At 36.8% G+C, this 72089-nt stretch overlaps 5 protein-coding genes and 1 pseudogene across 7 annotated transcripts in view; 2 read left to right on the forward strand and 4 right to left on the reverse strand.

The window, feature by feature from the left end:
* Window positions 1–506, forward strand: part of LOC132187758 (alpha/beta-Hydrolases superfamily protein) — a 4091-nt gene extending 3585 nt beyond the window's left edge. Inside the window, exon 5 of the mRNA XM_059602179.2 lies at window positions 1–506. This exon is cut by the window's left edge and continues 302 nt beyond it. The gene's annotated coding sequence lies outside the window, so the exon portion shown is untranslated.
* On the reverse strand, window positions 293–11334 carry LOC132187757 (ATPase 10, plasma membrane-type). 2 transcript variants are annotated; one of them, XM_059602176.2, is made up of 22 exons: window positions 11110–11334; window positions 10244–10326; window positions 10038–10157; window positions 9788–9886; window positions 9487–9624; window positions 7977–8111; window positions 7638–7817; window positions 6806–7012; window positions 6598–6717; window positions 6345–6464; window positions 6147–6269; window positions 5620–5724; window positions 5303–5447; window positions 3923–4084; window positions 2902–3140; window positions 2480–2512; window positions 2282–2363; window positions 1638–1798; window positions 1361–1534; window positions 1086–1268; window positions 837–997; window positions 293–715 (listed from the first exon to the last, which is right to left on the reverse strand). In XM_059602176.2, the coding sequence occupies exons 2-22, from the start codon at window positions 10307–10309 to the stop codon at window positions 619–621; spliced, it is 2850 nt and encodes a 949-aa protein (XP_059458159.2). In that variant the 5' UTR covers window positions 10310–10326; window positions 11110–11334; the 3' UTR covers window positions 293–618. The 2 variants fall into 2 exon arrangements, with proteins under 2 accessions (XP_059458159.2, XP_059458160.2); XM_059602177.2 differs by lacking the exon at window positions 11110–11334 and adding an exon at window positions 10908–10926.
* A 10140-nt stretch (window positions 11335–21474) lies between these two features.
* Window positions 21475–24347, reverse strand: LOC132186910 (triacylglycerol lipase OBL1-like; annotated as a pseudogene). The gene is made up of 4 exons (XR_015912670.1): window positions 23749–24347; window positions 23568–23600; window positions 22674–23446; window positions 21475–22260 (listed from the first exon to the last, which is right to left on the reverse strand). The product of XR_015912670.1 is annotated as a triacylglycerol lipase OBL1-like (transcript).
* Window positions 24348–24433: 86 nt separating this feature from the next.
* On the reverse strand, window positions 24434–28529 carry PSY1R (Leucine-rich receptor-like protein kinase family protein). Its single transcript, XM_059601027.2, has one exon. The coding sequence runs from the start codon at window positions 27966–27968 to the stop codon at window positions 24684–24686; it is 3285 nt and encodes a 1094-aa protein (XP_059457010.2). The 5' UTR covers window positions 27969–28529; the 3' UTR covers window positions 24434–24683.
* Window positions 28530–33692: 5163 nt separating this feature from the next.
* On the reverse strand, window positions 33693–35187 carry LOC132188671 (mitogen-activated protein kinase kinase 5). Its single transcript, XM_059603192.2, has one exon. It carries the CDS (start codon window positions 34937–34939, stop codon window positions 33851–33853), a length of 1089 nt encoding a protein of 362 aa, XP_059459175.2. The 5' UTR covers window positions 34940–35187; the 3' UTR covers window positions 33693–33850.
* Window positions 35188–58238: 23051 nt separating this feature from the next.
* On the forward strand, window positions 58239–60602 carry LOC132187742 (Glucose-methanol-choline (GMC) oxidoreductase family protein). The gene is made up of 3 exons (XM_059602160.2): window positions 58239–58437; window positions 58927–60442; window positions 60532–60602. The coding sequence occupies exons 1-3, from the start codon at window positions 58335–58337 to the stop codon at window positions 60578–60580; spliced, it is 1668 nt and encodes a 555-aa protein (XP_059458143.1). The 5' UTR covers window positions 58239–58334; the 3' UTR covers window positions 60581–60602.
* The last annotated feature ends 11487 nt before the right edge of the window (window positions 60603–72089 follow it).

Below are 72089 nucleotides of genomic sequence, written 5' to 3' on the forward strand. Positions count from 1 at the left end.
AATGGAGTCGGCTAGTCAAGAGGTCAGAATAATGTTGCTTTCTCGAGTTTTTGAGCCAACGTCAAAGGGTTGCTACAAAATTCCTTTCAGGTTAGATACTTCTTTACCAACTCATTTCCAGTTTCATGCATTGTCTTAGTACGACAACCTGATTGTCAGAACAAGCAATAATGATGTTGGTCTGAGAGGTATCAACAATCAGGGCGAAGTACTAGATATAGTATTATTATTATACTCCCTGGCATATATGAGTGCTTTTGGCAATATAATTCTGAGATGGATAAAATTCTGATAAAAATAAATAAATATAGCAAGTAGCTTTATTTGTCTGGGAGTGTCTGACTATTACATAAAATCTCTGCAAACAAAAGTAGGAATATTGAAAGCTCAAGACAGATTGTCCTCTTCTCTACAAAAAAAATTGCAATTGAGATGCATTATTCCTGACTTTTTGGAGCCCAAAGAATTGAGAACGCAGCATACATCACCAAAGCCATTTCCAACAACTCCCGCGTGAAAAATGCTGTTTTCTTTTGCAGAATACTCTCAACATTAATCATATGAGCAACAGCCGCCAGTTTTGCCTTCACTAGGGAATTAAACGATACACTATTTATATTACACTGTATGAGACGATTGGATCAAATTCAAGTCCAGATTTTTCAGCCTCACTACAGACTCTACATGTCCTCTCAGGGTGTGTATTTCCCCTAGCCTGCGAAATTCAAGGGTAAATACAGTGTAAGTAATTCCATTTTAGATGGGATCAATTAATCAAACCCAACTTAAAGAAAAACATGGAAGAGGGAACACTTAGGGCAGAGCTTTGTAGTTACCTGGCTATTTCAGCACGCCGCCTGGCCTGTTCAGCAATCACAGAAGATTTCTTCCCATTGTCCAATTCTCCAGACATCAATCCTTGTAGACTTCTCTGAGAAAGTATCCACTTGGCTGCCCTATCTTCCTTCCCATAATCTTTCTTAGAAGTAAAAGCTGTCTGCTCAAGCCAAAAACATAAAACACGGGTCATTTCAAGAAATGCTTATTCCTCAGAGTGGGATTAGAAAAAGAAGCATGAAACAGACCTTTCTATCAAATAAGAGATTCCAAGCATCTCCACTCAATGCATAGCGTACTATGAACTTGATAACATCCAGTGGTATGTAGAAGATCAAACTATATAACCATATGACACCAGCCCATCCCCATCCGATGCCGCTAATCGCAGCAAAGCTAATGGTTGCATAGACAGCAATTAAGGTAGCCACCTAAACACGTATAAACAACAATCTCAGCAAATGTTATAAACAATTGAAAAACCACAAATCTTGGAGTTGCTTATATTCTGCATAAACTTTACCAGTTGAGCCACCACAAAGGCAATCATCAAGAGAGTTCCAGGCCTCTCTAGGAACGACCACCCCTGACTGCGGGTAACAAATATGAGAGCCTGGCTGATGATGCTAACTTGCAAATATACAGCTGATGAAACTTCCTCAGAGTTGCTGGCTATGGATTTTACGTTGAAGTGAGTCTGCAGTGGCATGGATAAATCAATATTTATCTCTCTTTCTCATTTCATTTTCTAAAGCATCTCAAGAAACTAAGTCACAAAACATGTTTTATGAGTTTTATACCTCAAAGAAAGTAGTGTCCACTATAATCCAGTAAAATAAAACAGTAACCAAAGCAAGGTATGTGCCAATTACAACGCCGGTTGCAAATATTTCATTGAGCTTCCAACTGTCGGGCCTTGGAGATGGCTTTACCCGATCCTGGGATATAGTCATGATGGTCCCTAATTCAAATACACAAAACATTTTGAGCAAAGAGAAAATAAAGTTGCTGTGTTCCAAATGTCTAAGCATCAATGGTCTAGAAAACCCTTCATATATATATATATATATATATATATATATATATATATATATATTTGTGAATGATTGTCTTTTAATTTTAATTTGTAAAAGAGAAACTTGATGGAAGCCATATGCATAAGATAATGATTTTAAAGCGGTAGAGCCATATTCCTCATGTACAACTATACTTGGTTTTTAAATTTTTCTTCCCTTCTTTCTTTAGTTGATTTTTCTGTTTCACTAACTGGATGTCCACTCTGTTATTAAAAGTTAGGAAAGAAATAGAGGCCAAGAATTCCAGAAAACAGGGGAAGTTTCCCAAAGTTTGATTATATTCATTATTTGGAAGGAAGAAAAAAACAAAAAAAAAAAAAAACCGAAAAAGGAAAAGAAATAGAAACAGAGGCTACTTTAAACATTACCATCATTCAGTATTGCTATTATCAGAACCATGAAAGGTGGGAAGTCATATTCCCATATCAAGGCCAGAAGCACAAAACCAAGCTGCAAAAAGGTTGACTTGGAATTATTATATGAATATTGAAACAAAAAATCAACTAAAACTTCAGCCCTAGAGATGGTTGAAACGAAAGAAAAATGTTAACTTAACCCTAACTTACCACAATCCTTATGGTTATGGAGACAGCATATATCTGCATATTCATGCAAGCGAATTAGGTATACTGTAAAAAATTTAGAAGCAAGAAATACAATAAGAATCAAAAATAAAAAAAATTATGTTTATGTCATCAATTTTGGTGCTACAAAATTTTTCAGATGCATCTTGCACTCTTATTGATCTTGGAGCATCTCCAATCTCTAGAGTAGCCAGTGAGAGTATCCAGCTTTGATATCATAATATTTTTAAGGTATCCTTGTCGTATAGAAGTAGCACATGCTAAATCATACGACAGTTAAATCGTTCTAATCCAGTATAATTTTCCAGGATTTCAATTCTTTCCAGCATGCATACATTATAGAACTTGATGCTGAAGATATAATCTACGATCATTATAAACAGAAGAAAAGATTGATACTCAACTGTATAATTCTTCATTCTTTGGAATATAGCTCTGCTAGTTAAGACAGCACTGACTATGACACTTAAGCCAGGTTCAGTTAAGACTATATCAGAAGCGCTTCTTGCAGCATCTGTAGCATCTGCCACTGCTATTCCAATGTCTGCTTTCTTTAAAGCAGGTGCATCATTGACACCATCTCCAGTCATTCCAACCACATGCTTTTTTTCTTGTAAAATTTTCACAATTTCGTACTTGTGTTCTGAAAGTTTTATGGCAATGAAAACTAGAATCAGCAAATCATCACGAGATATGCATATCTTTTTTTTTGGGTAAGTACATAATATGGAAATTTTTGTAAGCAATTGTATAGTTTACACATTTTAGAATTTAACCATTCAAGTATGTGAGAACACTTCTATGAGGTCATTTACATGATCTAGTAACTTGAAAACCTTGCCATACTTTGGCCATAAAAATTTGTAATTTGTTTGCTATGCATTGTATATTAGCTTCATAAAGCCTAGTGGTTTAGAGTTCTTGCTTTGTGGTCTCTGAGAAGCCTTGAAGACAATGAATGTAAAGTTACAAGCTGGGCAAGAAAATAACTGTAAAATAGAACAGAGATATAGAAAATACTTTTCCACCTCTTGTTTATTGCAAACCAAGTAAAGTACCACTCCACCTATCACTCCCATTTTTTCATAAAGTTAGACATGCATCCTGTGGGTCTCAAACCCACAATTTCAGCACTCCGTACCATTTTTATGGAGAGAGGAAGTGTGCCATTTGACGTAGAGGTCATGTCATCTGTCAAGACTTAACAATGATGACGAACTAGTGTTGGGTAGGAAGAGGATTTTATAAGATACCCTTGACAGTTGCTATTTTTCAAGTCACCCCATCTCCCCCACCACCCCACCAAAAGAATGGAAAAAAGAAAAGAAAAAAAAAACGAAGCAGAGGAAGAAAAAATGTAGAACATAGTACATATGTAATATAAAAGAATTAAATTTTCATGAGACAAGCACTGGATTCAAATACCAGGAAATACACCAGCAAAGCCATCTGCCTTTTCAATGAGTTCATCCACTGGAAGAGCTTCATGTTCTTCTCTGTGACGGTCCAACAATGAAGAAGAGGGGTACATGTTTGTTCCCATACCAAGTCGTCGGCCTGTCTCCTTTGCAATTGACAACTGATCACCTTCATTTGCATATACATTTATGTGTTAGTATATCTATTTGATATTCCTGCCCAAGGCTTTCCAATATTAACTAGAAAGTAAAGATGCAATGACATCAATATAAGAGCAGGCATTATAAGGTTTTCAACTATATTTTGGGATGAAATGTGAAAAACAAATGGTTTCATCATTAGAGAGAAGCACAAGTCCTAGTAATAATATAGTAAAGGGAGAAATAAATGAGGAGTAAATGTTTTTTCTTTTTTAGAATTTATATATGTATCCGTTGATACTTAGAATTGGTAGAATCTGATTGAGACCAGGTAGATGGTTCAGATTTTATGTTTTTGGATAACAATACGGGTAAATTATTCTCTTAAGTTCTCCAAATATGTTGAGAGGACCAGTAGCAATTGCAGGCTGTTGAGCAGAGATCAGGCCAGCATTATTATTTCTATCAACTCATTATTATTTCTAGCAAAATTTTATTTAAATTCTCCAAATCATTGGCATACTGAGAGCAGAGTTGCCAGCCACTGGGGTGTTGAGCATCATTAGCTATGAGCTCTGGCCAGATTATCATTTCTATTAACTCATGTTCTTGATCTCCATCTTTCAGTTAATTTTTGGATTAGTTCTTGATTTTATTGATCAGGTGGTATACAATGTTGATATTGTTTGTTGCTTGCAAGTTTAATATTTCACCAAGTCCGCCACCTCTGAGGTGGTTTTCTTATTAGCAGCAAATAATGATTTCATTGTTCTGTAGTAAATATGGTTCTGTTCAGGGGAGTATTTAAAGTCTAAATTGAAGCTCTGCTAAGTTGAACCTAACCAAGTTACTATTGATGTCATTATGCAGTCATAACAACCATGATTTTTTCTCTAGAAGTTAAAAAAATTCATCTATAACAAGAATACAAGCATGCTGACAAATTTCAAATTTTGACATGATTACAGCACCAAAGACATGTCTAATGCAATATATGTTTAAGTTTATCACACACAAAAATTAAAGAAGAGAAAAAAAAAAAAAAAAAAAAACAGGTGTCCTCTATTTATATAAATTTACTTAAACTAACATAGTGATAGCTAAACCCATATAAATGCAACTGGGAACAATTCATAGGAGAAAAAGTTGTGATTTCAACGCATAAATGGCTAGTTTAAATAAAACCAGAAATTGATTTATAGAAATTTATGAGCTCCTTGTCATATCATCAGAGATCCACATGTACCTGTAATCATCTTAACACCGACTCCAAGGTTAAGAGCTCTGCGGATGGTCTCTGCACTATCATGTCTAGGAGGATCAAACAAGGGCAACAACCCACAAAATGTCCAAGGACCTCCAGGGCCATCCTTGGTTCTTTCTGGAACTGACTGGAAGGATGATTAAATGACGCCAATGAACATGTCAGAGAGACAACATCAAATGATTTGCATGTTGATCATGTTGTCTGACTTCAAGATTTTAATCATTTAAATACAGAATAAGTTCTTACAAATCAAACCTCAGGAATAAAAGGAGAGAAAAAAAAGCTATGTGCTATACCTGATAAGCAACTCCTAGAGATCTCAAGCCCCTTTCAGCAAATTTGTCAATGATGGCATGCACTTTTCCGGCAATCTCTTCTTTCTCTTGGCAAAGATTTAGAATCTGACATTTGGGAAAACAATACAGAAAAAAAAAATCATGATCTGGCACAAGTGATGGTTTATTGGCAATGAATTAAGGTAAAAAACACATTTTCTGTTGGTAGTGCTTTTCATCAATGCAGGGGCAGGAACTTGAGAAGTGAAGTTTGCAGTAAAGGTCAAGAAAAGGGGAGAGAAAAATCAGGGAATATATAGAGGGACAGAAATTTCTTTCAACCTACTTCAATAGGTGACAAGTGTCATCTCTCACATATTTTTTTTAACATTTTTAAGAGTTATTTATTGCCATTCTACTAGCGAATCTAAACATTACTTTTTGAAAAACTTAAAAATGTTGAATGACACTTATTACTTATTGAAATAGGTTGGAGGAAATTTTCTTCAAATTGGTTTGGTGGAAATTTATGTCCTATATAGAGATACCTGTTCAGGAGCTCCTTTGCTGGCACGATGCCAGTTACCATCAGAATCAATGTATGTAATTGCAGTACGTTTGTCCACTGGATTGAATGGAAGAAAATGTGCTTCTGTGATGTTTGCACGTGCCTGAAGACGGAATTACTTTTCAGTTTTATGCCAAACAAATGAGTAGAACTAAAGACGTCTGATTGAAAACCCTACCTCCTTTGGATCAGCAAGCATGTTGATGATGGCAGCATCAATAGCATCTTGATTTTCCAGTCTTGATGCTCTGGCTGCAAGCAAGACAATTGTGTCTTTGTCCATAGCTTTGTTAAAAACCTGCACATGTTCAAATTATTAGGACAAATGAGGCATTAAAGGACTGGGATCATCTAGAGTTCACTGCCCAGAAATTAAGAAGCCTATAATGGAGACCAGAAATTTAGGAAAGCTCTAGAGTTGGATTTAGTACCTCGATAAGGTTCCGATCAACGGTGAGGCGGTTCAGTGTAAGAGTTCCAGTTTTATCGCTGCAAAGGACATCCATTCCTGCCATTTCTTCAATTGCTGTCATCCTTTTTGTAATGGCACCCTTCAAAAATGAAAATAACATGAGAAAAATCCAAGCATTGGTATTTGAGTTTGATGTTGTGTTTGTTAATGGCTGTAATGAGTTGCACCTGCTGAGATAGTCGATGAGAACCAATAGCAAGTGTCACAGATAAAACTGTTGGCATGGCTATGGGTATTCCTCCGATCAAAAGAACAAGAAGGTTGTTGATTCCATCCCTGTATGAACGGAGCTGTATTGGGAACATAACAATGATTTCAAGAATCATTCCCAAAGCTATAGAGCAAATGCAGAAGTTCCCTATGGCAGTCAGAACCTGCAGAAAAACATGTTACTCATGTCATATTATAATTCAGAATCTTAAACTTTCAAGACGTGGAATATTTAATTGAAATGAGAGGTGAATGACAAAGGTAAAGTTCGAACTCCTGACCTTTGACCCTGATATTATGTTAAATCACCATTTAATCAATATTCTAACCTATGTCTGAGAAGATAGAGGTGAAAGCAGCTAAGATTTCAAGCAGATTTGACGGTCATTGATGTCGTATTCAAGAAATATATATTGTGGATTTCCATTTTTATGCCAACAACATTGGAATAGAAATGCTGACACCAGAAAGCAAACATCATGCTGAAAGTGTAAAGACATGATAAACACAAAAAAATAAAAATAAAGACTTCTTATGACGAGAACACAACACTGCACCTCATATTACCAAACTAAATCAAATCACCAAGGTTAAAGGAAAAAGAAAAGAAAACAAAATGTCATAATTGTCTCATTGAACAAACTAGAAAACTAGCAATTTAAAGAAATTTCCAAGTATGTATCACATCAGAATGGAAGATTTTCAAGAATCTATTATGCAGAAGGTCATGGGGAAACTTAGGTATCAAGGAAATCCTGCTGCCTAAGGATTAAAGAATTTCTAAATCACCTGCTGGAAATGACCGACAACTTCGGTGCTGTCGACTAAGTGTGCTGCTTTTCCAAAAAAAGAGTGAACTCCGGTTGCTATCACCACAGCTTCAATCTCTCCATGCTTGCATGTTGAACCAGAAAATACTTCATCCCCTGTCCTCTTAGTGACAGGTAGAGATTCTCCAGTAAGAGCCGACTGCGCAGACCAAATTTAAAATTATTACATTATAATGTGTGATCTTAAGTCTATACTATAATAACTATAATAAAAGACAAAGAAATAATTACTCAACAGAAAGTTATACTTGCTGAGAGTACAGAAACAGCTTTTCTTTAATTTCTAGGAACAACTTGCCTGGTCAATTTTCAGTGGGTCTCCTTCAAGCAGGCGAGCATCAGCAGGAATGATATCCCCAAGCTTTATGCTAATTATATCTCCTGGTACCAAGATAGCTGAATCTTGCTCTTGCCACTGCCCATCTCTGAGAACCTGCACGTTGAGTATACACGTGTGAGTAAAATGGTTAAGTACCATATTGAATAAATGTCACGAGTATAAGTAGTTAATGTAATATAATTGGATCCAAACCTATAGGTTTAAGCTTTTGAATTAAATTGTATCTTATCGGTATATATTATAGTCCTTGTAAAAGACTTTCCAGGCATCAATCTCACTAACAAGTGATATAAGAACTAAAGAAGACGTGTGGTGTGGTTGATGATAATAATGTTAAATTACTACTTATCCCAAAAGTTTAAGTTGATAGGAAGAGATAAATTTAATTACTTAACCATTACTTTAACACTCTTCCTCACGTGTGGGCTCAAACTCATTTTTAATAGGTTAGGCCCAACACTTGAAATATTTAATTTAAATGGGGGTGAATTAACGGAGTCAAGGTTCGATCTCAGGACCTTTGGCTCTGATACTATGTTAAACTACCAGTTATCCCGTTAAACTACCACTTGTCCTAAAAGTTTAAGTTGGTAGGAAGAAGTAAATTTAATCACTTAATTATTACTTTAATTAACAAATAGTCCCTCCCTTGGTTGGAGTTATGCATAGATGGTGGGCCCCTTTCGTAGTTGGAGCAGGGACAAAAGTGCTTGGCAAGGCTAAAGCCCACACAAGGGATTCTAGAGATATATGTAAGATTGATAAAATTTTGTTTAAGGGCGAGTGTAGTGACCTGATGATGGACTCACATGTGAGGGGAAGATTGTTAAATGTATAGGTGTGAGTATAAAAGGTTAGAATCAGAATCAGAATCTCCAGGAGAAAAAAGAAAAAGAAAAAAAGACTAATCTAACATTTATGAGATCCTTTAAAATATCATGAAGCTAAGTGAACCTCCAAGGCTTCTCCTTTGGGCTCATTTCCCACTGAATCACACTTCTTGACTCCTATTGAGTATTAGAAACATGAGTTTACTATAGAGTTTTCATCATTAGATGTTTCCTTGTTATGAATTATTAACACCATGACAGACAATGTAAAAGACAGAACTCTTGAAACTAATTGCTTATTTGCTTCATTTTTATCTTTCCAAAAAAAAAAGTTAGATCTCCCATGCATGGAGTAGCACATATGGCAGTGGACAAGGAAGGAAAAAAACAAAGTGCCGAAATTCCATAGCATATATACAATAAAATTCTTTTATAGAATAGCAAAATAACTCAAAGAGACTGTGTTTCCTAAGATGTTTCAGTTCACAAAAGTTTCTGAGGAGACATATTGGTTGGTAAAATGTCTTGTGTTCCCAAAGTATGGTGAAAAGGAAATCAACTAATGCAAGGAAATTTGACCATGCTTACGACATTATTAACTAATCTCCTAGCTTAAGGCATCAATCTGAGTGGCTTACCCTTGTTTTAGGAGCTAAACGAGCCATAAGTGCTGCTGCAGCATTTCCTGCATTATTTTCCTCTATAAAACTGATTGTTGAATTAATTATCAGTAGGCAAACGATCCCTACAAAGTCTTGCCAGTCAGGTCCCTGCTCCTGAAAAATTATTCAAAAAAAAAAAACAGAAGAAGGTTATAAAGCAGAAAGGAACAAATCAGAATAGCTTGTTACATTGTGGAGGAGAGAAGAAGAAAATAAACAAAGAAGATTCAAGGAGAAGCACTAAAGTTAAATTGGTGCAAAGATATAGCCTACTCACTCCACCATTAGCAAGGACAATTGCCATTATTGCTGCAGCTTCCATAACCCATGACAATGGATTCCACATAAAGCTTAAAAATTTCAAAAATTTGTTCTCCTGCATCATAGTAAATCGGTGGTTTCCAAAGTTAGAAATTACTTTTAACATAAAGATGGTTTGAAGAGCCTAGATGGTCAACTCTATTGATCTGATTTCCAGCTGAATTGACTCTTTTACTTGCTTCATATAAAAAGAATGTGGTGCTTACTATCTTCTCCTCGAGCATGTTCGGGCCGAAAATCTCCAGTCGGGCTGCAGCATCTTCAGACGAAAGCCCTCTTCGTGATGTTCTAAGTTGTTCAAAAACTTCATCTAATGGTATGCGCTCCTATAAAATTAAAGTGTTATAGAGGGTGAATTTCAATGGGATCTCATAGCTGTATAACTTTGCAATGTGATTACTACAAAACTTACCAGATCGATCCCCTCTCGGTTGAAATTCTCAGGACCAAGCAATGGTTTCTCCAACTCCTCAGCCATGATTCACACTTCAAAACCTGTAGTTACAGTCAAATGAATACCATGACTTCATTTCATTTGAAACCCTTCAGAAATTCTACAGTATGAAAACTATGAGAAACCAAATGGCAACGACAACACATATTAGCATTAACCATCTCCAACAATTAGGGAGACTCTGAGTAAAACATATTAGGATGGATTCAAATTGTAATAAGAAGTCTTACCAACAATTTGGATAACTATCACAGATCCCTATTCTAAAATTGTTCTAATTATTTACTCCGTTGTCATGTTCCCTGAAGAAACCAATGGATATGTATTTCCTCTATCCTTAAATTTGTGAGACAACCCTCAGACACAATGCCCTCATATCAACTGACATCATCACCATTACCGAATTCATTCACCAAATTAACTCAAATGAAGGAAATTAGTTTTGTATTGGCTGAATCCCCAGAAGATATGAATAAGATCCATCCCAACTAGTCCTGATATTAACATCAGTAACATAATAAATGAAAATTCAAAGTCATCTTCTAAACTGATAATGATGATCAATTTGAGTAAACTGCTACTTGAATTGACGTGATTTCGTATCGAGAAATGCTACACACACTCCCAAGTGGCAGTGAAAATCACCGTTGGATCCAAAATCAAATAGTGATCGATCCAAAACGTTAGGAAGTCTGCATTTGGGAGTGTGGGAGTAGGAGTGTAAGAACTAAGAACTAGTGTGATCTGGGAACGGCTCAAGTTCATCATAAGAAACAAGTAAACAAAACATAAAAGAAAATGTCAGAAAATTTGCAGCTACTTACTGATGCAAGAATTGGGGAAGTGGAGAAGCAACAGGAAGTGTTGTGAAGAGGCTGCTCCTCCTCTTCCTCCTCCTCCTCCTCCTCTTGTTGCTTTTGAGAGAAGTGGAACAAGAAATGTGAGGGAGAGGAGTGACAAGTAAGGATGTTTAAAAAGGGATACCATAATTAGCTCCAAATCTAATTGATTTGGTAGCTGACCGTTGGTTAGGTGTCCATGACGAGCGGATGATCCTAATCCAACATTTCCCAATCTGGGTCGCGCCATTCTTCAACGCCTTTTAATTGATTTTCTGATTGACGTCAAACCGAAGACGAGGGAGATGTTCAAGAGACCGTTAGCTTAACTACCTTTCAAAACCTACCCTTCCAACCCAACCTAACGGTCCCTTTACAAACCCAACAGTGCCTGCCCCTCTTCCTCGCTGTCTTTTGGTCCATGCCACTCCTACCAACACTGTCGTGATTCCATCATTTATATATATGACACGTGGGAAAGTAAACAGTGGACACGCAAATACAATCATATCCAGCAAACTAACCTAATTAAGCGGATTTGGGGGGTCCCATATTTTATTCTTCCTCTTCTCCCATGAGCAATTTTTAAAAGATGATTTTTGTTCTCATCTGCAAATAGTGAGTTGATGATACTTCGCAAAAACATGTAACATATGGTTCATCACTAAAGACTACTGTGCACAAAGTTTCAGCAACATTTCACTATATTTGTTTGAAATAATATAGAAAGCGTTAATAATACATCCGTACAAAACTTTACAGCCTAGAATCTCAAGCTTTAGGAAAAAAAAAAAAAAAAATCTCATTTAAATCGTAGGGCTTTTAACGTCGAACCAGGTTAGGTGCGAACTAGGTCAAATACAAAATGAGACTTCACATAGCCTGACACTGTGAATGTGAATTATTTAGTGAAAAAAAATGCATTATGGTCCCAAACAACTCCAAATTCGTTTGGAAAATAAATGAATTGGATTTACGTAAATTATTTGATAAGCTTGAACTAGTTCGTTTTTAAAACAAAATCAAACTTGAACATTCAAATAATGGATTCGACTTGCTGGATTACAACTTCTACTTAACATGTTAGAATTTTATTTTATTGACATTAGAAATAGAATGCCTTTGGGAGCAACCCATTGACCGGTTGATTTATTATTATTATTAAGGATATGACCCACTATAGTTACACATAGACACAAGTCTAGCCAATAGTGGGCAACATGTTAAGCGTCCGTTTTCTCATACTGTCGTGCTATTTCTCAATTAATATTCCATTAATAAAATAAAATAAAATAATAGTAGATCTCACTTCTCGGCAATATGAAGAAGACCTCTAGTGTTTCTCTTCTCCCATATGGGTTCTTCATAGGATTATCATGTCTCTTTATTTTTATATGGTTGCTGGGGTATGTTCCGTGTCTTTTTTTAATTTTGGTTGAATGACCATCGGTGAGTAACATGTGATCCTCTTCTTTTTTCTTTTTTCTTTTTTATTTTTAAACATGTGATCCTTGAACATTTTATAATCACAGTTTGGCGTCTTCTTATATCTGGTCTGGTCATATGACATAAAAACAGTTGGATTTGCTTTGAATTGATTTTCTTTTGGGCCTGCTTCAAGTTAGGTACAACTTGAGATTGTGTAGCAAGGCTTGGGGCTTCATTCTCGTAGCCCAAATTCAGCTACCTAATTCATTGGGATAAGGGGACCTGACTCACCAACCTGTTTAATTAAATGAATTAGACTTCTTAAATATAATACGGCCTATTTAAATAAGCGGATAATACAATACAATTGTTTGATAAGCAGATCGTACTGGGTTGACCTATTTAGGCTAGAGTGATGTTTAAATATGTATATTAATGTAATTTTAGTAAAAACTCTCAAACCATTTATCTCCCCAGTATAAACTAACAATAGATTAAGTACCCAATTAGGGGGCAATCGGCCTGACCATAAACAAAAATTATAGTTCAAAGATTAATCATACAACTTTTAAGAGAAATCAAAATACGAACCACAAGTAGTCAGGACACAAGAATTTCTTCAAAGCTTAACTTAGGAAATCATTAGGGAAGGTAGAAGATGTTAGAGTTTAATGTCTCAAATGTCATGGCACGTATGAAAATTTTTTAGACTCATTTAATTCTAATCTTATTAAACTGTCAGTTTGATGGGAAGTAGCGTTAATATGTGGATAAAGAAACCGATCATTTCTCTACCACATAAAATATACATAATTTTCACTAATTTTGTGTATCTTAAGAGGGTCAAGTAAGAGAAGTCTCAGAGGGATTGCTCAATTAGCTGGAAACTACGCCTCATGAAACGTAGGTCACTAGTTCGAATTCTCCTCCTCCGTCTTATGCGGACATGTCAAAAAAAAAAAAAAAGAGTAAGAGAAATCATTTTTTGGTGTTTGTGTTTTCAGATCAAGATTTAAAAAAGGTTTTGTTGCTATGGATTCTAGTATGTTCTTTTATTAATTTCTAGTGAAAATCATGATGGTTAAGAATTGAATGTTATCTAAATTTATTTTACATGTGGTATCAAAGCATGAGGTGTAACTTTCGTGATTTTATATGTGGGTCCTATAAATCTAATGGTAAATTTTTAATAACCGTTTCATCATTAACAATTTTTATGAATAATAAATTTTTAAACGTTTTATAACCGTTTAGTCAAAAACCTTGTTCAATACTTTCTTTTTTTTTTTTGACATATCCGCATAAGAGGGAGATGAGGATTCGAACTAGTGAACTCGACTTCATTAGGTGTGATATCAACTGATTGAGCTATCTACTGGGAACAATTTGTTCAATACTTTTTTATTCCATATGTGTTGATCTTTTGGTCGTAAAAACTTATTCAAGACCTTTATCATTTTTTTGACCGTTTGTTATTAACTACTTTTAAGATTTTTTTTTTCTTCCTCTTGTTGCTCAAGTAAAAAACAGCATTCACGTGTATATATCGGTTCAACAAAGAGCACTTGTAATTCATATATACATGTTCTTTATACTCGCATTATTCATTCTATTGCTCTACAAAAAATTATTTTGAGATTATTATTTCACAAGAAAAGATACGACTTGTTCTATAAACCTTCGCATTTGGAAGTGTCTCCTTAAAGAAGGTATGTAAACGTTATAGTCTAATTCTTGGAGGAGGTTGCATGTCAAGAGATCCGATCGTACCGAGTTATATACTCCGGGAGGTACAAATCATCCTTTACAATTTTTTTTTTTTTTTTTTAAATTATAGATTCTCAAATTACGTAATTTTGATCATTTTTAAGCATCGAAACACTTGAAAATGTCACATATTAAAAATGTGATATATTTTGGTTGAGAATTGAGTATATTTTTATCACGTTCTTGCTCTCTATGTTGTAAAAAATATTTGACCCCAAAATTGTCTTTTAATTTTATGAGAAAGAAGTGTCTCTACAAAAGTGAATAGGAACCCTTTTAGGAGGAAATTGTTTTTCGGTTACCTTGACAATATGCCACATTTTTAATGTATAGCATTTTTCAAACGTTTTGATACCTAAAAATAGCATAAATCACGTAATTTGAGAATCTACAATTTTAAAAAAATTGTAAGGGATCCGGATCCGGTTCGGCCACCTTACAAATGAATATATTGCAATTTTTTTTGTAGTTTATTTAATTTGAAAAAAAACATTACCAATTAGGCGTTTAAGTTTGAGGGGATGTATGGTGATTTAGAAAACCGAAGAGTATGGGAACTTGTAATACAGTGCATGGGGATGAAATACAAAAAGGAGGAGACTGAATAAATAAAAGGGAACATTCGAAGACCGTACGGAAAGGTTCATTAGATCTTCTTTCCAATTTTTTTTTTTTTTTTTTTAATATCAAATAATGTTCAAGACTAGTTGTTCTACTCTTTTTGAGAGCTTGACCAATTTTATTGTTAAATGTCGCATTTCTCCCCTTTCTCCGGCCCTTCTCTCTCACATAACTCAGGAAAAAAAAAAAAAAGGGGAAGGGAAAATCGAAGCCACGGCCTTATTTTATTTATTTTTTTTTTTGATATGTCTACACATAGAAAAGGGGAGGGAGGATTCGAACTAATGATCTCCGCTTCATTAGGCGTGGTCCACAGCCGCTTGAACTATCCCTTAGGATGCCACGGCCTCATTCTATAGGTAAATTATCATGTGTTTATCATAAATACCAAATTATAAAAACGTTCCCGACATATTTGAGTACACGTAACGCGCCATGTACTAGGAAGATAATTCTCTTAGTCTCTTGACATCTAATAAAACAACAGACAATGCTGGAGTGGGACATATTCCAATTCTTCTCCAGCTGGGGATCTAAAAAACAGCAAAAATAAAAAAGAAAAAAGAAAAAAATAAAATCCGATTCAAAGGAGATCTATCTGGGAAACGATAGACAAGATCAAAATCCATGTGCCACCCACGGTGTCACCCATGCATGCCACATCATTATCAATGCATGGCTTTGGAATTTCCCTATCAACTTAGACAGGATATTGTGCTAGCTCTTATCCCACACATACTGACATTCTTGAGATTTGAAGAGGTTCTCACACATCCCATGTGAGTGCAGATGCACCGGAATAAAAAATAAATAAAATAATAATAATAAAAAAAAAAGAACAAGAGGATAATCTTTCCCAACTCACACTTCAGTTATATTAAGTAATAAAGAAAAAGAAAATCATTGAACTACAAGCAGCATGCATGATTGCAATCTCAAATTCTATACAAGTAAATTGATGAACTTCAAATTCTATGTAAGCGTTATATATGATTTTCACTTCATTTGGCATTGAGCCAAAAAGATGATAAAATGCTAATTAGGGAATAACAATGGAACACAGACACGAATTGGATTTCTTCTATTTTTTTTATTTTTTATTGTGGCTTATTTCACTAGTTCTCCCTTACAAAAAATCAAATCCTCCCGGGATGAATTAGCCATCTTTTATATGTACATACAAAGAAAAATAGTCAAAGAGCTGCTAATTAAAGTCATGTTCTTCTACTGTCCCTGTTACGCTCCCTTGTCCATCGTCTATCGTGCTTGAGATCCGGGCCGTCCCTCATCATCGGGACATTGACACGTGGGCCATAGGGATTGACCCAGCATGGTCTTCGCAGGGGTGGGCCCATCGTTCATACTATGGGGTAGGTTTGATTAGACACTATGCTGCTACAAATTGACAGGTGCTTTCCCTGACTGGGAATCTACTTTTACTTGAGTTAAAGATTGGGTAAGCAAGGCATGGCAATGGCTCTTTTGTACCGCTCTTTGGATGTAGCGAAATCATTCGTCTTGTGGGACTGACTTGGTTTAGTCCACTCGTGGTTCGATAACGATGAACCTTCCTTGGTTTGGCATGAAACATTTCCCTGTTCAGGGTGCATGGTTAGTCTAAGTGCATTAATGCTGGCCATTTGCACTCTAACGAGGGACCTCAAACGGACTTGCTTCTAGTTCGAAGTTCATGGGCCTCCAATGAGTTGGTTTAAGAAAAATTAACTCTAATTGATTTTCTCCCCAACATAATATATTTGAGAAATGTTAGAAATTTTCTCTAATTCAATTTATAAAAGTGTTGTGTCTTTTAGTATGTGAGATAATTAGAAATACATAAACTTTTTTAGAAAAAAATACACTTTAGTCTCTTGAATTATTATCGTTTTTGCACTTACACGTTCAAACTTTAAAAAGTGACATATAACCCTCTCATACTACTATCGCGTGTCAAATTAGATACTTTTACATTTTTCTCCCAAAAATACCCTTAAGTTTATTAAAAAATTAACCATTTAAAAAATTTAAAATTATTAAAAAAAATTAAACAAGAAAAAAAAAAAAAACTGAAAACACCAAATTAAGGGTGGCCTTTTCATACTAGCCTAAATTTTTTCTTCAAATGGTTATTATATATATATATATATATATATATATATATATATATATATATATAATTTTATTTTTAACAACTTTAAAGGTATTTTGGAGAGAAAATGCAAAAATGTATAATTTGACACGTGATGATAGTACGTGGAGGCATTAATGTCACTTCTTAAAGTTTGAAGGGCCAAAGTATATTTTTCCCTTTTTTTTTTTTTTTTTTTTTTTTTTTTTAATGTGGACTTCTCACATATTTTTTTATTAGCATTAATAAAATAAAATAAAATAAAAAATATGATTCACATATGCTCCGAGGAGACATGACATTTTATAAAAACTGAGTTTGAAGAATTCCTACCACTCAGTTGGTAAGAAATAAGGGTCATAAGTTGAAATAGCTAAGTTTAATTATTATTATTCTTTTTTTAAAAAATGAAATATTCAAATAGTTGGATTCATACCAATTACTTATTGACTCCTCGTTTGAACTGAAGAGGGTGTTAATTGGAGTTTTTTCAACCCAAGAGTCTTTTGCAAATCTATTCCACCTTTCAAAATGGGACGCTATGTATATACGTAAATATTAGGCATGCTTCATCCATTGTAGTCTTATAGAAGCTGAACAACCATATCTAAACAGATTGAAGTTGTCTGAAATGCATTGACCCATCGTGATCTTCGGGAAGGATACAGATTCGGATGCCAATCTTATATATATCCACCTCTTTGTATATATATATATATATATGTACAAGATAAACCCTTCAAAAATGCAAGAGTTCTTGTTGTTTGTTTGATTTGCAATTAGCTCTATGTAGTATTAAAATGAATTTTGAGGTCTATGAAATATGCCAAAAAAATAATTTAATCTCTATAACTAAATTTTGTTTACTAACTTAACAGATTTCAATAGCGTGAACCGTTAATGCCAATAAATTGTGACATGTGTCGTATTTAAGTAAGTGTCATACTAACAGAATTTATTAGATTAGTGGACGGAATTTGACTATAAGGACTTCTAAGTTCATTTTGATACAACATTAGTGCTAATTGCAAATCAGACAAACCACACGGACGGACGATATTGCTAATGAGGCAAGGTAGAATCCGACCAAACCAACGTCCCACCTAAAAATTGAGGCCAGATTGCCGGGACCCTGTTCCCATACCCCAAATCCTTTGCCTTGTCTTGATTAAACATGCCTCCTTTTTTCATGCCCACCTTTGCCACCTTTCTAATCAATCCTCCTTCATATTGCACTCCAACCAATCTGATCAACATTGTATTGCATTATACTACTAATTTAATCCGACGTTCACTCCCCCTGCTTCACAGAAAACTGTGTTGCCTGAGGCTGCAAATCCCTCTGTTTTCGAACCTGACCATGTTCACCCCCTTCAAAACCGAGTCAACCTTTTCGATCTTCCATGCCATGGAGATTGTATATATATATATATATATATATATATATACTTCACCCGCTACCCCACATGCCTTGTCAAGCTCTGTTGTGAGCTTTTTTTTCCACCTTCTTTTCTTTCTCTTTTATGAAAAAGAATGACAGCATCAACCATGGTTGAGCTCCGGCATGCAAAGAGAAAGAGGCATGGCTTCACCAGCAAGTGTGCTTCCTTAGTGAAGCAGCAACGTGCCCGCATGTATATCCTGCGCCGCTGTGCGACCATGCTCCTTTGCTGGTACATTCATGGAGATGATCACTAGCTAGCTAGCCAGCCCACTTCTTCTAACTTCATCTTCAAATAAAAACCCACCTTAATTTCTCTGTTTCCCTTTCTCAGCCCATTTCTTCTCCATCATTAGGCTGCCGATCTGGTCTGGTTTTATGGGGTATGGCGTGGTATATATATATATATATATATATATACATATTACATCCTCTCTAGGTGCTTTTGTTTTTTAACCCAATTGGGAAATTAATCCCTTGGGTTTTGGGGCACAGGAGAGATTTGTAGCCACGCTCTTGCTTTTTCACCATCCAGTCGTCAAGGATGAACACTGATGGAGGCATGGAATGGAGCTGAAGTGAGGGGTCTAGTTTTTTGTTAATCTTGTATAAGATGTTAATTGTTCTTTTTCACCTTGTACCCTCTACCCATCATGCTTTTTCTTTCTCTGGGAGCAACATAAAGAAAATGTTCTAGCTCCAAGAAAATGAAGAAATGTAACGCCCCCAAATATTTTACCTTTAATATAATTTGGAGCACTACTTCCATAAAACAAGCAGAAACAAGTCTCTCCATTATACATTATACATTATACTCTTATACTTTTATAATGTATAATAAACAAGTCTCTCCATACACGTGATATTTGTATGCAAAACATGCGACTTTGATAAACCATTTAGAAATATCTACTTTCAAACTTTTATCAGGGGCTCACACCATATAAAAATGCACATTTTATGCAATAATCAGTCCCTTTGTGTATGTGTAAAACTCGATCTGCATTAAGATTATGGCTAATTAAGGACGCCTTAATTATTGCCTAAGTATATATATATATATATATATCCTAACCCTCGAAAAAGGGGGAAAAATGAAATTTTTGAACACGTAAGGTATTTTTTGCGCATGACGATGATCAAACATTCTGATCAAGAAATGATCGAAATATCGAATAATGCACTGCGACACAAAACGTTTGGACATCCTCATAGAATGATCGAATAGTGTAGGTTAGTACAGAACGTTCAAACGTTTCTTTATAATTAAAATTTTACATATTGCTACGTGTTTAAAATTTTAAATAACATGACACAATTGAGGATGTTTGTTAAACCGATCATTCGATCAACATCCCCATGTATTTCTGTTCATATTTTTTGTTAAGAAAAATAGAATAATGATTAGTATATAAAAGTAAAAAAAAAAAAATGGCATTGAAAAATTAAAAAAAAAATTTGTTTTGTAGTGATTTTTTTTATTTGAATAGTAATCAAAAGTAAATGATGTGATATAGATGTACGAGCTTGTTTGGGTAGGATATTCTTCCCAACTTTTCTCAACTTCTTTTAGGTTGATTTGACACCACTAGGCACTAATACTCAACTCAATTCAAAAGTTTTAAAATTTTTCAACCAAACTAATAAAAAAATTAAATAAAAATAAAAAAAATAAAAAAAATTAACATATATATATATATAGGGGTGGCTCGGCCACCTTCAACTAGTTTTTGGGGTTGGCTCAAACTGGTAGGTGGCCGAGCCACCCTCCAAACCAGTTGGGGATAGTTTGATCCATTCCCGACTGATTTTTTGGAGGTGGCTAAATTGCGGGGTGGCCAACCAACCAGCAGCTAGGGGTGGTCGAGCCACCCCACATCAGTTTCAGGGGTGGCTGAGTCACCCTCGACACCAGTTGGGAGGTGGCTCGGCCACCCCCGACTGGTTTTCGAGGGTGGATTGGCCACCCTAAACACCTTGAACCACCCCAAAATTTTTTTTTTTTTTTTTTTTTTTTTGTTTTTTGTAATATATATATTTTTTATTTTTTAATTAGAATTTTTATTATTAGATTTTATTAGAGGTGTCAACTCGATCCGGTTTTCCGGTTTTTGGCCGAAATCGGGGACCGAAACCAGAGTACCCCGGTTCTTAGTTTTAGGCATCCGAAACCGGAACTGGGTCCCGGTTACCAGCCGGTTCCGATTTGTACCCGGTCCGTTAACCGGTTTTTTAAGAAAATTGTTTTTTTTTTGCTTATTTTAGATCTAATACCTAAAATAAGCCAATTCTTTCATACAGTTGGCCCATTTTTTAAAAAAATTTATTAACATTTTTGTCCAAATTAACTGGGCTTTGTTGTGACTGTTCAGTTGTTCCAAATAAAATAAAAAAAATTAAATAAAAAACTAAAAAAGCCAAAAAAATCCTTAAAAAAATCAATGTTTTTGCCTATATGGGCCTTAGAAATAAAAATTCAAATTTTTAAAATGCCCTAAAAATCATTTTAAATTACTTACATAAAGAAAACATTAAAAAAATAAAAACAAGTATTTAAACAAATCAACATGCACAAGAAATACCCTTACTACAATAATTCAAAACTCAAAAATAAAAAATAAAACAAGTATTTAAATAATCTACCAATCAAAAGAAATACCCCTTACAATAAAAATAGTTCATAAATATAAATATATAAATAGTTCCTAAATTTTTTTAATATATATATATAAGAGTTACCTCGGTTCCCGATAACCCGATAATAACTGGGTACCCGGTAATTTTTGACACCTCTAAATTTTATATTCTTCAAATAACCTAAACATAATTTTAACTCTTTTTTCTTATCAATATTTACAATTTTGAATTCAATTAAGTAAAATAAAAATAAAAAATCGCACACTCAAACGAGCGGGTAATACTTGTTGGGTTATTGAACAAATTGCTTGCATGAATTAAAAGGGTCTACATCCAAGAGCATTTTCCAAGATTCTCTAAAATCTCCATTTCGTTTATATTTACTTAAATTACGTTCAATAGTTCTTCTGATCCAACATTACGCAAACAAAATCATCCGCCGCTCACCGAGAATCCCGGTTTCACTTCTCAACCATCGGCTCTGTCTCGCCGTGCTCGGCCCCTCTCACCGTCTCAGGTTAGCCACTCCAAGTTTGCTACTGTTTGTTCTTCTTATTTCTCTGATTTGTTATTGATGCGGTTGTGACAAATCCGATTTCAATTCTGCTGCTCTTGATTGGTAGCTTTCCTTTACTGCAAATGACTGTTATGGCACGAGAGGGTTGATGATACTAGTTAAACCAAAAAAAAAAAAAACTAGTCTGAGTCTCTGTTTGCATATATCTGAGAATACATTATTGCTGAGATGAATGTGATTGTAAAAGATCTGTATGGTGTTTCAAGGTGTTTGACAAAATGCGTGAAAGAAAAAAAAAAAAAAAAAAAAACAGCGGAGGAAAAGAAAGAGACGTTGGTCGGTCGGATGCTTTGATACCATAATGCGCTCCCTTCCAAGCCTCACAGAGTTGACATAATCGGTAGGGCAATGTGCAGAAATGCCAGGAAGTGCCAGTCCTATTACCCTGAGCAATATGGAAAACCAGCCTTCCTTATACTTTGGTCCATGGGTGTAGCCCATTGTTAAAGCTCTGATTAACTCGCAAATTGCATTCAGATGCCCTGGTATCGCGTATCTCATTCCAAAGTAGTTTCTGTTTGGCTCCTCATCCATGTTCTTCAAATATGCATACATCAAAGAAAAAGCCACATCAGTACTGTCAAGAAGATGAAACATCAATGAAAAGAACTTACAAGTTAAGACAGGCTGTGTTATAACATGACAATAAATGCTACTGGTTCTTTCTTTTGTTGCTAACTAGAGTACTTAAATCATTTAACAAACAGACACGTAGTTGGATGTGTCTCCTTGTCCATGATATTTCAACGGAAAACTTTTAGCCAATGGAGTAAAATTTATCTCTTTGTAGTGCCTTGTTCCTCTTATTTTTGCTCCAAAAAAAAAAAAAAAAAAAAAAAAATTCACTTGCGTACAAGGTTGACAAAGATCCTGATTAGACCAGACAGTATCAACACATAAATTGATAACTGTTTTTGAAGAAGTGTAGGCAGAGAGGCACTAATACATACCTTTTCAATGTAGAGGCTGTCATAGTATAGGCATGCTCCAAAATGTTTATACAAGAAGGTTTTGTCATCATAAGGCAACCTTAATTGGTACAAGGTCGTTGCAGTAGACCACCCTGAAGTACTTAGGGACCGGATAATCCAAATGGGCTTTTATGAAACTCCCCAGCTCCTTGTTCCCAACTCTGGGCTGTCCATATGTGTATACACCCGTCACCCAACAGCCTTTGCATTATCTCCTCCTCCTCATGCAGCACAAGCACTGTTGAGAATAATATGGCAAGTGCCCCACCTAAGCTATGCCCAGTGACTACGAACTTTGCATTCTTGTGCTCCTTGAGTAAGCTCTTGAGCTTACTTTTTACAACATAGTATGCAATCATCTGAGTGCCAGCACTAGCAGGCCCCTCTGAGTTTGAAGACTGATCCCATCCACCTTGTCCCAGGCCAGAATCAGTATTTGAGGATACTGATTCTGTGCCTTCTGATGGGCTTGTGCCATCAACACCATTTGAAGAGGTGAACCTTATGTCGTTCACTTGAAGGTGATTTTGGAAGTTGACAGCATCAGTTCTGTTGCCTAAACCTAAAACTTCTAAGAATCCCATGTGAACTTTTCCTAGTTCTGGGATTTCATACCAAGAATAGTCAAAGTTAGTACTCCAATCATTGGTATCGAAAGGCTCTGTGCCCCTGAAGCTGATCAATATCAGATTTGGGTCTTCAAGCATGTCACAGAGTATGAACACTTGGGCCAACATTTCCTTTTGAAAATCTGTTAAATCATTTTTGAGTCAGTGAAGGAAAAAGAACAAAAGACAACGTTCATTGCATAATTAAAGCTAGACATTAAGGAATATCATTTAACACAGAATCAAGGAAAATATATATCTTCCCATTCCAGCAGTTGTAGAACTTCACAAAGTGCATCTGCTTTGTTTTGAAAGTTTAGATTAGAGACGTTGTAATCAGAAGCTCATATTGCTATTTGCTAGAACAGAAGATCATATTGCTTATCATCGAATATAAGAGAAGTATAGAATAGAACAAGTGGAAAAACAAATATAGGGTAGCTTGCCTTCCAGTGGTGAACTACAATATTTCTAATGACTTCTGCATTCTCATAGGCTAACTTGGCAGCCAAGATGCAAAGGTGGTCCATAAGAGCCCGATTCCCCATTTCTACTTTTGTGCTTCTCTCTCCCAAAACAGAGTCACCATTCTCTTGCAGTAAGAATTGGCCCTCGTATAGGTCCTCCCGCGGCGACCCACCCATCTAAATGTCCCTTTGTACTTATGAAAGTCTCCGTCTCAGACTTATAGGTCACCCCAATATCAGACAAAGAAACTGTACTGCTCAATTAGAATGGTAAGTATAACAAATAAATTTCTCATGTACCCATAGATCTGGCAGGATCTTAATTGGATGGTTCATTGCATCATCGGAGAACCTGCATTGGTTTTCAGGACTGTATTTAAACAATGACTACGCCCAAGAAACGGATGACAAAAACACCAATATTTAGATAGAGAAGATAACTATCTGCAAGATTGCATTTACTTGGATAGTCTAAATAACTAGAAAACAAAGCAATTTGGAAGACTAGAATTGAAAAAATTGTACACAAAATTATCAGAACTGGGAATCCAGATGAAGAAGTTAAAATGTATGCACTGTCAGAGACTTGTGTCATTTTTCACTTCAATGTAGGTACCAGACTTGCTTCTAAACTAATTCTTTTAATGATAGGTTATGAGCAAAGTAGCAAAAATCTCATTTATGTAACAACTAAATGGACAAGAGATTACAATTGTAATTATAGGTCAACATTGTATACTTAGAGGTAGAATACATCACTTGATCGTAGTTTCAAAATACATCCTCAAGGAAACAAAATGGGGCTAAAAATTATTTTAGCAGGTACACTGTAATAAAATCTGCATCAAATACATGAAAAACTTTTTTTGTAAGTATACATATCTGTTCAAAGGATGTGTTGAAGGAATTATATACTAATCCTTATTTTGGTCTTGTGGGGTTGCCCCTACATTCTTCAGCCAATCAACTACTTCCTGGATGGCTGGTCTCTTGAAAGGATTATGGTTGACGCACATGCAGGCCACATCAAGCACCTGCAGCATCTCCTCCTCAAATCCCTTCCCTTTAAGGAGGGGATCAAAGATTTGGTCTTGCTTGCCCTCACTCCTCATTTGGTTCACCCAGACAACCAATTCTCTCGACATCTTGGGTTTGAATACCTCCATAGGCCTCTTCCCAGTGAGTAGCTCAAGCATGACAACCCCGAAACTGTACACATCTCCCCTCAAAGTAGCCACCCATGATTGCCCATATTCTGGGGGAATGTAACCCAAGGTACCAACAAGCTCAGTTGTAACATGTGTTTGATAAGGATTAATCAATCGGGACAAGCCGAAATCTGCAACATGTGCTTCGAACTCGTGGTTCAGGAGGATATTGCTGGACTTGATGTCACGATGCACAATGTGCGGCTCGCATATCAGGTGCATGTAAGCCAACCCACAGCTTGCTCCCTGTGCAATTTTCAGACGAGTTGGCCAATCTAGCTGAGATGCACCATCAGCCTTCTCATGCAGCCAGTAATCCAAACTCCCATTCTCCATATAGGAATACATAAGTAGCCGAGAGCCATCATGCGTGCAATAACCTTGCAGGGAAACCAGGTTCTTGTGTTGGGTTGTGGACAGAGCCTCTACCTCTGCTCTGAATTCCCTTTCCATCAGTCCCATGTCTCCTGAGAGTTTTTTAAGAGCCAGCTTGCTGCCGTTTGCTAATGTTGCTTTATAAACCAAACCAAAACCCCCACACCCTATGATGTTTGCCTGACTAAAATTGTCCGTGGCTTTCACAATTTCGGATATGGTAAGATCCTTGATTTCATTCGTGCTGTTTTGGAACAATACCACTACGCTATTATCCTTGTCAACCTCAGGAGGAACCAGCGGATTCGAGTTGCAAGAGATCGAATCCAAATCCATCTTGTCGGTATCCCCTCTCGGAATGATCCTCCTCTTGGACAATATCCACAGTGCTATCATGGTGATGATAAAACCAGTTCCAAAACAGATCAAAAGGACAAGTCCAACAATAAGCTTTTTGTTTGAGCCTTTACGAGTTGCAATTCCAGATTGACTAGAGCAAGAGTGCTGCACGATTTTGCCACACAACCCTGGATTCCCTTCAAAACTGGAAATGGGAAAAGTATCAAACTGACCTCCAGATGGTATTGGCCCTTGAAGATCATTATATGCAACGCTGAATGAAGATAAGAAATGTAGACCTATAAGTGAAGCAGGGATTCCACCAGATAGATGGTTTCTGGAGAGATCCAATTTCTCTAAGTTGGTGAGGCCAGAAATTTGGTCGGGAATGTTGCCACTGAAATTGTTAATGCTGAGATCCAACACATGAAGAACCTTCAATAGGCCAATCTCAGAGGGGATATTGCCACTGAGGGTGTTGTTATTCAGGTATATGGCTGGAGGAAGGTTGGACAGCTGATTGTACTGGTTTTTGGTAGCATTGTTGGGCATAACAAAAACAGGCAATTCTAGATAAGTGCGGTCCACTTTCTCATAATTCCTTTGTGACATAAGCGCTGGTAATTGACAGAGCTCCAGGGGAAATTCTCCTATAAGGTGGTTAACAGACAAGTCTATGTAGAAAAGCATAGGCAGGCTACCCAACCAACCAGGAATTGAACCTGTGAGTCTATTAACAGACAAGTCCAAGACCTCAAGTTGCTGAAGCTTAGCAAGCCAGTTGGGCACTTGACCAGTGAAGTAGCAACCGCCCAAAGCTAAAATTTGAAGCTTTTGGAATCCATCCTGATCCACTGTGTTGTCATCATATGGCATTGTTTCATTGAAGAAATTCATGGAGATTACAAGAGTGCTGAGGTTCTTGCAGCCCATCAGATTCCCTATTGCCCCGGTGAAGTTCGTCAGCGTGTTGTTAGAAAGGGAGAGGAAAGACAGAGACTGCAGCGCTATTATGTCAGGCGAGATCTGTCCTGTTAGCCGATTAGTGGCCATTCTAATTGCTGTTAGTGACTTGCATGAGTAAAGGCTTGGTGGGAAGTTACCGGTAAAGTTGTTGTTGCCGAGGTCAAGGATGGTAAGGCGGACAAGTTTGGAGAAATCGAAAGTGGAGATATCTCCTTCCAAGTGGTTGACCCGTAAATTCAATGTGATGAGATTGGTGCAATTCGACAGAGACGGGGGCAGAGAACCAGTGAGGTTATTGATGTGAAGAAGCAGATGTGTGATGTTGGAGAGCATGCCAATATCCCTGGGGATGTTGCCAACCAATTGGTTAGAGTAGAGCTCAAGGATACTGAGGTTGGTGAGGCGGAGGATGCCTTCGCCAATGGTTCCAGAGATGCGATTGAGAGGTAAGGAGAGTTCTTGGAGTGCAGAAGCATCATAAATGTCAGGCGGAAGCGGTCCTGAAAGATCATTGAAACCCGCTCGGAAAATCTCCAGCACGGAACAAAATCCGAGTCCACGAACAATTTGGCCGGTAAAATGATTGTAGGAGAAGTCCAAGAATCTGACCGAATTCCGGGACGAGTTATCCAAACAGAAAATAGAAGCGGGGATAGAGCCCATGAAGCTGTTGTGGCTAACATTGAAACTTGTCAAAGTCCCCCCTGCTACCGCTTGCTGCAGGAATGAAGATGGGATTGCCCCGCTGAATTGATTGCCAGAAAAATCCACCGTCTGCAGGGTACTGGTGGTATAGGAGGAGGATGGTAATTCGCCGGAGAGACGGTTGTAGCTCAAATCAAGGATCTGGAGGCGGTTCAGGGATGAGAAGAAATCGGAGGGGAGCGAACCGGTGAGGGTGTTGTTGGAGAGATTGAGGTGAGAGAGGTAGGTATGGTTTGTGATAGACGGGGAGATGAAGCCGGTGAGTGATTTGGAGGATAGCGAAAGCTGAGTAACCCGAAGATCACCACCGCCGGCGATAGGCTCGCAAGAAACCCCTTCCCATACGCAGCAATCGCTGGAAGACCAATTGAGAGGAGGAGCTGCAGATATGTTGAGCTTCAAGGACAAGAGGAAGTCACGATCGAGTGGGTCGCAGGCGGCTGTAGCCGCAACACAGCAAGACAGAATTAGAATCTTCAACAGCAAGACAACCATCGAGTAGGAAGTCTGTTGTTGTATGTCGTTGTCTTTCATCGGAGGAACAAACGCAGAAGAAGAGGACACGACGACAAGACTAGCAGAACCTCTACCTTTGTAAATCTGCATCAGCGTTTACTTTTTGGGGGAAACGTTGTTGTACGAAGATTGGTGGTGGCAGCGGCAGCAGTAGAAGTGATGGCGAACACCCCCATTGACCCTTAACCGGAGTAGAGACAATGAGATAGTGACGTTGACATTTGAGATGGATGGAAAGACTCCTTCCACTTCCAGGTATTCTTATTAATTCCCTTATCAGCGTTTACTTTTGGGACTCTCGGGCAATTTCCAATCATCATCGTCATTGATTTGATTACTATATATATATATATATGAGAATAACGTGTAGAGCAGATATCCCAGAGAAAGAGAGAGAGAGAGAGAGAGAGAGAGAGGTGGGTGGATGGGGTGGTCGGAACCCAAAATGTAGAGATCACGCCGTCAACTCTTGCTGCCTTCACCCCCACTCGGCCACTCCTCCCTTTGGTTTATTAGTTTTTTTTTTTTTTTGTTTTTTTTTTTGCTTTTTGCTTCTAGTCCACCCTTCGGTCTTGTATTGGTCTTTTGTGTTTTGGCACGAAAGTTTGAGGATTGTCCATAGTGGGGTGGGAGGTGGGGAAAAAAAAAGGAGGGTTCATTATTCCACCTGTCAACTAACATGTTACTTTACATATTAATGTGGGTGGTAGGGCAGATATTATAAATTAGTAACAAATCGTAGCGTAGATTGTACAAATCTATAGTTTAGAAAAGGACATTATGATTGAATAACTATAGCTAATCCTAAAAATTATGGATAATACATATTTTTATTGTATTAATATGTTGGAAAATTGATATATGAAGGATTAGAGCAGTGAGGGAAATTAAAATGAAGATGTAAGAGCATTTATATTGGTTTATGTATATTTTTATGGAAAATGGGTAATCAAAATCTATTTTATATAGTTTAGGTAATGAGTTTTTTAAAACATCATACATCCGATTATCTTTTTTTTTTTTTTTTTTTTTTTTTTTTTTTTTATCTATGTCATGGAATTTTTATTTATTTATTTATTTTATAAGGATTGTATTTTTCCTAAAGATCATATTTTTCAATTTTTGAGAAAATAAGAGATGTAGAAAGAGAAATAGTAGGAGAAAATTTTGGGAAAAGAGAGGTAGAGAGAAATAGTATATTAATGAGATAGATGTGTGAACAGTATTTTGCATTTGAGATACATAATTTGATGTAGAAGGTTTTATAATGTTTTGCTTATCTATTTTAAATAAAAGTAAGAAATGATGGCTTGTGAGTGCTCTAATGCAAATAATTATTAAGTTTTGTTTATCTGATTTTTTAATGTTTGTAGGGAAAAGGAAAAGAAAAAAAAAATGTTATCTCTAACAGCATACATACTTTTTTTTTTTTTTTTTTTTTCTATTCAAAGCGGGAGAGGAAGAAAAGAGGAAACGACATATAATCTTGATTATTGAATGGTTGGAGCTTTGTTTTGTTCTCAAATAGTGGTAGGAAGATCGTTTACAAAAAGCGCGTTAAGCGCTCTGTAGCTTTAAGAGGAATCCTCCTTTCCCTATATATATATATATATTGTGACAACTAGAAGTATGTAAGTAAAATTATGAAAAAAACCCTCGTGATTTTCTCGATTTTTGTCTTTTAAACTTTAGTTTTCAATTTCACCAATTTAAGGCCCGATTTTACAGAAAATTTAAATTTGAGACTTTCTTCTATTTGATTTTTTAATCAAATAAATAATAAAAATAACATGAAAAACATTAAGAGCCTGTTTGGAATTGCGTTCGAGAGCTTAAAAAGTATTTTTATTACCTAAAAAGTTGGCATGTTTGGTAAAAAAATTTAAAAGTGCTTATTTGATTTTTCACTCTAAAAATAGTTAAAACACACTTTTAGCAAAAGTTTAAAAATTGAGATTTTGCCAAAAAGCGTTTTTTTTTTTTTACTTAAAAACTCTTTCTCAAATATAATCTCAAATATGCTCTAAGTCATTTCTTAAAAAAAAACATAGTAACTATGAGCCACCCTCTATGAAGCAACAAAGAGTGTGCCTTGCGACTCCTATACTAAAATATTTTTTTAGAATTTTTGTTGTTTTCGAATTCGCTTGAGCAAATATGGTTGGAGATAATTTTGAATTTTTTTTTAGCAGCATATTTTAGCAAATTATTTGTTTTTTTTTATTAACATGTGGTATCAAAGCCACATTTATGCTATTTTTATCTAGCCGCCCCTGACCCATATGTACCAATGCACTAAGCTTAAAAGAGTAGATGTATGATCGAGGAGGAGAGATTCTATGCCTAAGAGCACTCCTTGTAGCCTTATCAAAACTATTTTTTTTGTTATTTTGTTGAGGCAATTTAACAAAAGTAGCTTAAATTTTCACTTTTCAAACACGCTATTTAAAAATAAAAAAATAAATAGTGAAATAAACAATACTTACAAAATATAAAAAGTATTGTTCATTCACCTATAATCCTATTGATTAAACATCTCATTTCTCTCTTTTCATTTTTGCTTTTTTTTTTTTTTTTTTTTTTTTTCTAAGAATAAACAAATCTTTGAAAAATAATACTTAAATGGAATAGTAAAAGTGGATTGTTAAAATAGTGAGACTGTTGTGAGTGTTCTAAAAATGTGAGTTATTAAAATAATTAAAAGTGCACTTTTAGTTATTTTAGTAAGGCTAGTAGGAATGCTCCAAGCTAGAGAAAAACTGGAGAGTTTACAAAGGCTGGTCGAGCAAGATCCTATCAATGAAGAGCCTTTATTGCTGGATGTCATGGCAGTTCAGGACTATAGTGATCTCAACCAAGTAGAGGAAAGCTTCCTTAGGCAAAAATCCTGTATTCAGTGGCTAAACTTAAGTGAAGTATGTCAAGTTTTTACATATTCAACTTGAGACAACAAATAGTGAAAAAACATTGCATTTATAGAGAACGAAATCTGAATTTTGTCTAATATATTTGGTGTGCGATCTCTAATTGGAGTGAAATGTCGGTTTCTCAGTTCAGCTATGGAGCTTATGAGCCTCAAATCTTAGCACTATCCATCAATTTATGCATTCAAAAATTAATACAAACACAGAGGGTTTTGACAGAAAAGTCGTTTCGATCCAATCCATTCTTGGTGTCAAATAAAGACAAAGGATATGTCAGTGACCTAGCACACCAAAGCCACTCTCCAACATCACATAATGTCTAATTTTGGTCAGAATTGCAATATTAATATTCTGTTAGATTCTTATGTCCAAATACGACAAAACTTCATTCAATTCTCGATGGAAACAGAGTTTTGCAGCCAACCTTGAGGTTGACTTGCTTAAGGTACCAAGCCCATGAATAGGCTTAGACACGTCTAGCTAAGTCAAAATGTGTATGAGTTCTTTCTAATATAGAACTCAATTCTTCTTCCACTAAAACATGTTTAATAAACATGAGCCTTTAACCAAGCTTTGACCAAGCTCCCCGTGAGTAGCTTGTTTACACCTCTTAAGGTCTTGACCTTTTGTTTTGTTCATATCTTTAATAGTTGACTAAAGTTATATGCGATTGGGGGAGGAGAGAGCCTTCATTCTCGTTGGCCCTCCCCTCCCACAATTCTCTCCCTTGGCTTATTGTGCTAAAGTAGTTGATGATGGGAAGGCTAGTAAAAGAAGCAAGTGGATGCCCATGTGAATCCGTCAAACAAACAAGGTATACCAACCTTGAAAAGTAAAACTCTACCTATCACCCGCCCGCCAATATATGTTCGACTTCAATGGACAGTACACACGGCTTCCACACGCACCTCACTTGGAATTTGGAAATTATGACACATTGAGCAAACTTGTTTCCACCTTGGACGCAAACCCATTGCAAAATCTACCAAATCTTCGCTCATTTACTAATTACAACGTTGGGTTACCAAATCTAGAAAAGAAAAGAAAAATGCTAAGAATCCTCGCATTCATATTATTTTTTATTCTTAAAACAAAAACATTAACAAACAATCCAAGAACACAAAACACTTAAAAGTATTGTTTTCACACCGTAAAACACTCTTCCAGACCAAAAACAAGAAAAGAACTTTCAAAGCGCATTACCAAACATACCATAAGCCATTGAGATCCACAACCGATACTCATTTGGCTGCAAGAATCATTGGGAAGAAAGAGAGAGAGAGAGAGAGAGGCATAAACAATTTATCCATTGATCTGCAAAGCCTTTCCAAATGTAGTAGATAAAATGCATAAACAAATTAGAGAACAAGATGCACATATTTTTTTTTGGGACTTTTGTTAGCCATTTTAAGCAGAAATTCATAATAACATCTAGCTATACACAATGTGGATCATTGTCAATATATAGTAGGTCAATTTCTACAACTAGCAACATTTGTGACCAAACCATTTTGAACCATAATCATCTCTCCTTATAACAATGAAGGTTATACAAATCAACCCATTATTTATCACTACACTCTTGGGCAACCTAATAAACAGTAAGCATATGAAGCTCCACGCCAACACCCATGCACATACCCACAAAAGATAATAACCAAGAAATACCCATAAATGGTTAATTCCATTTGTTGCAATGCATTATCCAGAACTGGCCAAACTTGCACTGTTTTCCAGTGGCGACTAAAATAACCAATGAGAAAATTATTGTAAAATGAAACAAGCAAATGTAGAGAGCTTTAACAAAATAATAATAATAATAATAATAATAATAAAAGACTCTCAATACACTCACCCGTGAGATCTCTGGACATCTAAATTCAATCATAGGCATTATTCTCTCACAGTTTCAGACCAATACACAGCCAAAACCAAAAAACCATGTTGCCAAATTCTCATAGGCAATATTATCATTAATAAGAATGTACATCTGCATGGTGTTTCCTCGGTTCTACAAGCCCATTCAGTCCCATCACAACAAAGAAACAGATAAATTAAACTAATTAGACATTGAAAACAGGATTAATAATATTACACAAGTGTAGAGCTAAAACACAGTTTGCAAACATCCATTTATCTTGCTGGGGAAAAGTAATTAGAGGGGCAGACCAATATGCTCTTCAAAAGATAAGCATGTTCTTCCATATTTACATAAGAGAGAGGCGACACCCTTTCAAAAGTTTCAGAATTTTATACTCAAAATTGGCCATGAAATCATTGCTTCTGCTTAGTATTTACAGCCACACCAAAAACTCTTAAAACCCTCTCTCTCTCTCTCTCTCTCTTAAACCACAACAATATTCCATTCAAGATGAAAAGTATCATAAAACAAAGCAATGGTGTAAAAAGTGACAGTTAAAAGAACAGTTTGTATGGACACAGTCTCAAGGAGAGTAGAGAGAGAGAGAGAGAGAGAGAGGGAGGAAGAATATTAAGCCTTTTTCTGGGTTTTCACCATGATGATAGACAAAAGAAGGATTCACGCTTTAGATATTACAAAGGCAAATCTAATCTACCCATTACCCCCCCTCAATAACTTGAAAGGCTAAAAGTTTCGCATCCGATACTTCCCTAAAATACCACAAACAATAATTTTAACCAAAAATGGCAAAATTCAGAAACCCCCCAAAAACCCAGCATCCCCTTTAACCAATTCTCAGGCTAATGATACTCTGTGAGTATGATAATAAAGCTAAAAAGAAAATAAAAATAAAAATAAAAAAGTTAGAAACTTGGCCTCCTCTGCCCTCAGCCACTGAAGACAGAATTTCCTTTTCTAGAAAAGATTGTCAAAGAGGGATTAACATTGAGATTGATTGACCGAAACAAGGAACAAAACCGAATCCTCCCCCTAAAAATCAAATCTTGCCCATCATATATCAAAATTACACGAAATGATTATCATTCATAAATTAAACAGAAGAAAAAAAAGGAAAATTGGAAGAAGATAGAAGATAGAAGATAGAAGATAGAAGAAGAAGAAAAAGACTAAGAAGAAAGCGGGCGTGGAGGAGGTAAAAGCTGATGGAGTTGCTGATGAACCTGGCTCTGAGTCCGGCTGTGGTTCAGAATGAAAGGATGCCTCAACAACTGCGAGGCGGTCCAGCGGCGACCTGGGTCCCTCTGCAAACAGCAGGCGATGAAGTTCCGAAACTCTCTGGACGCCGTGGGCGGTGCCTCCGGCGGCTGCGACATACAAATGGCGACCATCAAGCTGGCCCAGTCGCCCTGCCTGCCCACCGCGAAGGGGAATTTGCCCATGTAGAACTCCAGGATGCTCACCCCGATGCTCCATATATCCCCCGCGTACCCATCGTACTTGCCGTGGTTTAGATCCGTGTTGATCCTCTCGGGGCTCATGTACGCAATGGTCCCAACCGCGGAGTTGCAGGGGTCCATGGTCTGTTCCAGAATCCTTCCCACGCCGAAGTCCGCGATCTTCACCTGCTTGCGCGTGTTGATGAGGAGATTGGACGGCTTGATGTCGCGGTGCACGATGTGGCGGCGGTGGAGGTAGGCGAGCCCGGAGAGGATCTGGCGGGCAAGATCCGAGAGCTGTGGCTCGCTGGGGATGTGGGTGCCCTCCAGGGACCCCCCGTCCATGAACTCCAGGAGCACCTGGATTTCGCCGTTGTGGTCGAACATGTCGTGGCACTTGACCACGTTGGGGTTGTCCACGTCCCGGAGGATCTCGATCTCCGTGCGGATCTGGCGGCGCACGGAGTCCTCGTGGGTCCCGTAGATGACCTTGAGCGCGTAGATGCGGTTCGTGGGGCGGTGGATCACCTTGTAGACGGTGCCGCCGCTGCCGCTGCCGATGCGGTTGGCTCGATCCAGCTCGGAGAAGTTGATGGCGTTGCTGTTGTTGGCGTGGCTCGGCAACGGGGTGGAGTTGGCGGAAGAGCTGGTGGAGGAGTTGGACGACGATGGGGGCAGAGGGAGAGGCACGGCCATGGACGCGTCTCGCTGCGGGAGGGGTAGGGTTAGGTTCTGCTGCCTGCGCACTCGTAGCCCTCTATTGCTGTTGCTGTTGCTGCCGGCGGCGGCCGTGCCCGGTGGGGATTGAACCGGTCTCATCTCCTATCCTCTAGGCTGCCAAATTCCCAAGCGCTCTCTTCTCTGTCTTTGCTATAATTTCCTTCAGTGTTGATCTAGGCTAATCTAATAACCAATAGGAGGAGCAATCATCGCCATCGCGTTGATTGTTTTTGTTGTTGTTGTTCTTCTTCCATAACCAGGAGGCTTGGTTTGTTGTTTGATTCGTTGTATGCAAGAGACATGGAAATGGGTGGAGAGAGAGAGAAGAGGGAGACTTTTTTTTTTTTCTTTTTTTTTTTTTTTATGGTTAGAGAGAGAGAAGCTTCTTGGAAGAGGGAAGAAGCCAAGAAAAGAAAGAGGAGAAAATGAAAATAAAAAATAAAAAATAAAGAAAAGGAATGGTTTCTTTTGTTGATTATTTTTATTTATTTGTGAAAATAGAATAATAATAATAATAATAATAATAATAATAATTTTCTTTTTTATATTTTAGAAAGTGAGAAAAAGATGAATAATGGGAAAATAATAATTCGGAGGATTCATCAGATCATTGAGGGAAGGGAGGGGCTGCAATCAAATATAAGGGAATCGAGATATAAAAGTCCACGCGCCTTCGGATTGGACTCGGCCCCCACCCACCTCTGGACCTGATTCATGCGCGTGAGAGTTGTCTTTCTTTGATTTCTTCCTACGCGCTACCTCAACCTTTGATTCAACACACACACACACAGTTTCATACTTTCATGACCATCTAACCCGCAACTAGGGGCGAGCAAAACCCGTCCAAACCCGCAACCATCCGCCCCGTCTCACCCGATTTTTCTCAATAAAATCCCACCCCAGTGGCAACTATAATATTTCTTTAATTTGTCAAATTTGAAGGATACTGAAAAGGATAAAAAAAAAAAAAAAAATTTGGATGTCGGATAATCTCTTTATAAGTCTAATGTGCTAACAATTAATCTATTTCAAGAGCTTGAGTTAGTTGGCCATCCAATTACAACTCTAATGTGCTTACAACTATCAGTTGATGCATATACAGATAATGTCACATTGTCCAATACAAGATGCAGTCAGCTTTAGTACAAAACATTTCATATGTTTACGCAGTACTTTGGTCCCATATTGAAAAGATGAGAAATAATTTACATAAAGTAAATAGTTTATAGAGCTTTGAAATTAGTCCTAAATCTGTAAAATGAAACTCAATCGAATGAACTATCAATAAAATTTCAGTCTATTAATTTATCTCATCTGGTGTGCAAAATCTCAGACCATGCGGATTCATGGTGCCATTAACAATAATAGACAGTACCAAACCAACTGCTGATTGTTGTAATGTGTGTTACAAACATGATTTCTTTTTCCAGTCATCTTTAAATGTTTTTATCATTTGACATTAATTCATATTCGTGAGTTTTTTTATGAAAGAAAAATCAGTTGCAATGATTATGACCGTTACTCTTTTACAACTCTTACAAGTCATTGATTATTGATGACCGTTTTTCACTTACCATTGATTTCTTGGTTTTATTGCATATGACTGTTGGGATTAATTGTCAAGTTTTATGGTTTTGATTCTTTGGAAGTTTTGACCGTTTGGCCATTATGTTTTATTTATTATATTAGAAAATTCACAAGCACTCATATATATATATATATATATATATATTAAGCTATCAAAAGAGAAAGATATAGAAATCACTTTTTTTTATTTTCAATACATATAGTGTGCTGTAAAACACTTGTTTCAAAAATAAAGTTATATGCTATATTAGTTTTTCTACAAATGGGTTGTTCTATTAGTCTTCGTTTTTGGAAGTGCGTCCTTAACGAAGTTAGACGTTATAGTTTAATCTTAGGAGGTTGGGTGTCAAGAGATCCTATCGCACCGAGTTATATACTCTAGGAGGCACGAATTAACCTTTAAGGACAACGCTATTGTGTGATTATATAGTATTGTGAGATCTTTTCATATTCTCCTTTCATCTCTTGTATTTGAAAATATAAAACAGACTCCAAAACACACTTAGAGGAGGGTGAATAGTGTTTATAAAAAATAAAGCAGAATTAAAACGAAGAAGCATGCAACAATCAATTACCCAAATATGTAAAACAATCAAGCAGATAGACAACATATTTTGATGACAATGTTAACCTTTGAATAACTCTTCAAAAAGAAAAATTCTACGGAGCAGTCAAATCTAAGAATTATGCACTATAGAAGGATGAGAAATTACAAGTTGTTCACACTTATAAAACTTTTGTAGTTGATACTAACTTGTCTAGACAAGAGACTCTTCTTGTCTTCTACCACAGTAGTTACCATAAAACCTCTGGAAACTTATTCTATTGATTCCCCATGCACAAGCTACTTGATTGTCGTTGAAGAATAGCTTCTCAAATATCAACAAAGAAATCATAATATGAAAAAACCAAGGCGGCATTCATACGTCTGAAGGACCCATTCGAAAGCATCTAGGGTTATACAGAAATCCAAGCTAAAGTTGGAAAACTCTAGAACAGCAACTAACAGCAACATTCTACCTTCACTTGTATCATTAGCCGTTCGGACGCTAACGAACGTACTAGCGAACGAGGCCTTCTAAAAAACGAGCAGAGGCTTGCCATATGAACTTCACCGAATGCTCTTGTACACCGATCCAAAGAAAGAAAAACTAAAAAAGTTTGAGCATTGAATTCGCCAATATATAATAACTAACAAACTCTCATTTTGGCAATTCAATAAAAAAACTCAAACAAAAATAATTTGCAAAAACATACTAAAAGTTGCAAAAAATAAAATAAATAAATAAGTCCCACTAAAAACACAATTTCAAGTTCAAAAAGAAAAAATGGTAGATAAGATAGCAGCCTTTGATGCAGCCTACAGTGTTGAACATGACAGCTCTTCTTAAGCTGCAGGAGAGAAGCACTACACTAAACCTGAAAAAAAAAAAAAAAAAGCCAGCTTTGCAACTAGTTTTTAAAAGTTGAGCTTTTAGATAGAAATGTTCTATAAAAAAGTTACAGCTTTGTCAAAAATGCATCCATACTCATTCGCTTCTAACCAGGATCTCTAATTTGGCTTGAGATTTTGAAGCAACTTGGGCTTTGAATTCTGTCTAGCATCATGTCTAGCCATCCAACTCATCACCTAATATTGCTAATGTCTCTTCTCCTATTATCATCATCTGCTTAGATTAGAATGAAAAGAAAGTTGCAAGTTGCAATTTTTTGGATTCAGCCTCTTATTTTCGAGATTCAGATTGCTCAACAACTAACAAGGATTGACTTTGTTCTCTCTACACTGGGGGTGTCCATTGCATCTCCTATCATCAAGTTACTGTCAAGAATTTGCTCAATAATAGGTGCTTTTTTGCTATATTCATGGCTTCATCTATTTATTGCCTTCAGAAAATTAGAATGCGCTTTGTTTTGGGGATACATTAGTGGTGAAATTTGGTGTTGTACTAGAATTTGTGGCTAAAAGGAACACAAAAATGAAGGCACGTGAAAATAAAGTAATAGAGAATATCCAATTCAGACAATCAAAATTCGAAAGCAATGAGTTTGATTCTTCCCATTCAAGCACCCCACCTTGATTATAAAATAGAGAGGAAATTTCATTGCAAGGCATGGTAGGCACCGATGATCAATTTGTTTGCGAAATAAGGTATAATCTTTTGTGTATATCGTGTAGAGAACCAATAAGGTTCTTGGGAGAGTCTTAAACATTTCCTTGCTTTTTTTTTTCTCCTTCAAGGCTATCTGACTATAGCAATTTTGTTTGTTTTTTAGAAGGTAATCTTTTATATTTTGTCCATAAAATGACTAGAACGTTATCCACATGATTTGCTTTAGTTTTGTAAGTTGCCCTTGTGTGTTATGATTAATATAATATTCAGCCAATTATTAATATAATTAAATCATTCAAATTTAAACTTGAGAAACCAAATTGATATCTGACTACGCAGAAGCTGCATAACTAAAATTTGAGTTTTGAGAAGATTAAAACTAAAAAAGTAATGACTATAGTTCTATCAAATTAATATTACTTATCTATTTTATTTATGATTGCAACATAATTTTGGTTTGACTTTCAACATTGTTGTTCTTGGGGCCTTCGGGGGATCTTGTTAGCAGAAACTAAAAAGAGTCCACGCTCAAAGGTACCCTTTTTTTTTACCCAATTGATTATGCTTAGTTTATTTTCCTAATAATTTATGCTATTATATATTTGTGATGCCATGAGATTAAGATTTGTTGAAAATAATTTTGGATGGTGAACAAATTCTCATTGATATAAAATAATTGCAATATGAAAATTAACAATAAAATAAATAAAATACAAGAGATGAAAAGTAGAGTATGGAACAATCTCACAATGCTATAGAATCACGCAAGAGCGTTGTCCTTAAAGGTTGATTCGTGCCTCCCGGAATATATAACTCGGTGCGATCGGATCCTTCAACACGCAACCTCTCAGGATTAGACTATAGCGTCAACCTTCATTAAGGACGCACTTCCAATAATGAAGGCTACTAGAACAACCCAATATAATCAGAGACTAGATGGCCATTAAAACACGACAAGTTGGGTGTTTGAATTAGCTCTTCTCATAAGGCCAAAAATCTGCCGTATGGCTATTGATGAAGGGATTGTTTCTAGCATCAAAGAGAGAATCTCCAAAGATAAACAATGCCATACGTTTCTCTGACAACTTAGCAAGGCAAGTGGAAGGAGAAAGACCAATATGCAAAAGAGTGATTTTAAAAAATAGAGCTGTTTTTGTAGGCCAAGGTAATATATATATATATATATATATATATATATATATATATATATATATATATATATAAATGTTTTTCACTATCGGGATTGAAGAAGATATATCATATATAGAAGTAAGTACTGACCTTTTCCAAAGCTAATGAATATAAGTAAATGACAAACGGTTGAAGAGAATAACAAAAATCATAAAACTTAATAATAACCAAACGGTCATAAAACCGTTAGTCTAATTTTTTCTTTAAAAACTCATCAATATAATTTTAACGGTAAAATTATAGGAAGAATAGTAAACCAACGGCTCAAAAATTAAAAGCATGTTTGTAACATTACAACAATCCCCCACATGTTACAAATATTAAAATAGAAGGAGATTGAAAGCATGCATCGATGTGGTACCCGAATGTTTTAACCACACCTAGGATAAATAAGTAGGAACTTAATGAATCGTGGTAGAGTTAAACTCTTTTAACCAAATTCACAAGTTGACCAAACCTATCACCCACATAACTTTCTCCAAAAAAAAAAAAATCAAATCAAATCAAATCAAGAAAATTGGTTTGTTCTATAGCGAGTTGGCGCCTTATACAGGCCATGCGCCTCTGGGTTTCATGAGTGCTCTAAAGACTTGCCAAAGTCTCATAGGAAGCGGCACCACCTCTACACTCACATAGGTGGCGTCCATCAAGAATGTGTGCAGAGAACATCCTATCCCAACAAGTAGGGACTATGGACGCATTAAGAGTTTTAAACTCATCCTTACTCACTCTACATCTTTTGTTATTACACCATAAAATGGCTTTCATGAGCGCTCTAGAGACCTACCTAAGTCTCATAGAAGATAACACCTCCACACTCATATAGGTGGTATCAATCAAGAGTGTGTGCAGGGAACACTCCATCCCAACAAGTAGGGACTATGGATCCATTAAGAGCTTTAAGCTCATCCTTACTCACTCTACATCTTTTGTTATTACACCATAAAATGGCTTTCATGAGCGCTCTAGAGACCTACCCAAGTCTCATAGGAGATAGCACCACCACACTCATATAGGTGGTATCCATCAAGAGTGTATGCAGGGAACACCCCATCCCAACAAGTAGGGACTATGAATCCATTAAGAGCTTTAAGCTCATCCTTACTCACTCTGCATCTTGTATTGTCATACACCATAGGGATGGACTCATCACTAATCTTCTCAACAAGATAGTTAATAAACATAAATTGACAGTACGATACCTCATTTCACTTTTGACTTTGTTTCCCATTAAACCTCATTCATGGGATCTCCAATCACAGAGCTTGGGTATCAATCATAGTATCATGATTTGGGTATCAGTCCTATCCCTCTCGATACTTCTCTCACTAGCCTTCTTGCTAGTGGCATGGTCAAAGAATTTGCAGAATTCTTTTATGACCTCACAAAGTCCATGAACATATACCAGTCTCAATAAACTGCCTCATAATATTGTGCACTTTCTCATTATAAATTCTTTGCTCTTTACTCGAGTTATGGCAGCCTGTCAATCACAATGAAAACACAGGTGGAACTGAATTAGCATATAAAAGCAAATAAATTTATCAATAGGCTCATCGGCCATTTATCTTCAGTTCCTGCCTTCTCCAAAGCAACTAACTCTGACTCCATAGTAAACCTTGCTATGCAAGTCTGCTTTGAGGACATTCAAGAGATAGCTCCTCCAGCCAGAGTAAACACATAATGGCCATTAGTAGGCTTTGCTCCTCTGAATCAAAAATGCAATTAGCATCACAATATCCTTTCAATATAGCAGGATAATCATAATATGACAAACCAAAATTAATTGTGCCCTTTAAGAATCTCAAAAATTTAGTGATAGCATCACAATGACTCAATACCATGATTATGAGTATATCTACTCAATTTACTAACAATATATGTAATACCAAGGCATATACAGTTTGTCAAAACATCAAGCTTCCAATGCTTTGTACATATTTTTCTTGCAAAACACCATCACCATAATTCTTAACCAAGTGTATTTTTAAATCATATAGTGTAGACATAGGTGGATGATAAGATTGCTCAAATCTTTTAAGCTTTTTTCAACATAATATATATGAGATAACATAATGCAATCATTATCTCTAATAACTTTAATGTCTAAGATGACATTAAATCTACCGATGTCTTACATATCAAAATTAGATGTAAGACACAACATCAATGCTAGTTCAAAAAATAAGCAAGTCGTCAATATATATAAACAAATAATGACAAATTCATTATTGTAAAACTTGCTATGCATTTACCATTAATCAAATATACATTAGAAAACATCACCTTGTCAAGCTTATTATGCCATTGTTTAGGAGCTTGCTTTTAATCCATGACTATTTTGCACACTTCATGCTCTTGACTGGGGATTACTAGTCCCTTGGGCAGCTCCATATAAATTTCTTTATCATTTAGGAAAATAATTTTGACATCCATTTGATGTACAACAAATTTATAAATAGAAGCAATGACAAATAACATTCCAATAGATGCAATTTTAGTAACCGGGAAATAAGTATCAAACAATCAACATTATGCATTTACTTGTAGCTTTTAGCTACCAAGTCTACTATGTACTTATCTATTGCATCATCCGGTTTAAACTTCTTCTTAAACACTTATATATAACCAAATGATTTGGTCTTAGGAGGTAACTTAACAAGTTCCCAAGCATGGTTAGCCATAATTGATTTCAATTATTTATAGCTTCTAACCAATTAAAATAAATAAATAAAATGCATCAAATAAATTTAATTGATGCATCATAACATGTCGGATCATCATCAATAATATAAACAATAAAGTCATTACCGAGATTCCTTTCGCTCTAGCTCCTTTGCTTCTTCTCAATTCTTACATATCATCAACAATTTTATTAGAAGTAATGGAAAATTCATAAAATAATTTTTCCTTATTTTTCAAAGGAAACACATGCTTAAGAAAAATAGCAATTTTAGATTCAATAATAGTATTGTAATATAAAACATCACTTTTGATAATAAGGAATCTATAACATGAACTATTACATGCAAAACCAATAAAATCACAATCATAGGTTTTTAAAACCAAGTTTCCTCATATTAGATTCGAGTAACATAACATTTGCCAAATACCCCCACACTTCAAGGTATTCCAAACAATGCTTACAAATATGACAAACAAAATAATGGTTTCCCCCCACACTTTGGTAAATAGCCTAAAAATTGACAATCATTGCATTCATAATTTATTCCAATATTTTAATTTCTCTTCATTCCCTTGATGTAGCCAAGATTTACATGTATAAATCTATCATGCCAAATATTAATGAAATGAACCAAATAGTCACAAGAAAATAAATTTTCAATAATAGCACACAAGTGCTTTAAGAAATGACTTCCATGAGCTCATCTTTCTCTAAGTATGATATGTCATTTACTCTTCTTTCTTTTCTATCAATAGACAGTTTTCTTTCGATAGTGAAAGAAAACCTTTTCAACTAGAGCTACAGTAAATATACAAAGTATTAGGCCCAACCAAATAATAATCAACTATTATTGACTATCTATCATAAATATTCCATTGATATCAATCTTGAGATACGATAAATTTATCAGGTATCAAATGAGCCTCAGTAAGAACATCAATAATCACATATATTTTATTATGAACCAGCATGTCAGAAAAATTCGAAAGCTGAATGATATATATATATATACATATGAAGAATTACCAAATACTTTAAAGTATTTATGCCAATCCAGCATGCCATTACTAATATATATGCTAGATGTTATTTCAATTTTGAAATAGAATAATCAACCGAGGATCATAATTTATCAAATTACAATATTCATGTAATATAAATTTCAATTCAATCAAGGAGCACCTTCATCACTTGATTTTTCTTTTAATAAATGAAATTGTATATTATGTCTTAAAAAAAAAAAAAAAAAAAAAAAAGACCTATGAATCCAAGTTTAAAACTCACAGTGAAACCAACAACTTTACTCAAAGATCTTAAAAAATAGTCTGTCATTACCACACACCAACTGGGTGTCGTGAGAACCAATCGACTCAATTCGCGCACCACATCTCTTTCTCCTATCAGTGCTTACCTGCAAGAATCTTTAGAAAAGTGGTATTCTCTGCACACAATTAGCAACGTCTGTGTATTTTCTCCATCACAACATGAGTAACCACTCACTTTTGTTTTTTATTAATCATCATGGATGTTCTCTAACGAACTCAACACATCACAATAAAAATTGTTAAGTTCTAAAAATCCATAAAAAAAAACTTAACTCTTTTTGTTGCAAGATTTATAACCCAACAATAAAAATTATTTGACAATCAACAAATATGAATTCAAATAATTGAAAACTCTTTCAATCAATATATTTTCACTTCCAATACCTATACATGAAATTAAACTCTTCTTCTGATAAATGAATCAATTATCAGATATTTTTCACAACAAAATCTTTTCACTCAAGATTTGATTTCATCTTTCTCATATGCGAATTGCATACTACAAACTCTTATAGTATTTGACTTCTCATAAGTTTAAATACTATTGTTATGATTTTAATAAAATCTTTGTGCAACCAGCACAAATCAACCTTTAAGATTGTTGGAAATAATTTTGGATGGTGCACAAATTCTCATTGATATAAAATAATTGCAATATGAAAATTAACAATAAAATAAATAAAATACAAGAGATGAAAAGTAGAGTATGGAAAGATCTCACAATGCTATAGAATCACGCAAGAGCTTTGTTCTTAAAGGTTGATTCGTGCCTCCCGGAGTATATAACTCGGTGCGATCGGATCCTTCGACACGCAACCTCCCAGGATTAGACTATAGCGTCAACCTTCGTTAAGGACGCACTTCCAATAACGAAGGCTACTAGAACAACCCAATATAATCGGAGACTAGATGACCATTAAAACACAACAAGTTGGGTGTTTGAATTAGCTCTTCTCATAAGGCCAAAAATCTGCCGTATGGCTATTGATGAAGGCATTGTTTCTAGCATCAAAGAGAGAGTCTCCAAAGATAAACAATGTCATATGTTTCTCTGACGACTTAGCAAGGCAAGTGGAAGGAGAAAGGCCAATATGCAAAAGAGTGACTTTAAAAAATAGAGCTGTTTTTGTAGGCCAAGGTATATATATATATATATATATATGTTTTTCACTATCGGGATTGAAGAAGATATATCATATATAGAAGTAAGTGTTGACCTTTTCCAAAACTAAATAAATATGAGTAAATGGCAAACGGTTGAAGAGAATAACAAAAATCATAAAACTTAATAATAACCAAACGGTCATAAAACCGTTAGTCTGATTTTTTCTTTAAAAACTCATCAATATAATTTTAACGGTAAAATTATAAGAAGAATAGTAAACCAACGGCTCAAAAATTAAAAGCATGTTTGTAACATTACAACAAGATTTTGATGTAGATAAATTATACCAAGTTTTGATTTTAGCTTTCATTATTGGATTTTGTTGGTTAATTTGATGGGTTTGAATAAATTAATTTATTTGGCATTTTTTTCACTTGTTAGTGATAATAAGAATTATAATAAAATTCTAACAAAAATATGTACTTCTAGATATTTTTCAGGTTAGTTTTTGATCTATAAATTTTTCTTAATGTTAAGAGAAATATGGGTAAGCCAATAACACTTGATTCATTCTTTACGAAAGAAGACGTGAGTCAGCCAGAGGTCAATATGCATTTAGATAGGCCTTTAACAACAAATCTTGATGCTCCAGATGAATGTCATTCCAAATGTCCAAGAATCCAACTTGAAAAAAATGGATGCTACCTTTTTGGAACGTGATCCCGAATTATATTCGCAACTATGGAAAGTTCTTGTTAACTTACAAGATGGAATATGGCGTGCTTATATTAAAGCTAGTCCATGTCAACCCAAGCTTTCAGAATTTTCATTTTTAGGAACAAGTAATAATCGTCATCGATTTCAAGCTTCTTGGTTTAAAACATACTCAAGTTGATTGGAGTACTCATAATCAAAGGATGCCATATTTTGTCTTCCATGCTATGTTTTTGATAAGAAATCAAGAGGTCATCCACGATCAGATGTATTTACAGCGAAAGGTTTTGATAATTGGAAAAAGACAAGAGACAAAATGAATAATTCTTTAATGGGAATGTGGGGAAAGATCAAAATTCACCACATAAAATTGCTGTGAAATATTGTGAGGATCTAATGAATCATTCGCGGCATATTGACAAGTTAGTTGAAAAGCATGCATCACAAGAAATGGAGAATAATCGGTTGCGGCCCAAAACCTCAATAGACAATGTTCAATGGCTAGCATTTCAAGCATGTGCCTTTAGAGGTCATGATAAAAGCTCCAACTCAAAAAATCAAGGTAATTTCATTGAATTAATAAAGCTCCTAGCAACTTATAATGACGATGTTTTTGGAGTTGTCTTGGAAAATGCTCCAAAAGAATGCCAGATATATATCACCAAAAATTCAAAAGGAAATTATGCATATCATTTCTAATAAAGTGGGGGATGTGATTCACAAAGAAATTGGGGATGCCAAATTTTGCATTCTCATTGATGAAGCTCGGGATGAGTTAAAAAGGGAGCAAATGGCTATTATTTTGAGGTTTGTTGACAAAGATGAATTTATTAGGAAGCGATTCTTTTATATTGTACATGTCAAAGATACTATTGCATCAACTTTGAAAAATGAGATATATGTTGTTCTTTCTTGTTACGACCTCGAAGTCGAGAATATTCGAGATTAAGGATATGATGGAGGTAGTAATATGCGTGGTGAATGAAATGGGTTACAAGCTTTATTTCTTAGAGATTGTCCCTATGCATATTGTGTCCATTGTTTGGCTTATAAACTACAATTAGTTTTAGTTGCAGCATCTAGAGAAGCCAAACATGTTCATTAGTTCTTTATCCAGTTGGCTTCAATTGTCAATATTGTTAGTGGTTCTTATAAACATAATGATCAATTGCAATCTATTCAAGCTGCTGAAATTGAAAGTTTGACGGCTTCTGATGAAATTGAGACAGGAATGGGGCAAATCAAATTGGTACTTTGCAACGGGCTAGAGATATTCAATGGTCATCTCATTTTCACTCTATTTGTAGCTTGATAGGAATGTTTAATGCAAGTGGTTCAGTTATCAACACTGTCTCAATGGAAGGAGCTAATGATTCTCAATGTGGTGATGTTGAAGTGGCTTACATGGTATTAACACCATTTGAATTTATTTTGATGTTGCATTTGATGAAAGATATCATGGGAATTACTAATATGCTTTGCCAAATTTTGCAACAAAAATTCATAGACATTTTAAATGCCATGAGTCAAGTCTCAACTGCACAATCACTCATTCAAAAGAGAAGAGAAGATGGATGGGAGCCTCTTCTTGCTATTATTAAATCATTTTGTGAACAACATGAAATTGATATTCTTGATATGAATGCTCATTACACTAGAGCTCGAGGTAGATCTCGTCGTCAAGATGAAGAGTCTACAACAACAATTGGGCATCATTTTAGAGTTGATTTGTTGATGACAGTTTTTCGAGAGGTGATATGGCACTAAGTCTGAGAGACGCTAATCTACAAAAGAGGGAAATAGGATAAGAGCTTGTCGGGGTGTGCCGGCGAGGGATAGCTCTAATGTCTAAGTCAGTTGGTGATTCGAGGGAATAAACTGCAAGTGAGCAAGATAGCTTGAGAGTGATTACCCAAATACCTGGTTGAAGCTCCTCTTTTATAGGCATCAAATTGCGGTTAAGCTCGAGTAGTGTCCCTTAAAATTTTCATCCCCATGTTCTTGAGGATCCACTGTGCGCAACACTGGAGTCGTGGATAGTGGGGATCGTGGGTTGTGTTAATGGCTTGTCCACATTCGTATGGAACGTGGATGACCGTTTGTTTCTCGGGCGTACTGGTTTGGCCATGTCGCTTCATTTGGTGCTACCAACTACACCACGTTCTACGTGATCATAGTCCTCAGGCTGGTGCAGTAAGCTAAGTGATGTTTATTTATGAACGTGGCTTCCTTTCAACTCTAAATCCCCATTTTGCCCTTAATGGGCTTGTATGGGCTGAATAACCTTTTGTGGCCCATTGGGTCTTTTGTGGCTGATCCATTACCCAACATGATATATTTACTACTGCATTAGACTTCCAATTGCAAGAACTAAAAAATAGATTTAATGAGCAAGCTGTGGAACTCCTCATTCTTAGCAATGCTTTAAGCCCTAAAGCTGCATACAAATCATTTAAAATTGATGATATACGCAACTTAACTAAGAAGTTTTATTCTCGAGATTTCACCAAGCAAGAAAAACTTTGTTTGAAATTTCAATTGGAGCATTATCAACTTGATGTGCCAAAGCATGCAAATTTTCAAAATATGTCTACATTATCTGAGTTATGCAGAGGATTAACAATTTCGGGAAAGTCAAAGATCTATCATTTGATTGATAGGTTGATTCGTCTAATGTTGACTCTCCCTGTTTTTACTGCGACCACTAGACATGCTTTTTTTGCCATGAAGCTTGTAAAAACTAGATTACGTACTATAATGGAAGATGACTTTCTTGCAGAACATTTGGTAGTTTATATTGAGAAAGAAATTGCTAAGAATTTTACATAAGAGATGATAATTGAAGAATTTTATTCCATTAAAAGGAGATGCTAAGTTCTTTTTTTGAGTCCCTTTTTTGTACATGTCTAGCAAAATAGGAAACTTGTGTATTCTGAAAGGAAAGCTTTTATGATCTCTTCTAAAATTATTTTATAGACATGTAACTTTTGTATACATTAGTGACTTATGATTTACTATGAAATTAAATTTGAGACTTCTTTATTTTTATCTTACATAAATACGCACAAACCTACATATATAGAAAAAGTGTATGTATCTATGTACCTTCGTCCCCCCATACTAAAAATCTTGGTTCCGCCCGTGCAGTACTCCCACTTTTTGTCAAAGATTGACAAAGGGGCTCAAACAGAAGGAGAAGAGTTATATCAATCATGTTGCTTCTTGATAAAATCGTCAATGGAATTGATGTCAAACTACATCTAGGAGAAAATAGAGTGTTCCTCATTGTATGACTTCGTCATAGCTTCAACAAAGGATTCCACAACTCCTAAACGATCACCAAAGCTAGACAGTTGTTCCTTTATGACATTAAATCCTACATCAAAGTTCTTCAGCACACCATCAAAACGCCCCAAAAGAGTAGCCATGGAATCAGTAGAGATGGAAGGAGGACCACTCAAAAAGGCTCCAGCTGTATCACCAGCAATCTCCATAGGTACAATACGCTAACCAGGTTGTGCAGAAATCTGAGACAAAGACTTCTAGATGGTGCTCTTGTTAAAGTTTCGAAAAGGTGTGATTGTGGGCTCATTGTTAGGAGAAGCAATCCCAAGATGATCGAATATCCAGGTGACAAGACCACCATAAGGGAAGATATGTGTTGCCCTCTCCATAAGCAACAATCATAATGCAGATGGCATGGAGGAGAAATCGATCGGCACATCGGTTGCCAGTGCATAGAAAAAAACTCCCTCGATCAACCCCAAAATCGGTATATGTCCAACACGCCAGAGATTTGAAGACATGATGCAACTCAAAATCCGCATGGGTGAAGAGAAGTTTGCAATGAATGTGTTTGAATTCTATTGTGGCCAGCAAGGTGTGTCATCACCAACAAACACTCTCATCATAGTGTTCTTCGACGGAAATGCATCTGGAAGATATGGATAGATGGAGTTTTCAACCAATGGCACACCGATGACAACTCGAATAAGATCCACATCCACAGTGAATTCTCTAAAGCGAACATAAGTGGTGAAGGACTATGGACGAGTGGCTTTATTGTTTGCATAGAATTCTCAAATTATTTTCTCAAAAGGTTTCCCGACAAGAGTAGCAATAAGAGGCATCCATCCACAATTCTCGAAGATTTTTGGAATAAAAGCAAACTCTCCAACAAAATCTATGCATTTGACCCTTCTCTCGGCAAGAACAGTCTGAGTCTTGAACCGGTCATTAAAATGTGCCTTTACGGTCTTGGTTTTGAAAGGATCACTATATGGGGGCTTGGAGTGGGACCGCTCCTTCAATGACTCGGCCATGGTACCTAAACACTCAAATCCAAAGTTAGTGTAAATAAACATGAAACCGATCAAGGAGAAGAGTAAGTGTGAATGAAAAATAGTGAGAAGAATGTTCAAAAGTATTGTTTAGGCATTTCATCGAACACTTGGTGAGCACACATAATAGGCATGTAAAGAATATTGCATGAAAAATATGCCTAAATACAACTCAAGAATCTTCAAGGATAGTAACAAGATAGACATTTATCCAATCAGAGAGAGAAAAATGAAGAATTTAAGCATAAAATGATCCAACCCAATCTTATGAAAACCTAGGTATCTCAAACACAATGAAATCAAGAACATGAATTAGAAACCATACCTTGCGGGGAAGATGTGAAAAATGGGTAGCAAGTACAACCAAACCAAGAAAAACTTGAATGTGCAAAAATTTGTGGGTAAGGAAGACTGTTGTGGTGCAGAGAAGAGAGATTGGGGAGAAACTGCCGCAAGGCAAAAAAGTTTAGATTTAAAACTTCGTCACTCTGTTCGAACGAGGGGCATTAATCCGTTCGGACGACTCATAGTGAGCATTTGAATGGCCAAACATGAAGCAAGAAAAATTCTCCCCTTGACTCAAATCCCTAATGTCTCGTCTATCTAATAAGCATACCTAGAAGAGATAAGATCTAAAAAATGTTCAACATATAGACTTGCCGCTAAAATCCTCAAGATTTGCCTTTTCCATATATTTCGTGTCACGCTTTATCCCGATATGGCAAGAATTTGAACCTTTACTACTAGCTGCCTTACGTTCATAACTTTGAGGGTTAGGGTTTTTTGAAATCTTGCGACTTCCCATATTTGGTTGGTGGCCATAATGGTTTATGTTGTCAGGGTTTCTATGAGAATTGGTGGTCTTCCAGTCATCCTCCATGGCATGCGAGGACCTGCCTCCTGTCGCACTTCTTCTTGGATCTTTTGCCTTAAGCCATACTATAACGCTTCCAAAACTAGCCTTGACAATCATGACAGGATTACTGGCAATTACCCCAATTTAACCAATTGGTGGCTAAATGGGGAATCCCCCCTCTAAGTATCATCGGATTTAATGCATAAGAAGGTAAAATAAATCTAAAAGTCTATATATCATTATCGGCACAAGTATAATCCTCGAATTAAAGACATAGAGCAACTAATAATAATAATAAGCAAACCTGATAACAGTGTGAAGATCTTTTTTAAGCAAGGTCTGTAGTGGCAACCATACCACTCTTGTATTCTAGAAACAGGTTTTTTATAAGAGTACTAACTGCGTAAGTCTAACAACTTAGTAAGTAAATCTTAGAATTGGGTATGACATGAGCCAATTGTCACTAAGCAGAAATAGACGTGCAATGTTGGTAAACATTTCAAAGAAGTGTTGTCTCCGTTAGTACACCATGAAAGTATAGTTTGGTTGATAAAAGATGGGATACTCCCGGCGGCCATTGATAAGCTTTGAATGTTGCACATTCAAGCCCTTTAATTTACATATGTTAATTCCTTAGCATTGTTATTTGTTTGATTTTATTTTGTTTTTGTGTTTCAGGTCTTATTTGACAAACCATTGAAAATTGGGCTTAAAAGCACACTTTGAGAAGACCTAGAAGATATGATTAAGCTTAACCAATCATGGTTAGGTTTAATCAAATAAAGGAAGTGATTAATTCGGAATTTCGTAAATTGGAGTCAAAATCTGATTGGATTCAAATTTGGATTCTGCATATGTCTCGGTATTTTGGCCATAACTTTCAGCTCAAATATCCGATTTAGGTGATTCAAGCGGCACTGGAAAGCTAACTCAAATTTCTACAAATCATTGTGAAATAGTATTTGCCTAATTCGGAGCGCCACAATGCCAAAATCGCCCCTCAAGATAGGAACGCAATTTTGGGCGAATCCTATTCCGATTTGGATTTGGTTTTCAGTCTCCCAATTGGACTGGGAGACTGCTCTCCGGTTTTCTCAGGGTTTCTAGGGTTTTTAGGGTTCTCCTAATCCCTATAAATAGGGCTCTAAACATTGTAAATAGACAGACCGCCTCCTAGAGCTAGAAATCAGAAATTTGTCCTTGGTGCTTAGAAGATCATGAGCGGCTAAACCCCTTCGTGGGGTGTTGATGTAACCCTATCCAAGCACAATGGTTTGATTGTATTTAATTTTTAGATTTTCAATTTATGCATGTTGGTTGTATAATTATGAGGATTGCTACAATTGATTTATGTTCTTAATTATTAAATGCAATTGTTCTTAAATTCCAAAATCAATATTTGTGAAATTCTTCTCTTGTCTTAGAAAGTATTTTACTTTTATTGATCTCAAATCATTCTTGTTTTCTGTGATTATGGGGATGATGATTATACAATGGGTTTAATTGACATATGATCAATAGGATTTGATAGGCCATGCCTAGGGAAGACGGATTGTACTACACCCTAGTTTAGTGTAATTTAGGTAGACAGTCCGTGCCAACCGAAGATGGGTTACACTTATTCATTGATTGTATGTATCATGTTATAGAATTTGATAATTTATACCTAGGGAAGACGGGTCATACCGCGTCTTAGTGGTTAGGTGGACGATCCGTGCCAACCGAAGATAGATTATGCTTATTCTTTAATAAGGTAGTTTATTGTTTATTTATAACATGCATAGAATGAATTTAAGGGATTAATTATGATAAACCATTGTTGTGCGGATAGAGGTGAAGTCAATACCCTACTCTCTCTCTCTTATTTTAAATCTATTTTATTTTCATGCACTTTTAGTTTTAAAGAAAATCAAATCAAATCAATTCTCTTTTTAATTAAGTTAATTTTAATCTTTCAAATTTTGATAATAAAACCCCTGCAGTCCTTGAGGTTTGACACCCTCTCTATAGCCGTATCCTACAAAGATTCGTCCTATTGCGAGTGGTTATTTTTATAATTGATATTTTTGGTCACAAAAATACCACATCAGCCATCGCCTAAGTATTTTAATGCAGAAAGCTAATGCTTTATAGGCCATAACTATCATATGTGGTCTATCCGAAATATTATCATTTCTCAGTAGGGTTGGTGTTGTCCCGAGGGACCTGTAATACAATATCGGTGCCCCGGATATTATATGCTACCGTCCATAACACTAGCAGCCCGACCGAGTCCGACCTCGGGTGGCCTATGCTATTAATGATGTACGTCCTGTAGTGATCACCGGTTACGAATAACCATTGGATCCAAGGCCTATATAACACACATATTTGACTAGAGAATCAAGTCTATATAGTATGTCCATGGCCATTATACTGCACGTACCGGTGTACCATGTCATGCAATGCATCTTATCAACCGGTTATTAAAACAGTTACCAAGTTGTACAAAAATATATGCATGCTCATATCATACGCGTGCTCAGTCAGCTTACATATCACACGTTTTTTTTTAAGGAAAGTATTTGGAAGTGTTTACTTACCTCGCGCACTCGCTCGAGTCTTCCGACATCACAATCCCTACTATAACGACATACGACATATCGTTATGCGCAATACTAGAGATTTCCTATAAGTATGGTACTAAAGTTCTATATCACAAAAGGTCGCTAAACCCTAATATTGCACATTCAGAGCCAAGAAGCGGAGGCCTTGCTTCCTGGTCGAACGCTCGGGCTCAAGAGCGAATGTTCGGCCAATGAGTTAGGTGTACAAGCCAAAAGCTCCAAACTATGTTTTTAAGGCTTCTATCCAATCTAAGGTTGCTATATCTCATCCTAGGCTACTAAGTAGGCACATGCAAAGTACATAACATGCTATCATGCAACTCAAAGAAATGAAATAAGGGTTTAAAACTCTTTTAAAACATACTTGGCTCTTGTAAAGAAATGGGTGTGAGGGCTTGCCAAAACATCTTTAAACTTGCAACACTAGTAATAACAATAAAAAGACCATGGAATCAGTGAGGATATTTCCTTAGAAGGTGGTAAGAACACTTAGCTTTCTTCATTCTCTCTCTCCAAGTCACTTCTCACACTAGGGTTAGGGTTTTTCCGAGGATAGGAGAGGCTGAGGGTTGAAAGCATGTCTTATATAGGAGTTTGGGGCGTGCCCTGCTCTGAAAAAGTGGAGAATGAGTTAAAACTGCTTTTTAGGGTGTTAGCGAACGTTCAGGTACTATTGGGCGAACATTCGGTACTATTACATGTTGGATAAAAGAGTTGAGGCATACGTTATGGGGTATTGCCCACTGGGTCAAAGACTGGTCAACGAATATTTGTGTGGTCCCCTATCGAATGCTCGTGCTTAGGTTAAGGGGGAACGTTCATGTGGTCCCTAGCGAACATTCGGTCAGAGAGTGGGATTTCTTTATTTGGTTTGAAAATTTCTAGGGGATGAGCTACTCACAAGGGGTTTAAGTCTTTTTGTTTCAAAATAATGTTTTATGAAATCGTTCATCGTTTTCGTAGTGAGTTATTAATATTTTAAAACATGTGCTTTTATCGGGGTATTACACATACGTCCCATTATTTATGTCCCTTGTTTGAACTCATCCACACAGGCCTTGTTACTAGGATCTAAATTGATGGTTTAGGATCTAAATTTCCTATTATTTATGATATTTATTGTATAAAATAATAAAGTGATAAATATTAATATGGTAAAATTTTACCATTTAATTTGAAAATTAAAAATAATGAATGAAATTTGATACCTTTTTAAAAAAAAAAGATTATTTGGGATGAAGTATTAAAAAAGAAAGGAAAAAAAAAAAGGAAAACTTCACTAAACCTCTTGAACTTTCATCACATATGCAATTACTCTTTCAATTTTTTTTTTTTCAATTTCACCCATATATTAACATTTTTTTGTTAAATCATAATTGAGGAGTGTCAAAATTCTCAAAATAACCCTATTTTTTTGGGGAAAAAAAAGGGGAACTTCATAAAGCCCCCTAGAACTTTTAACCGTTTTGACATACCCTCCATGAATTTTCAAAACTCTCACTTAGGCCCCCTGGACTTGGTTTTCTCTCACTTTGGACTCTTTTAACTTTTTATACTCATTTTACCCTCAACCAAAACTACAACACTTACCCAACCCAAAACGACGTCGTTTTGGGCTTCAAAACTACATCACCACCAAACCCAAAACGGCGTCATTTTGAGCATAATATTAAAAAAAAAAAAAAAAAAAAGAAATCAAAAGCCACCCTCTGGCCGGTCTGGGGGTGGCCGGACCTCCCCCTTGGCCATGGGGGTGCTCTGGCCACCCCCAAAAGGCCAAAAAAAAGGGGGGGGGGGGGGGGGGGGGGGAGGGAGAGAGATCGGGTGCATTTGGGGGTGGCCGGCCGTATGGGGTGGCCGAAACCACCCCAGCCCCTTGGCGGTGGTCTGGCCACCCCCAAAAGCACCCGATCCCCCTTTTTTTTTTTTGGCCAAGGGAGTGGTTCGACCACCCCTAGATCGGCTAGGGGTGGCTGCCACCCCCTCGGCCAAAAATGGAGTGGTCCGGCCACCCCATTTTGGCCAAGGGGCCCTTATTTTTTTTTATTTTTTTTTTTAAAATTAATGCCTAAAACGACGTCGTTTTGGGCTGGGTAAGTGTTGTAGTTGACTGGGGGAGGGTAAAATGGGTATAAAAAGTCAAATTGTTTGACTTTAACGTTAAAAGGGTCCAAAGTGAGAAAAAAGCAAAGTTCAGGGGGCCTAAGTAAGAGTTTTGAAAATTCAAGGGTATGTTAAAATGGCTGGAAGTTCAGGGGGTTTTATGAAGATTTCCCTAATAATAAAAATAATTTAAAAAAAAATAAAAAAAATAAAAAATAAAAAGAAAAACAAAATAAAAAAATAAAAAATTAATGCCTAAAACGACGTCGTTTGGGCTAGGTAGGTGTTATAGTTTTAGGACACAAAACGACGTAGTTTTGGGGGAGGGTAAAATGGGTATAAAAAGTTAAAAGGGTCCAAAGTGAGAGAAAACCAAAGTTCAGGGAGCCTAAGTGAGAATTTTAAAAATTCAGGGGGAATATGTCAAAACAACTGGAAGTTCATGGAGGCTTTCTAAAGTTTCCCCTTATTATTATTATTAGGGGAAACTTCACTAAGGCCCTCTGAACACTTTTCCGATTTTACAGACCCCCCTGAACTTCAAAAACTCTCATTTTGGACCCTTAAACTTCCATTTTCTCTCACTTTGGACCCCTTCGTCAGTTTTCAACGTTAGATTTAACGGTTTGACTTTTTTATACCCATTATACCCCTCGTTAAAATTACACCGTTTTGGATCCCTAAAAATTACAACTCACCCAGCCCAAAACGACGTCGTTTTGGGCATTAATTTTTTATTTTTTATTTTTTTTTTAAAAAAAGCAAAATATTATATAAAAAAAAAAAGGAGTAATATCTGGGTGGCTAGAGCCACCCCCTGGCCGGTCTGGGGTGGCCGAAACCACCCCCAGCCCCTTGGGGGTGGTCTGGCCACCCCAAATGCACCGATCCCCCCCTTTTTTTTTTCTTTTTTTTTTTTTAATTTTTTGCCAAGGGGTTGGCCGGACCACCCCCTTGGCCATGGGGGTGGTTCGACCACCCCCAAATCGGCCAGGGGAGCCACCCCCTTGGCCAAAAATGGGGTGGTCCGGCCACCCCATTTTGGCCAAGCCCGATCCTTCTCCCCCTGTAGTTTTGGGCACTTTCGAAATTTCAAGTGGGCTGGGTAGGGGTATAATGGGCATTTAACATTGAAAACTAACATATGGGTCTAAAGTGAGAGAAAATTGAAGTTTAAGGGTTCAAAATGAGAGTTTTTGAAGTTCAAGGAGGGTCTGCAAAATCCGCCGGAAGTTCAGGGGGCCTTAGTGAAATTTCCCCTTATTATTATTATTTTTTATTTTGCTTGTCTTTTTTTTTAAAAAAAAAAAAAAAAAAAAAAAAAAAAAAAAAAAATTTAATGCCTAAAACGACGTCGTTTTGGGCTAGGTAGGTGTTGTAGTTTTAGGACACAAAACGACGTAGTTTTGGGGAGGGTAAAATGGGTATAAAAAGTCAAATTGTTTGACTTTAACGTTAAAATTGTCAAAAGTGAGAGAAAACCAAAGTTCAGGGGCCTAAGTGAGAGTTTTGAAAATTCAGAGGGGGTATGTCAAAACGGCTGGAAATTCAAGGGGGCTTTCTGAAGTTTTCCAAAAAAAAAAAAGGGAAACTTCACTAAGGACATCCAAACTTCCACCCGTTTTAAAATACCCTCCCTGAACTTCAAAATCTCTCAATTTAGTCCCATGTACTTTCAATTGCTTTCAATTTTGTCCCCTCCATCAGATTTTAAACGTCACATGACGTTTATACCTCTGACTTTTGTATAAAATTTTAACTTCTAAAACGTTTTTTTTATTTTAAAAAAAACAAAAATCAGGGATATTTTGGTCTTTTTTTTTAATTTTTAACGGCTAAAATTAACGGAAAGGTCCAAATTAAGAGCAATTGAAAGTTCAGGAGACTAAATTGAGAGATTTTGAAGTTCAGAGAGGGTATTTCAAAACGGGTGAAAGTTTGGAGGTCCTTAATGAAGTTTCCCAAAAAAAATTTACAAAGATTTAGGTATTGATCAAGATTTTGCAGAATTTACAAAAATACTTACATGTAAATCTTTGAATTATATATGTATATATAAGGTATTTTAAAGATGCTAAATGAGCGATGAAATTTAAAAAAAAAATATATATATATATATATATATATATATATATATATATATATATATATTAAATTGAGAATTTTTAATTTTAATTTTTTAAAAAGTTAGTGTACCCCTCTTCTTCCAATAATCTTATCCTCGGCTCTTGTAAATGATGTGGCAATGGGACTGGGGCACAATCATAGATTTAAGGGAAAACTTCACTGAAGACCCTCGAACTTTTACCCATTTTTAAATACCCCTCCTAAACTTTAAAATCTCTCAATTTAGTCTCCTGAACTTTCAATTGCTTTCAATTTGGACCCCTCCGTCAGATTTTAAACGTTACATGACGTTTATACCCCTGACTTTTGTATAAAATTTTAACTTCCAAAACGTTTTTTTATTTAAAAAAAAACAAAAATTATGGATATTTTGGTCTTTTTTTTTAATTTTTAACGGCTAAAATTAACGGAAGCGTCCAAATTGAGAGCAATTGAAAGTTCAGAGGACTAAATTGAGAGATTTTGAAGTTTATGAGAAGTATTTCAAAACAAGTGGAAGTTCAGGAGTCTTCAGTGAAATTTTTCCTAGATTTAAGGCAGAGTATTGCACAGGATCCTTGCCGTAGATTACCATGTACAACGGTCTCCAACTAAACTGTTAACCGAAAGCACTGCAGTTCTCTCTACTACTTCTAGTTTTAGCACTCTCTCCCCCCACAAACAAACACCGAGAAAACTCTCTCTCCTCCAAGAAACACCAAGAAAGTTCTCTCTTCTCCAAGAAACACCAAGACTAGACAACAATGGCGAGACCCATTTGCTTTTGGCTACAGTACTTCGCGCTCCTGATGTCCTTCGGTGCAATCGTTTCTTATGCTAGACCACCACTACAACATCCTCAACAAGGTGATTCTTGTTCTCTTCCAATATAAATAATTTCCACCGTCTTTGACTTTCCTTCTTTTTCTCCGTTTGGTTGCTGAGAAATTGTCACTCAGGAAAGACTTTCAATATATATATAATTGCCACCCTCTTTTAATTTCTTTCTTTTTCTCCGTTTGGTTGCTGAGAAATTGTCACTAATTTGAGAAAGCCCACTTCTTTTTGTCATTAATTCTCTCCGTTTGGTTTCTGACAAAGTTCAAGAACAGAGAATAAATTGAAATTTTCTAATCAACTGATCCTAATACCACTATTTTCCATTGTTTTGCTCAAGTTTTCAATAAACCACATTCAATATTATCTTTTCCTGTAATTATATAAACCGCATTCCGTAAAAACCATTAATTTTTTAAAACCCATTACTTTCTTTCATTCAATCTTTCTCTGCGTTTGGTTTCTAAGAAAGTGCAAGAACAGGGTAACACCAATTCTGTGTCTCCAATCTTTGTACAGAGCCAAGTTACCTAAAGTTTGTGTACAACGCCACCGAACTCCCACCCCAAGACTACTATGATTACATAATTGTTGGAGGCGGCACCGCCGGGTGCCCATTGGCTGCAACACTTTCACGAGCATATAAAGTACTCGTGCTTGAACGAGGGGGAGTCGCCTACGGCAAACCCGATTTGATGAATCACGAAGGTTTCTTGACAACACTCATGGACGCCAATCCATTCGACTCCCCTGCCCAAGCCTTCACATCTGAAGAAGGGGTCTCAAACGCCCGAGGGCGCGTTCTCGGCGGCAGCACTGCGATAAACGCCGGGTTCTACAGCCGAGCCGACCGTGAATTTTATCAGAAATCGGGCGTGGATTGGGATCAAAAAGTAGTGAACAAGTCGTACGAGTGGGTCGAGAGGGCGATTGTGTTCAAGCCGGAGCTCAGGGATTGGCAATTAGCGGTTCGAGATGGGTTATTGGAAGCTGGGGTTGATCCCTTTAACGGGTTTAGGTTGGATCACGTGGAGGGAACCAAGATCGGCGGCTCGATTTTCGATAGTTATGGGAAAAGACACACCGCTGCTGATCTACTGAGCTACGCAAAACCTTCCAATATCAAGGTTTCTGTGTATGCAAGCGTGGAAAGAGTACTCCTGGCTTCATCTTCCCCGCACGCCGGCTCACGGCTATCAGCAGTCGGAGTTGCATATCGCGACAATATGGGGAGATATCACCATGCTTTAGTAGGTAAACATGGGGAGGTGATACTCTCTGCTGGCGCCATTGGAAGCCCGCAGCTGTTGCTGCTGAGTGGCATTGGTCCGCGGCCTTATCTGTCGGCTTGGGGAATTCCGGTGGCTCATCATCTCCCCTCCGTTGGGCAGTTCCTTTACGATAATCCTCGCAATGGTATCTCAATTGTGGCCCCAGTCCCTCTGGAGCAATCACTCATACAGGTGGTTGGCATAACTGAATCAGGGACTTACATCGAAGCAGCTTCCAATGTCATCCCTTTTGCATCCCCTGCTCGCTCTGTTTTCATCCGGACGCCATCCTCGCCTCTGTATCTCCCCGTGGCTACTCTCATGGAGAAGATTATTGGGCCGCTTTCAAGTGGGTCGCTGCGACTGGCTTCAACGGATATCAGGGTGAATCCAATTGTTCGATTCAACTATTTTAACAACCCGGTGGACCTCGAGCGCTGCGTGAATGGCACGCGCAAGATTGGCGATATCCTGAGGAGCCGTTCTTTGGAGAACTTCAAGTTCAGGGACTGGTTTGGCGGTCGCAGTTTTAGGTTCGTGGGGCCTGCGTTGCCCGTTGACCAATCAAACCACCGTGTAATGGAAGATTTCTGCCGCCGCACAGTTAGTACCATATGGCACTACCATGGGGGCTGTGTTGTGGGGAAGGTGGTTGATCGAAATTTCCGGTTGATTGGTATAGATGCACTCCGAGTTGTTGATGGGTCCACGTTTGGTGTGTCGCCGGGGACAAATCCTCAGTCGACTGTATTGATGCTTGGACGGTAAGTTAATGTTTTACATTTAATTACTTCATAGCCATTGATGTTTGTGGAAGAAGAGATTTGACTAATCAGTGGGTTTCTTTTGGCAGATACGTTGGATTGAAGATTCTGAGAGAGCGGATGAGATATAAATCATGACCATTGCTCTTTTGGGCTCCAATAGAGCAATGGTCTTTTGATTTCTTTTTTCTTTTTCTCATTCAAAATAATATTGTGTGATACGATCAATAAAATTCAGAATAGAATTTGTACAGATTGATTGATTTCACTTGCTCTTGATAACTTCTAAGCTCAATCAATATTGGGTGAAACACATTTTCTTCTTTGATAACTTCCGACCTGTGAATGGAAAGTCGTGAGATTGATTTGAATTAAAAATGTGATGTTCTTATCTTTATTGTATTTAGTGTTTTTATATGATATGTCAAATTTCTATTAAAAGCTATAAAATAAACTAGACTCTTGAATTAGCTTAATAATGACACTAATTTCACTGCGATTAAAACACTAGACGTGTGCAGAATGAATCTAAATCCAATATTTAATTAAATTTGATTTTTTTTTTTTTGGCTTCAATTAATGAAATTCTAGTTGGTCGATTTCTTTGATGGATTAGATTTAACCACATCCTATAAGTCTTTTAATTTGGGCCGGGCCGGGTTTAGCCCACTTGAGTTTCCATTAGCATTTTAAGCCTGTAACACCTATAAAACATAGATAAATAACATATATAAAACGAAGACTACAAAAATGTACTGATTTCATGCACAAAGCCAACTCTCACCAATAACCCAAGCAGCTCCCAACGCCACCAATTGAACACCAATAAGCTAATAAAAACGTACACTTTCTCCTACACCCAGCAACGCACAGATTTGCAGGGCGGACCTAGGTGCAGCTTTGAGGGGCTGTTGCCCCCCTCCCCACAAACTTTAAAGCTCTCCAATACCCTTAAAAACTTTTTTTTTCCCCCTAAAAATTTTTTTTATAGTTTTGCCCCGCAAACCTAGTGTAGTTTCACCCCTTATGCTTTGGATATTATAGTGGATTCTTCCTACTAAGCCAACTGTCATGTCTATATAAGACACACTACGAGTAATTGGGGAAATGTATAGATTTTTATATGCTTTTTTTTATTTTTTCTTATTTTTATGATATTGCTCTAAAAAAATAATGAGATTATTTGCACAAAGTAAGATCAAAGGGTTGTTCATTTGACCTTCATTATTTAAAAGTACCTCATAAACGAAGGTAAACGTTATAGTCTAATCTTGAAAGATTGCGTGTCAATAGATTGAATTGCACCGAGTAATATACTTTGGGAGGCATGAATCAACTTTTAAGGACAACGTTCTTGCTTAATTCTATAGCATTATGAGATATTTTCATACTCCATTTTTCATCTCTTGTATTTTATTTATTTTATTGTTAACTTTCATATTGTAATTATTTTATTAATATCAATGTGAATTTGTGTATCATCCAAAATTATTTCCAATAAACTTTATGGATAAACGGTGGCATCATGAGAAGATGACATTCAAAATGAATATTTTTATTATTATTATTATTATTTTATTTTTCAAAATAAGGAGATTCCCAAGCGGCTTCCGAGTATCACATTGACATCATATTTCTTCCCCACTTAAATAATAGGTTGTCTTTTTATTTATTTATTAATGTGGTTTATTTTTCTCATGTAATTCTTCATTGGTAGACGAAATTCATGGGCAAGAGTGAGCTAATAATCTATTATCTACGCCTCATTTCTACTTTACCAAATATATCCCTGGAGGCCACAATAATTTTACCTTATATTTGCATCTCTATTATAACTTTACACCGTAGACTAAATACATATAGCAATTGGATACGTTAAAATATAATAAAAATTTTATATTTTACCCATAAAAATTTATGTGGCAAAATACTATATTATTTTTTTTTTGTTGTCTTTTTCTCTCCACAAAAAAATAATGTGACATCTTATCACTTGAGTTTTTATACGTAAAATATAAAATTTTTATTAAATTTCTAACATTTCTCTATAGCAATATTAATATTGGTATAAATATTTTTCTCACAATATTTTGTTTACCTTTTCCGAGATTCGCCGCTCGACTTTTGTAATATATAAATATAAAAGCATGCATGTTCTTCTTTCTGTTGCATGGGGCATATTGCCGGAGCCATGTCCATAGATTCCATTGGGCAGCATTAAATAATGTCTGTTCTTTTTATTTTTATTTTTATTTATTTATTTCGTGGGTGGTAGGCCTAAGTACTAGGTACTTGGTAGCTCTCTACCCTTGCACACGTTTCCGTCCAACTTCAGTCCTCCATGTAAAGGAGCACGAGTAGTTACTGTTTCACTTTCCTTTCTTGCAAGAAACAAAGTGGGAATCTCTTTCCCCAATATCTTATTTCCTGCTTTTAGCATTGTATTTTTAATTTCAACAAATAAGTTTTAAGTTTTCTTCTAATTTCAAATATATATATTTTGTCCAATTAATTAACGATATGCTAGGTCTGATAAATCAATTAATATCATGTAATTGTGTGTCATATCATGTACCAATTGTATATGCAAATTACAAAATGGCACAGTTCTTTTGAATTACAAATATATCCCTAATAAAAAATAAAAAAATTCACTTTTTCATATTGTCATTTTTCAAACGCACTCTTAAATAAGATTCCTTCCGTTTAAAAATGCTCTTTTAATAAGAAACGTCGCAAGATCAAACACACTCCAAAGGGTAGCACCAAAAGCAAACCCTAGTTTGCTTCATTATTACTTGAAATGTGGGTAATTAAATCACTAAGTGAAAACTCGAGCTCAAAAAGCTTAGCTCTAAAACCCTAGGTTTCTTCATTGCCTCCTTTGAGAGACTTTTCCACCTCCTCAATGAGTGCCTTTGGGGAAGAGATATGGCTTCCGTCCTCCTCCCCTCTTCCCCTTCTTGTTGGTGTCTTCTCCTGTTATTCCTCTTCACTTCGGTCTTCTCTATTTCTCCTTCTCATCGCATCTCCAATTCTCTTACAGTTGGTTTTCTCCATGTTCTCGATCACTCTTTGCCCACTTGCCACCCTCAGTTGCACTACACCTCGATATTGGCATAAATTTCATATTCGGTTTTGATGTAGTACCGGGAGAAAATTCTCTCCTGGGAAATAATTTTCTCCTTTTCCCTGGAAAAGAGAATTTTCTCCCTTTCCCAGGAGAAAATAAAAATTCTCTCCCGAGAAAGAATTTTCTCCTTTTCTCGGGAGAAGAGAATTTTCTCCCTTTGCCAGGAGAAAAGAATTTTCTCCCTTCCCCAGGAGAAAATTTTCTCTCAACCTAGACATTAATTCCGGGTGAAACTTCTCTCAACCGAGACTACTTGTCCCCGGGCTCAACGACTATTGATCTGGGACAACTTGTTTCCCGAGCATAACACCTGGAATCACAGTTTTGACGTTTGCCAAAATCTGCCAGCGCCGAAAGAATAATGTCAGGATAAGGAAGCCCGCAATATTGTCAGAGCCGGGAAGGCCGCAAAGTTGAAAGCCACAATTTTTGTCAGAACCAGGAATATGTCAGAACCGTCAATGTCAAGTGCAAGGGAATAATCATAGCCACAAAGCACATGTCAGATCTACCAACCAAAAAGGGGTCTATTTTAGGCCAATCATGTTAAGACCGTAATTTTAGGATAGAATAATTTAGATTACTTTATTATGCTTTCTTTAAGTTAGAATATTTTTATTGCTTTTCCTTTTCTATAAATCGGAACGCATCTGTAACATTTGAAAAACAATTCCAATTTTTATCAATCAAATATATCTGAGAATTCTCTTAATTTTCTCTGCAGAGAACTTATCTGTAACACTCCCAAAATTAGCCTTAACTAATCTGGCAGGATTACTAGCAATTACCCCAATTAAGCCAACTTCTGACCAAATGAGGAATCGCCCCTCCAAGCATTATTAGAGTTAATGCATAGGAAGGGGAAATAAAATCTGAGAAACTATAAAATCATTACTTGACGAGTTTATTCCTCAAAAATAGACATGGAGTAACTAAGCAGAATTAATGAACAAACCTAGTATCACCAAATAAATCCTTAAAGGAATTCTGAAGTGGCAACCGTATTACCCTTGGGTTCTAAGGCCAGACTTCCTATAAAGGTAATAACAATGTGAGTCTAAAGACTTAGTAAGTAAACCTCACAATTTAGGTATGACATTAGCCTCATTAAGCGGAAGTAAACGTGCAGTTTGAGTAAGAAATCAAGGATTGGTGTTGCCTCCATTAATACACTATATATTAGGGTTTTGTTTACAGAAGAGTGTGGTGTACTACCAATGACAATCACATAAGTATTTTAATGCAGAAAAAATAATGTTTTATAGGCCATAACTATCATATATGGTCTACCCAAGATATTACCCATTCCTAGCAAGGTTGACACTATCCCGAACGACCTATAATACAACACCGGTGCCTCGGATATTATATGCTACCGTACATAACACTAGAGGCACGACTGAGTCCGACCTTGGGTGGCCTACATTGCTAATGATGTCCATCCTGTAATGACCGCCCGTAGAGGTGGGCACGGGTCGGGGCAGGGCGGGTATTGGCTTTTTTTCCACCCGCCCCGCACTCTGTGGGTTTGGGAAATTCCAACCCGTCACCCACAAAAAATAACAGTTCCCGCTCGGGTTTGGGTATTGCGGGGCGGGTTGAATAGGCGCAGGTTTTGCGGGGCGGGTAGGGTAAGAATCAAAGCATCAAAATTTTCTCTTCCAACGATTTTCTCAGCAAGCAAATAGAGGATTTTCTTAGCAAGCAAACAGATCAAGGGAAAGAAGGAGAAGAAGAGAAGAAAATCAGAGGGAAAGAAAGAGAAGAAAATCAGATAGAAAGGAGAAAAAATTTAACTAATCGATCACAAGTCACAACTTACCTCATGATTCATGAGAACCTAATAATCTAAGGGAAGAACCATGGTCCATAATTCCATCTTTCTCTCTCTCTCACCGTAAATTCATTTCTCTCTTTCTCTTCTTTATCTCTCTTTCTCACTGATTCTCCCTCCATTTCACTCTCTCCGACTCCTTCTCAATTTCCTTGTCTTTTCGTCTTCGAGCTCTTTGGATGTCGGCAGAAAGAGCATGGGTCGGAGCTAGGTGATGGAAGCTGCGTGGAGGGGGAAAGAAGGAGAAGAAGAAGAAGAAGAAAATCAGAGGGAAAGAATGAGAAAATTCTCTTGCTGGATGGAAGCGTGAAATGAGAGAAAATAGGGAGTGGGTGGGAGATATTTGGGTTTTTAGTGTTAGGTTCATGGGCGGGTAGAATCGGGGCAGGGCGGGTACCTGCATGAAAAAAAATTCTAAACCGACTACCCGACCCGCCCTGCACGAGTTGGAGAAATTTTACCCAAACCCGCAAAAATACACATAAAACCCGGTCGGGGTGGGGCGGGTTTTTGCCCAGCCCTAACCACCCGTTAAGGCTACGCCGGCCTTAAAACAACCATTGGATCCAAGACCCATATAACACACACATTTGACCATATTAAGTCTACATAGTAAGCCCATAGCTGTTATACCGCACGTACCGGTGTACCATATCATACAATGCATCTTAACAATCAATTTATAAGATAGTTACCAAGTAATTATAAAAGTAGGCATGCTCAAATCACACTCGTGGTCAGTCAACTAACATATCCCATGTTTTTTAAGGAAAAGCTCGTAAGTGTTTACTTACCTCGCACATTTGCGTGATTCTTCTGGCATAGCCAAAACCTGCTATAACGGAACACACCATTATACAAAATGCTAGAGGGTCCTCACGAATAAAATACTAGGCCTTCTCTAACCAAAGGATGGCTAAACTCTAAAATATACGTGAACGAGGCTTAAGGCAAATGCCTAGCTCCCTGGCCGTACGCCCGGCCCCAAGGGCGTACGTCCGGTCAATGAGTTAGGCAAACTACCAAGGCTCAGACGGTGCTTTAGGGTTCCTACATTATTTCTAGGCTACTATATCACTTCTAAGCAAGTAAATAAACTCATGCAACGTAAGAGAACTTAACACCCTGAAATTTAAGGAAGCTTTTGAAAACATTATTGTTTTTGCAAGAAAGGCTTAATAAAAACTCTTTGGAAAGCTCCCATTTTTAAGCAAGCACTAAAACAGTAATGGAAATATAAAATGGGCAGGAGGTTACCTCAAAATTAGGTAGGGACAATTGCTCCTTCTCACCAAAAACTCCATCTCACTTTACCACTCTCAAGAACACAATCTCTTGGGGTTTTTGCAGCCTAGGGGCGTGCCAACAGGTGGAAAATGGCGCGTGGGGTGGAAGGGGATAGGGGTATTTACATGGGAGGGGTGCTACCAACTCTCCAGAAAAGCAGCGGACATCCACTAACCCTAGCATACGTCTGGTACTATTTACACAGTGGATAAAAGGGTGTAGTGTACGTCCAGGTATTAACTAAGGGTTCTTCTGAAAAGTAGTGTACGTATGTGTGGTCCCGCGTACGTCCGTGTACTATTTGTAGAGCGTGCGTCCGGTGGTCTCTCCACATACGTCTGCACTAGAAACAAGGGCGGACGTCTGCCCAACCCTATTGTACGTCCACTCCAGAGGATTAGTGTTTAGGCTCAACATTTCGGAGGGGTTTAAGGCTTACTATGCTACATTTAAGAGCTTGGGTTCCTTGTTAAAACCAAATTTTGTTAAGAGCTTCCTCAATCGTTCTTTGTAAAAATTCTTTTTAAAATTAAAAAGAGTTGTTTTTATCGGGGTATTACACTATCTTACAATTTGTGGATTGTGTTGCGTGTCAATCTACGGATTAAGCGCAGTTTATCAACGCAGAAGCTCCTAACCCTTTGGTTACCAAGTCTTCCGCTACGCCAGTTGGTATCAGAGCAGGCATTATCCTGATCATGACCAATCAGTGCATTGGTGACAACCCCCTTAACAACGCAGCTTGTCATGGGGAGGCTCCTACTAGAGCCGAATTTCAGACTCTCAAACAGTCCATGCATACCCAATAGCAAGCTATGCAGCAGGTGCAAGAAGCCTTGGAGTGTTTGGAGACCAGATTCAATCAAACTCGCTGGGATCAAGACCAAGGAGATGACGGAATCCGGGTAAGGGCCATCCACCACCCTCCATTGGTTGATCAACCCCAACCATTTGACTGCAACAGCGATGAGGAAGATTACGTTGATAAAGTCTTTGGCAAGGCTCACGGTATAGGTCCAGGCGGAGGCAGACATAGAGGTGGCAAAGGTGGAGCCAGCTACGGAGTTTACTGGCCCAGAGATGTTGGCTTTATGAGGAATGCTGCTGACCGTGAAGATGTTTATGGTGAACCACCATGGCATCAACACTACGGCATGGAGGAATTCAGGGAGTACCGTATGAAGATTGATCTACCCTCTTTTCATGGTCATCTTCACATTGAAGATTTCCTTGATAGGATCATGGAGGTAGAAAGATTCTTTGAATACATGAGTATTCAAGAGGAAAGAAAGGTGAAGTTGGTGGCTTACAAGTTCAAGGGTGGAGCCTTAGCTTGGTGGGAACGATTGCAGCTTTCCCTTTCCAATGAAGGCAAAAGACCCGTGACATCTTGGCTTAAGACAAAACGGCTACTCAATGCCCGGTTCCTACCACCAGATTTCGAGCAACGGTTATTCCAACAGTACCATAAGTGCCGGCAAGGAGCTCGCACAGTCCAGGCGTATGTAATTGATTTCTACCGACTATTTGCCCGAAATGATTTGATGGAAACTGAAGCCCAGCAAGTAGCTCGATTTATTGGAGGATTGCACTTGCCAATCCAAGACAAGGTGTCCATGGCGCATGTCTTCACACTCGCTAAAGCTGTTAGTTTGGCCTCCCATGCAGAGAAGCAGTTGGAGCGGACTCAAGCTTCAACTTGGAAGCTGAACCCAGGCAATCCAGGGAGATCTACGGAGAACCAGGGAAAGCAGCCTATGTTCTCCACCAAGATAACTATTCAAACTACCACACCCGGAGGAAGGGTAACCAGAGGCAGCAATGGTCAGAAACAATCGGTGGCCATTCCACCTCACAACATTCCTTATGCGAGAGCCGGACCAAAAAAGTGTTTCAGGTGCAACCAACCAGGGCATCGATCTAATCAATGTCCGATAAGGCAAATGGTGAACCTTGTTGAAATCGGAACCGGAGAAGAAGTGGAGGATTACGATGAGGAAGAAACCGAGAATGATGAGCCCGGATATGAAGCCACAAAAGCCTTTGTAGATGAAGGTGTCTTATTGTCACGATCTTTAGTGATCCAGCGGGTACTCTTAATCTCGGGACAAGAAGACCAAGCTCAAAGACACAAGATTTTTCGCACTCGTTGCACAGTCAACCAACGAGTCTGTGATGTCATCATCGATGGAGGCAGTGGAGAAAACATAGTGTCTAAGGTGATGGTTGCAAAGTTAGGCCTCACTACCGAGAGACACCCGGCACCGTACAAGATCGGATGGATCTGTCCAAGGTGATGGTTGCAAAGTTAGGCCTCACTACCGAGAGACACCCGGCACCGTACAAGATTGGGTGGATCAAGTGGGGCACGAAAACACTTGTTACCGAAAGATGCCATTTCACGTTTTCAATCGGTAAACACTATTCTGTCTCACTACTTTGTAATGTTGTTGAAATGGATGCTTGCCATATTATTTTGGAAAGGCCATGGCAGTATGACGTGGATGCCCAACATAAGGGCCTGGACAACGTCTATATTGTTTTTCGTGATGGCCGAAAAATCATATTCCGACCCTTGAAGGAAAACCTAGATGAAGTTCCTGTTCGGGCCAAGATGCAACCTATTTTGGTGACAAAAACAGCTGAGTTTTTGGAAGAAGTCAAGGGTGGCCAGGAGATAATTGCTTTAGTACCCAAAGATGCAACCCCTTTGACTGAACCTATAACATCCCCAGCCTGTTAAGGCTAAGTTTGCCACTTTTCTTCTTTTAAAACAAAAAGTTTTGCAAAGATCTATAAGGTCTATCAGAGTACTTATTACAAATTATTGGATAATTTATTCCCGCCCCATTCCAGCCTTGTATTCCAGCTTGCTCCTTACCTAAGAACAAGAAATAAAACTAAATGAGCCCAAAGGGGGCCTAGTAAGCAAAATCCACAATCATAAATAGTTTTACTCATTGTTCCCAGTTTTGAAAAATGTTTTCACAAATAAATATACAATCAGTCATAATAGTATATATATGTACAATTGCATCTCCCGTAGTATATATATACTATTACATCTAGCAATAGATCATCGTCGTAATTCATCATTATAAAAAATCATCATAAAACATTATTATAATTCATCGTTAGAAATCATCAATGCATTTATCTTTAGTCATTATCTGACAATAGGGCCCATGTACACTGTTACCCCCTGTGTACGAGGGTTGCGGGTCCTTGTGACCATGGCACTGAACTGTGTCCTCAGCCATGTCCGACCGTCAATTAACTCTTATTGGTGCACTCAACGGTCATGTCGATGGAATAGCATCTTCTTGCATAGCCTCTTTTAGAGGTTTCGCCTCTATCCGAGTATCGGTACTGAACTCCTCTCATTCTTACTTATCTTGGGGCCAAAAATACTCTCCTCCATACATGTGCCCTCATTTTATAAACATTTATCTCATCTCTTGTACTTCTCATGATGCATCTTAGGGCAACAGGTAGAAGGGTTTACCATCATTCTTATTTATTTTGTTTTTTATAATCATCATCATTTCTCAAGTTTCTTTTTTCTAAAATTGAAACTTTTCCAAATATAAACTTACTGTATTAGAAAGCATTTAAAAGAAATAGAAGCTTTCTAAATAATTCATTTAGAAATTTTTCATTCATGCAACATATCTCCATGATGATAGATAAAATAATTATTTACAGTTTAATACAAGAATATATAAATAGCATGACATGAAGTAATTTTAGAAGGAGTAGTGAATTTACTTACCTCTAAACTAAAGCTATAAGCAGTCTTTAAACTGCTAATTAATCATCTTGAAAAAAATATTTTGTTGTTCAATTTTGTTTATTCTCAACTAAATTAATAACAATTCACAAAAATCAATTAACTCTCCACTGCCCAACAGTCAACTAAGAATAAGACTTTAAACATCAAACCCCCAAAATACCACTCACGGGTTCTTCCAAAAATTGACACCCAGCAATTAAGAACAACCCATTCGGCTAAGCCTCAAGAAATCTAATCAGGAATTACCAAAATCAAATACTCGAGTCTACTCTTTTAGGGAAGTTAACCCATTAAAATTCAACCCGCAACATCTTATAACTCAGCCAAAAAATAGAGAATTACCTCCCAAAACTAATTCAAAATCCTCAAGAGTGAAACCACCCAATATCATCCTGATTAAATCAAAAGGTTCTCATCTAAGACCCATTACTCAACTTAAAATCAAATACCCATAGATAAAGGATGAAGAATTTTACCTTTGAAGAACCCATTTTTATTATTTTGCAAATCTCTCTTGGCCAACTTCTCAATCTTTGTTTCCCCCCCTCAGCATCTCACCCTCTTTCTCTTTCTCATGCTTCTCTATCCATCTCTCACTCTATTGCAACATCTCTCTCCCCATGTCTTCTCTTTCTTACATCTGTAAGGCTCCCTCTCTCTATCTTCTCGTTTCTTGCTCTCCCTTAGGTAATAAAGGAATGAAAGTAGATGAAGTCAAGAAAATGAAAAAAAAAAAAAAAAAAAAAAGTCTAAGCCGAGTGGTAAGAGAAGGAAGGAAGAAAAATGAAAGGAGTAATGAGTGGTATAGGTGGCGTTGAGGAAAGTGGGGGAAGAGAGGGGTTGGTGTGTTGGTAGAAAAATAAGAAAGGAAGAAAAGACAGTGGGTGGGAGCTTCATGGAAAAAGAGATAAGAGTGTGAAAATAGAGGAATAAATAAAGGAAAAGGAAGAAAATGGTGTGCATTATGTATGAAGGGGTCCGGTCCTGTATAATAAGAGATGAGCATTATTAACAACACCTTGGGCCCAATCCTTATTAAAATTATATCTAATTTCATCTAAAAATTCTCACACCCTTCTTCGTTTGCTAACATCAAATAGCTATCCGTCAAAGCTAATTTTCCTTCAAATGTATAATATGTATCATTATACCATCATATCTCTTAAAGTCACAAACTAAATTATCAAGCTATAATCTATCCTAAACCTTAGGATGTAATGATCTCAAATAAAAATTCATTCCTATAATACTCATATAATCCATAAATTCTTCAAGAACAAATCTCATTACTTAATATAAATATTAAAATAATATTATCTTCAAATTAATATCTTTAAATGAGGATTTTAAATCTGGGGTGCTACAGAACCAACCATTGTCGAGCCAATGTGTGAGATGTTGGAAGACTTCTGGGACATCACACCAGATGAAACGCCAGAAGGACTTCCACCCATGCGAGATATCTAACACTGTATTGACTTAGTGCTGAGAGCTAGTCTTCCGAACCTTCCACACTATTAGATGAGTCCTAAGGAGAATGAGATCTTGCAGGGGCAAGTAGAGGAGCTTATGAGGAAGGGCCACTTGCGGGAGAGCATGA

Source organism: Corylus avellana, chromosome 6 (genome assembly GCF_965113065.1).
Source record: "Corylus avellana chromosome 6, dhCorAvel1.hap1.2, whole genome shotgun sequence".
NCBI lineage: Eukaryota > Viridiplantae > Streptophyta > Magnoliopsida > Fagales > Betulaceae > Corylus > Corylus avellana.

Coding starts and splice junctions, on each gene's coding strand:
- LOC132188671 (XM_059603192.2), bottom strand. CDS start 34,939: ATGAGACCGGTTCAATCCCCACCGGGCACGGCCGCCGCCGGCAGCAAC.
- LOC132187757 (XM_059602176.2), bottom strand. CDS start 10,309: ATGGCTGAGGAGTTGGAGAAACCATTGCTTGGTCCTGAGAATTTCAAC. Junction 2,513..2,901: donor AAAGAATGAAGAATTATACA/GTTGAGTATCAA, acceptor ATGAATATGCAG/ATATATGCTGTCTCCATAAC. Junction 1,535..1,637: donor TGGACACTACTTTCTTTGAG/GTATAAAACTCA, acceptor ATGCCACTGCAG/ACTCACTTCAACGTAAAATC.
- LOC132187742 (XM_059602160.2), top strand. CDS start 58,335: ATGGCGAGACCCATTTGCTTTTGGCTACAGTACTTCGCGCTCCTGATG. Junction 58,438..58,926: donor ACTACAACATCCTCAACAAG/GTGATTCTTGTT, acceptor ATCTTTGTACAG/AGCCAAGTTACCTAAAGTTT. Junction 60,443..60,531: donor ACTGTATTGATGCTTGGACG/GTAAGTTAATGT, acceptor TTCTTTTGGCAG/ATACGTTGGATTGAAGATTC.
- PSY1R (XM_059601027.2), bottom strand. CDS start 27,968: ATGCAGATTTACAAAGGTAGAGGTTCTGCTAGTCTTGTCGTCGTGTCC.